At 44.5% G+C, this 72089-nt stretch overlaps 3 protein-coding genes, 1 long non-coding RNA gene and 1 pseudogene across 5 annotated transcripts; 2 read left to right on the plus strand and 3 right to left on the minus strand.

Annotated features, from left to right (window-relative positions):
- Window positions 1–12959: 12959 nt before the first annotated feature.
- Window positions 12960–14455, plus strand: LOC127348397 (probable indole-3-pyruvate monooxygenase YUCCA10). Of its 2 annotated transcripts, XM_051374437.2 has the most exons (5): window positions 12963–13574; window positions 13696–13929; window positions 14022–14144; window positions 14175–14188; window positions 14253–14455. In XM_051374437.2, exons 1-5 carry the CDS (start codon window positions 12963–12965, stop codon window positions 14419–14421), a joined length of 1152 nt encoding a protein of 383 aa, XP_051230397.1. In that variant the 3' UTR covers window positions 14422–14455. The 2 variants fall into 2 exon arrangements, with proteins under 2 accessions (XP_051230396.1, XP_051230397.1); XM_051374436.2 differs by lacking the exon at window positions 14175–14188 and having other exon boundaries at window positions 12960–13574; window positions 14242–14455.
- A 7217-nt stretch (window positions 14456–21672) lies between these two features.
- Window positions 21673–27985, minus strand: LOC127292695 (serine/threonine-protein kinase SAPK8). Its single transcript, XM_051322143.2, has 9 exons — window positions 27605–27985; window positions 25119–25193; window positions 24916–25017; window positions 24764–24817; window positions 24574–24666; window positions 24246–24338; window positions 23230–23334; window positions 23013–23111; window positions 21673–22240 (listed from the first exon to the last, which is right to left on the minus strand). The coding sequence occupies exons 1-9, from the start codon at window positions 27794–27796 to the stop codon at window positions 21953–21955; spliced, it is 1101 nt and encodes a 366-aa protein (XP_051178103.1). The 5' UTR covers window positions 27797–27985; the 3' UTR covers window positions 21673–21952.
- Window positions 27986–34363: 6378 nt separating this feature from the next.
- LOC127292696 (myb family transcription factor EFM) lies at window positions 34364–36359 on the minus strand. The gene is made up of 5 exons (XM_051322144.2): window positions 36018–36359; window positions 35761–35891; window positions 35244–35613; window positions 35038–35114; window positions 34364–34933 (listed from the first exon to the last, which is right to left on the minus strand). Exons 1-5 carry the CDS (start codon window positions 36217–36219, stop codon window positions 34703–34705), a joined length of 1011 nt encoding a protein of 336 aa, XP_051178104.1. The 5' UTR covers window positions 36220–36359; the 3' UTR covers window positions 34364–34702.
- Window positions 36360–39442: 3083 nt separating this feature from the next.
- LOC127346824 (PWWP domain-containing protein 5-like) lies at window positions 39443–40891 on the plus strand (annotated as a pseudogene).
- Window positions 40892–66079: 25188 nt separating this feature from the next.
- Window positions 66080–66880, minus strand: LOC127292697 (uncharacterized). The gene is made up of 2 exons (XR_007845317.1): window positions 66688–66880; window positions 66080–66585 (listed from the first exon to the last, which is right to left on the minus strand). It is a non-coding gene; the product is annotated as an uncharacterized lncRNA (long non-coding RNA).
- Between the last annotated feature and the right edge of the window lie 5209 nt (window positions 66881–72089).

Here is a 72089-nt window from a genome sequence, read left to right on the forward strand (position 1 = left end):
CCTACCACAAGTTTCACGCAAGAGCGTGCTACATCTACAACAAGCTCAAGATTCCGGGCCCCAATGATATGATTGCCGTATCCGGAGACTGCAAGAATGCTCATGAGTGCGAGTTGGGCGAAGCCGCCTTCGCAGAGTCTGTGATATTTGGAGAGGAGCTGAAAGGCTACAGAGCCGCGGTGGATCCGACAGAGATGCAGACCACCAAGAAACAGATCTCCGAACAGAAAAATTCCTTCAAGGCCGCGATAGAGACCAAAAAGATCAACTTCAAGGAAGGAGATGCTGCCAAGCAGGTCTTGGTCGGAGCCAACATGGACCCCAAATAGGAAGACGCGCTCGTCGAGTTCCTCCGCGCTAACATGGACATCTTCGCATGGCAGCCTTCTGACATGTCCGGAGTACCAAGGGAACTCGCCGAGCACTACCTCAACATAAACCCGGGGGCTAAACCAGTGAAGCAAGCTATGTGACGTTTTGGAGATAAGAAGCGTCGCGCCATAGGAATGGAATTAGCAAAGTTACTAGAGGCAGGTTTTGTAATAGAAGTTATCCACACTGATTGGGTCGCAAATCCCGTCCTTGTACCCAAAAAGAATTCTGAAATAATAAGAATGTGCATCGATTACTCCGGATTGAATAAGCATTATCCGAAGGATCCGTTTCCCCTGCCGCGCATTGACCAAGTCATTGATTCGACGGCAGGGGCGGAACTTCTGTGTTTTCTTGACACATATTACGGGTATCATCAGATCCGGATGAAGAAGTCCGACCAAAAGGCGACCTCGTCCATCATCCCGTTTGGCACTTACTGCTATGTTACCATGCCTTTTGGTTAGAAAAACACATGTGCCACCTACCAACGTACGATGCAGCGATGCCTGAAGGACCAAATTGGCCGAAACGTACACGTCTACGTCGACGACATCGCGGTCATGACCCGGAAATAATCTGACTTGATCAGCGATCTCACAGAATCCTTTGAGAATCTCCGACGGTACAAGATGATGTTGAATCCGCTGAAGTGCGTCTTTGGCGTTCCAGCCGGAAAACTCCTTGGCTTCATTGTCTCTAACAGGGGCATTGAAGTTAACCAGGAGAAAATCAAGGCAATCCTGTGCATCAAAAGGCCAACTTGTCTCAAAGATGTGCAACGACTAACTGGTTGTGTTGCAGCAATCAGTAGGTTTGTTAGCCGTCTTGGCGAGAAGGTGCTACCCCTGTACAAGCTATGGAAAAATACAGACAAATTTGTCTGGGACGATGCAGCGGATGCAGCACTTCAAGGGTTGAAGGAAATACTCACCTCCCCACCTATCCTAGCAGCGCCAGAAGAGTCAGAGCCCATGCTCCTTTACCTGGCAGCTACCAACAGAGTCATCAGCCTCGTCATCATGGTGGAGCAACAGGAAGAAGGACATGAGTATGGAGTCCAAAGGCCAGTCTACTACATTAGTGAAGTGCTTACGGAATCCAAACAAAGATATCCTCACTTTCAAAAGCTAGCCTATGGAGTGTTCCTAGGTAGCAGGAAGCTGAGGCACTACTTCCAGGAGCATCCAGTAACAGTCGTGAGCAAAGCTCCGCTGTCAACGATTCTCAATAACGCTGACGCAACAGGACGCACAGCAAAATGGGGCATTGAATTATCCGCCTTCGACATCAACTACAAAGCCAGGACTGCGATCAAGTCCCAGATCTTGGCGGATTTTGTCGTAGATTGGATAGAAGCTCCGGATATAAATTTGGAGCCAGAACCAGAGACATGGGTTATGCACTTCGATGGATCCAAGCAGCATCAAGGCTCGGGAGCCGGAGTCACCCTGAAGTCCCCTACCGGAGAAGAACTGCAGTATGTTCTGCAAATCCACTTCGAAGCTACAAACAACATGGCGGAATACGAGGCTCTACTACATGGACTGCGCATCGCTAAGGAGATAGGGATCAAGCACATTATCTGCTGCGGAGATTCCAACTTGGTGGCACAGCAAGTAGCCGGAACCTGGAACGCCAGAAACTCCGTCATGGCGGCTTACAGAGACGAAGTTGACGAGATCGCCAAATGCTTCCTCGGATACGAAGTCAAGTACGTCAGGAGAGACGATAACACAGCGGCAGACATGCTATCCAAACTTGGATCCGGCAGGAAGCCAATTCCGCCTGGTATTTTCCTGGAGCATCTCCGGATACCCTCGGTGAAGGGCGCTAACCCAGAAAATCCAGATGTGGCAGTATCTCCGGCTAGGGAAGTGATGGTCATCACTCCGGCCTGGACACAGCCTTTCCTGGACTACCTCATTGATCAAAAGTTGCCAGAGGACGAGGTCCTTGCACGACAGATCATCAGACGAGTAAGATCCTACACAATCATTGATGGACAGCTCTACAGACGAAGCGCAACAGGAGTATTTCTCAAATGCGTCTCCTCTCAAGATGGCATTGAAATCCTCAGAGAGATCCACGCAGGGGATTGCGGGCATCATGCCGCCCCCAGGTCACTCGTTGCAAAAGCCTTTCGGCTTGGGTTTTACTGGCTCGCAGCTAAAGAAGATGCTGACAAGCTGGTGAAGACCTACCGAGGTTGCCAGTACTACGCTACTCAACCGAACGCTCCAGCCCAAGAGCTGAAGACCATCCCTATCACCTGGCCATTTGCGGTCTGGGGGCTCGATATGGTTGGTAAACTAAAGAAATCATCTCCTGGCGGTTTCGAATACCTCCTGGTCGCTGTTGACAAGTTCAGTAAATGGATCGAGGCAAAGCCAGTGAGAAAAGCCGACGGTGCCACGGCACTAAAATTCGTCTGCAGCCTCGTTGTGAGATACGGCATCCCACACAGCATAATCACTGATAATGGCACAAACTTCGCGCAGGGAGAGTTGAAGGATTATTGCGATGACGTAGGGATCAGGCTTGACCTTGCCTCTGTGGCCCATCCACAATCCAATGGTCAGGTCGAAAGGGCTAACGGCCTCATATTATCAGGAATTAAACCACGCCTTGAAGAACCGCTGTGACGTGCAACTAGAGCTTGGGCTGATGAGTTAGATTCTGTCTTGTGGAGTTTATGAACTACCCCTAACAAGTCAACCGGATTCACTCCGTTCTTCCCGGTATACGGATCCGAAGCCATCCTCCCCTCCGACTTCATCCACGATTCCCCACGAGTTTCCGCCTATAATGAAGAAACTGCTGACAAGGCCAGACAGCTATCTGTGGACCTGATAGAAGAAGCTCGGAATTTAGCTGACCAACGCTCCACCATATACCAGCAGAGGCTCCAATGCTATCATAGCCGTCGAGTTCGGAATCGCTCATTCGTGGCCGGAGACTTGGTCCTCCGCCTTCGTCAGGTGAAAGACCATAAGCTGCAATCTCCATGGGAGGGACCCTTTGTCATTAGCAAAGTGCTTCACAATGGATCATACTACCTTGTTGATTTCCGGGAGTTAAAAGATAGACCTGCTAATTGGCACCAGAAACGCAAGAGAGAGGATCCGGACGACATTTACGACGAAATAGATCGCCCCTGGAACATTGCACAACTACGTCCTTTCCACACTTAGCAAAAATTTCAGAATTACATACCTTGTAATAGTTATACATGATCAATGAAATAAAGCTTTTGGTTCACTCTTTGAGTCTTTTACCTCCTTTACTTGTTCATTTTTAGATCGTGTATGTTTTTCCGACTAAAACCGCAGAGCTGGATATTTCCGCCTAGGCGTGTATAAAAGTTGTGATTTTCAAAATCGTCCTTTTCCGGACGTAAGCTTAAGTTCTCTGGTGGAAATCTTTTCTGTTGCAAACTCATGGATTCCTGGTAGCGATTTCCGGCACCTACGCTGGGGGCTTGTTTCCGCGGTTATTGACGAACGCCATTGGGCTTCGTCGCCGCTGGCGAGCGTTTCCGGCTAATGGTCCTCCGGCTCGTGGAAGGTCAAGTGGGCAAGCCAGAAAACATAAAACCAGCACTTGCTTTCAAACAAAACGAAACATGCAAATAATATTAACGGATAGCAGGATAAGTTATTTCCGCCCATGCATACGTGTTTCGTCCCTAGCTACTTAAGAATTTAAAGTTATATTACAAACCCTCTCGGGGCCAAAATGATGCATTGTTTTTTCCATCTTTTCCGCAGGAATAAGTTTTCTACTTCTCCTTAGCCAGAGAAGTTTCCACATTGACGTCAGCTGCCGGAGCTTCTTTCTCTTCATCCTTGGCGGGAGAGGAGACATCGTCGTAGTTTTCTTCTTCATCTGCAGCCGGAGTTGCAGCGCCACCTTGGTCCTTGGAGCTTGTCCAGGTGTACTGGCTTCCGGATTGAACAGGTCTGGCCTCCGCTTCGCGTTCCTTGAGAAGCTCAGCTTCAAGGGGCTCGTCGGCTGGAAGAACCACCTTGTCATAAAATTCGTCGTGGCGAATTCTCCGGGCAATGCGGGTGTCGTAGCCGCTAACTGCATCCAGAAGTGCGTTGACGTCCGCCTCCGGAGGAACCCCAGCAGTCACTCTGTCGATATCCAGATCCGGGTTGTGCGCCAAGCACATAGCCAAGGACATGGCAGCTGCGCCTCGAGCAGAATACGCTTGCAGATCCACCACCAACTCCGGAAGAATGTCCATTCTCTTGATAAGCTTGCGCACATCGCAGGTTCGGCTCTTCTTGATGGATAAGTTGTGGCAGATTTTCCGGGAGGCGGAGATGAGATCCTTGCAGTCCTCCCCGACAAGCTGAAGTAGATCATCGCGCGGGAATTGGTTCCGACGTTCTTCATCATATCCAAGCGGATCTGGAGGACGCAATTTTTGATAAGTATAACAAATTAAGCACAACATATGCACTACTCTATGAGCTTCGAGGACATACCCATGAAGTCGGAGTTCAGCAGATCCCGGCAATTCTCTGCTGTCTCCATGTATTTCCGGAGTCCTCCCAGCTCTTTTTGCTGCTCCTTGATGGTTTCGCTGTCAGTTTTCCTCTTGAGCTGGAATTCACCCTCTTTTCGGATGAGCTCTGAGCTTTTCTCATCAAGCTTTTTCTCCGCCTCGGCAAGTTTCGCCTCAAGATTTTTCTGGGAGGCGCGCATAGTTTCCAGCTCGGAGGAGGCTGCAGCGAGGGATGAGGATGCACCTACTCAAAGATATGTAAACATCAAGTTTGAGATGTAGAACGTAACCTACAGGCAAAAGAGAGTCGGAAACCAACCTTGGGCTTCTAACAGCTGCTTCTTTAAATCCGCATTCTCCTCTTTGAAATGTTGGATCTTTTCCGCCTGACTGAGGGTAACGCGGCGCTGAAGGGCAATGTTCTTATGCAGCTCGAAATGCAGAGCCCGCTGTTCCTGAAAATCTAGTCAGTGCAGGAGTAAGTTCCACAAGTATTTCATGGTTAAGTCTTTCTAAAGCATTGTTGCCGGAAATCTTTCCGCCATAATGCTTGGGGGCTACCACGACATTTAAATCTTCCTTCAGTTTGAGTTTTCTCTAAGTATCTAGACGCTAACTACACTAGTTTCCGCCTAAATACTTGGGGGCTACCGGGGAGTTACCTTTCGCTTGCAGATGAGCTTGTCGAAGAACTGGCCAGCTTCCCTTTTAAAATCCTGAATTTCTGACGTTTGGGCGTCAGGTTTACCCCAGGCGTTGTTCAGCATAGAGTTGAGCAGATCTTGCTCCAGCTCCCATTTTTCTGCCTCTGTGAGCTTGTTGAATTTTTTTGTGGCATAGGCTTTAGGGGTGGAGGTAAGGTCAGTCGGATCCCCAAAGTTTTTTGGAAAAACGACCATGTCACTCGCTGCGGCTTCAGCTTTGTCGGAGGAGTTGACCTCTGCTTCCTCACGGCTTGGTACTTCAGTTTCTTCAGGGGCAGGGCCCTTGCCTCCCGAGCTTTCCAGAGGAGATGGCTGTGGGGTAGCTTGGGGGGCGCTTGGCGGAGCAGGAGTGGCAGGACCAACGGCCGGAGAATTCTTCATATACTTAGTGATGGGTTCTTGCACGTTGGTCCGCGTGGCGGTGGTACTCGGATTCCTACAAGCAGGCAAAGGAAAAAACATAAGTAACAAAGCTTATCAAGATAGAAGACGCACGGTACTCGGAAACTTACGTCGCGCCCAGAATGTTAGGACGCGAGCGCTTTCCTGCTGTTGTCAGCAGTTTAAAATGCTCACGCTCCGCCTTCTTGGAATCGAGCGGAGGAGGCTTGGTCACCTTGGGTTTCTTGGCGGAGGCCTCGCCGCTAGCTCCGGCTTCGCGCGGGGACGCTTCGAAGGTCGAGGGGCAGCCTTTCGGGGCGCACGCTCCTCTTCCTCCTCAGGGTCCTCCGGATCCTTCTCCGCCGCGTCACCGCTGACAGGGACTCGAAGTATGTTGCGCAAATCTTCCTCCGCCAAGGTATCGAGCTGAGAGGAGGATTAGAAGAACAAGTTAAAACACTTTGAAGATATGAGAAGTTGAAGAACGGCGAAGGAGCAAGTGCTTACCGGAGGACACTGGTCGTGCGTGTTGATGTCCTTGATCAGTTCCGGGACCGGTTGGCCCCGGCCTATCTTCACCAGCATCTTGAATCTCCTTTTGAGGGAGTCAGCCGGAAGATCATGGCGCGTTACCCGGAGAGGATCGTCCGCCCCAGTATATGCGCACATCATGTGTGCGTTGTAGCGCAAAGGCTGGATTCTCCGGGAAAACTAGCTAAGGGTCAGCTGGGCTCCTGTCAGTCCGTCGTGGACCAACCAAGATATCCTCCGGGCCACCTTCTCCAGTATCGGAGTTTGGGCGAGCGTGGGGATGAAGCTCCAGCTAGCCAATTCTTCTGGAGGCTTGTTGCTGAAGGTGGGAAGTCCGTCATGGACATTCGGAACTGATACGTTCTTCACATAGAACCATCCGGCGTTCTAGTACCGGACGGACTCGTGGGAATCGTGAGGCGGATACATGCGGCCTGGTCGGAGCATAAAAGTCATGCTCTCGCAGTTCAGCATGGCCTTGTCCTTCGTCTCTTTCTTCACTCGGAAGAAAAACTGCCACAGTTTGACATCTGGTCGGATCCCTAGATGCCCTTCGCAGAGAGTTGCGAAGTTGGAGAGAAGGAGGTACGAGTTTGGGCAGATGTTGTGGGGTTGGAGCCCGTACGTGTCGAGGATGGAGAGGAAAAACTCCGAACAGGGGAGCGACAATCCGCGCTCAACCCAAGCCTTGGTCATAACTCTTTCGTCCGCGTCTGGCTTGGGGACGTCGGAGTCGCGCATGAAACTCCAGTGCTCGGAGATCATGCCCTCGTTCTGGAGCTCTCTAAGCTCCGCGTCAGTAGTCTCGTAGGGCCACCTTTGACCCCTCATGCCTTCGCGGATCCGGGCCTTGGAAGCCTTCTTATTTTCCGCTTCCTGAACCTTGGCTGCCATTCTAGCTTGACCTTGAAGTTCTTCTTGAATTTCTTGGGGAGTAGGAATCCGGCCTAGTACGGTACTAGAAGAGGCGGAGAATGGTTGAGCAAGCCTAATGTCGGAAACGAATGGTGGTAGATATGCAATGGGATCCGGGCAGATTGGTTCTACAGTGCTGGGTTCCGGGCTACTCGAAGAACTACCAGTACAATGCGGTGAACCATGCGACATGCTTCCGGCTGCACCCATGCAAACTAAGTTGAGTATCCGGAATCTACACTAATCTACTTCTTCTTCTACAAGGCCGGTGCACGTACCGTTAATGGCGCGGCGGTCCAGTGAAGCTCCGGTGAAGTGGAGGTCGCCGAACTTGGAGCAAACTTCGCGATTTGACCACGAATCGGCGGCGGGGAAGAATTCCCGATCAACCGTGACGATCTTGGTGCGGAAGGAGGTTCGGAACGGCGGCGCGCGAAGCTTCCCGTGGAAATAGCTCGCCGGAGTTGAGATCCGTTGAGCGGCGCGGCGCGAGGAAGAAGACGATGTGGTAAGGAGGTGAAAAGAATGCAAAGTTACCGCGCGTGGGGATATTTATAGGCCTCGCGCGGAGATTCGTGATTCGGATCCAACGGTGGAAATGGAACGGTCACACCGTCGGATGATTGACACGTGTCTTAGGTCAAAAGCGGTAAAACGACGTGGAGGTAACTTAACTGTGCGCTCCCGAAATTTCCGGCTGAAGATTCACATCTCCAAAAATTTAGCGCGGGAAAAGAGGAAGGTGCGCGCGGGAAAAGTGGAATCTCCGTTGCATTGCCAATTCGGAAGAAAAGAAGATTTCCGAACAGATGATGTCGGAAACAAGTAAAGTTTTTGAAGCTCTTCAAGATTATCTTCGGATCCGAGTTGAATGAAGTCGGAGGAATGATGAATCTCGGAGAACTTCGGGGGCTACTGTTGTGGGTATACTTTATGGGTATATCAACGGCATGGCCTAGATCCGGCAAGCCCGGGTGGCCCACAGACGGTGATGTGGCGCGTGGCCCATCGGGCGGCCCAGTTGCTGTAGATCCTGAAGGATGAAGTACAGCCCAGGAATAGGAAGCCGGATCCCAACCGACCTACGAAGGAGGCTGGATCCGTGAAGGCCCATGAAGTATCCGGATCCAGCACATACTTAGAGGAAGGCGGATCCTTGACGTACACGGCAAGATATTGTACCGTAGTTAGGCAACTTGTATTCCGGCTAGGACTCTCCGTGTAAACCCTAGATCCGTGCGCCTTTATAAGCCGGATCCCGGGAGCCCTAGAGGCACAACCACAACTCATTGTAACCACGCGAAAGCGCCCAGATAATTCCAGACAAGCAGCAGTAGGCCCTATCATCGTGCAGGTGTTCCAAAGCTGGGTAAATCGCGTACCACCGTCCCGTGTGCACTTCGCCCTATGGCCCCTACTTCTTCTCCCCCTCGTGAGGATCCCTCCTTCGAGGTACCGTCGAATAGGCAACGACACTTGTGTCATCATACATAATATGAACATTAAGAATGAGCATGGGCAAGACAATGACTACTTGTCCTATGAGTTGATGGGATGCTCTCTGCAAGTGCGTAGGAGAGAAGAGGGTAGCATGCTTCATTGCCTCATACAAAGCTATTCGAGACGACGATGCGCATGATAACCTTCAAGAAGATCTCATCGAGAAGTGGTGGACGTGGAATGGACAACAGTAGTATGTTTCATCTCATATATATATGTATGTTTGTTATATTATTGAAAAACTATTTGTTGTATTGTTGATGAATTATATGTTGTATTCACAATAAACTATTTGTTTGGGTTTTAATAATAATTGAACTATTTACTGTTGTTTCTTTGGTTCATATTAATCTTCATTGCTCTATATTTGTTGTTGTTTGGTGCTTGTGGAGGTGCTAGCGCGCTGCATTTTACAGCGCCTGAAAAAGCGATGCTACCCATGAGCGATATTTTTTATCGTCCAGTTAAGCAATCTAGTGCCACGGGTGCAAAACAGCAAGACATGCACTTCAAAAAACTTTTAGCGGACGTTAATTTTGGATGCGTGTTGAAGTTGCTCTAACTCGGTGCATCCTCGAACTTGCTGCGGAAACGGGAGCACTGGATGCAGAAACGGAGTAGAACATGCGTTTGTATACTTCCCCGCGCACGAGTAGTAGGCAGCGGCATGGACCTCACCCCACACGCGAAGCTCCTCTTTGAATGACCGATCGGCCGGCGCCATTGACACAATAGTTTGGTGATTGATGCTTGGCAGGCCCATGTGTGTTAGTTCTAGGCAACGATCTTAATCATCTTAAGTTTGTGTTAGACAACGACTCCTATCGGTATCTGGCGCTCACAACTAGGGCACAACCATATTTACTTTGTGATAAGTGAGTCCACGTAGGTATTGTGCAAATTGTGTTTATTATCACGGGGTATTATGTGCAGATTGTAGCGTGGTAGAATAGTCCAGTGCAATAGCTACGTAGAGATAGTCTGTTGTCAAGGGAAGATGCACATCATGCACTTTAATCTTCATGCTATATCCTGGCAGTGGTAGTAGGGTAATAAATAATATCATCTATACCTAATAATAAAGAAAATAAGGCTTCTTGTTGATCCGTTTTTTCTTACCCCTAATTTTGATCTAAATTACAGAACATAATGAAAAGAACGGTTCGCATCTGTTCGTAAAAAAAAACACCAAAGCCTACGCTGTTCCCCGTCCTCCGTCCACGAGGCCTAGCCGCTGGCAGATCTGGCTTGAAATCTGGATAATCCTTCTCCAACGAACCCCAAATCTCTGCCAATTCACTCGCCGTGCAGATATTTTTCTTCAAGGAATTCTATGGATTTTAATCGCTGATTAGGAGGAATTTATGTGGAGAGTTTATCTGTTTCTTTGTCGGCTGACGAGCGGGACGTATGGCCGCGCCCCGGACTTCCTCCCGCACATGGTCCCCGGAGGCCGGAGCGGCTTCCGTATCCGTCAAGCTCCAACATGAGTGCCGTTCCAGGCCTCGAGCTCCAACGGGAGGAAGCCGGGGAGAGGGGGCAGCACTGCATCGAGCTCCAGGCTGCACGCCTCCCTCAAGATCTCAGCAAGGGAGATAGGGCGACACAGACTGCCAGGATGGAAAGGCCTGAAGGGGGAGAGACGTCCGAGGGATGGAGGAAGACGACCCTGTAGCTGAATGAGGAACGGCATCTCGCAGGTGCCACTGAAACGAGGAGGAGCAGAACACACAGGACGAACCTCCTTTTTCTCCAGAAGAAGGACGATGAGTAGCTAGCTTGTGGGTGCTAGCTGCACATGTATATGGTGGTTCAGAATATACAATTTTTTAATATCGTGGAATTCAAATTTTCCAGTGGATAAACACTAGAAGATGAACGAAACTAAGATGCATGTAGATTTTTAATTATTTTGATCCATCAATCAGATAAGGTTTTGGAAAATGAACATACGATGAAAGAGCGGTAATACCTCTTCCTTCACAATGTACGAAAAGATTTGAAGTTATTTGATAATTGCGGTAGTACAATATTATTATAAATAATTACACACTCTTTGAGATCCAGAAATAATTTGCTCGTGTGTTGCTGGTTTGGTTCGTTCGTCTGGTGGAGTTTCCTATTTGTATTCTAGATAGTCCCAAGTAAATACGGTGGAGTTTCTGAGTTTGAGCTAGATAGTTCCACTTCGATCCAGTTTGCATTTTCCTAGCCTATGTATACATGTGAGATTGGCCCTTGATTTACTATATATATACGAGATCGGAGCAGACGAAATCAAAAATATTGGCGACCTGAGGTCGAGGAGATGGAACGATCTTTTGAGCAGCTCGCGTCGTGCTCTCTCCTGCTGCGCCGGCGCGCGCCGGCTATGGGAGTGATGGCTTCCACCTGATTGGGTTGACAGTGGGCAACGTGGAATGCCGTGCCGATGGCACCCTCGCCGGACAACGGCATAGTCTGATACAATGGCCCCGTGGAACATCGTGCCAAAGATGCAAGAAGGTGGGAAGGTTGTGTCACAAAATTATTCATCCTAGCCATGCCGACAGAGATACCCCATGAAGACACCGTTATTTTGAGAGACACCCATGAAGACACCGTTATCATGGTCGACATTGAGCCTGAGAAACTGAGGAGAAACGACAGCGGTACAATGAAGAAGCTACCCGTTCCTAGAGGATCTCCGATGACTTTGAGCTGTTTCAGAATAAGATCCGTGACAACCGGTCTCGCCACGTCTATTTTGAGGTTTTCCTCACCAATATCACCGAGTTGTAGAAATACATTAAGGACCTGCGAAGGACCAAGATAAGAATATCTTCAAATTCACGAGATAAGATGGGCTTTGCTCTGTGAAGTAAGCGGAGAGAACAAAATTTATCATGGCTCTAGCATATTTGATGCCAATTCAAGTGAACCCAAGGTAATAATCATCGGGATTGTTTTGGTTTTTCTTTGGTATTGTAAATATAGCGCCAATTCAGCATGATGGCAAGAGTCAGCAACTGCAAGCCTACAAAATAAATTGATTAATGAATCTTGTGTAGTTTTCGTGGTAAGTTGACAGCCCCTATACATGATGACTACTGAAGCATGAAGCAACAGAGGTAGTTCACTACTTCAGTATCTTCTCCAACTGAATCATCTAAAGAACATACACGATCCAATGAAGGTTCTGTAGTTATCACATAATCCCTTTTATATACAAGCTTTGGATCATTGTTCCTACAAACTTTGAATCTGTTTAGCGTACAAGTTCTGACCATGCTACAGTATGTCATCCATTTTGGTACCTTGGATGAACGTGTCGTGTGATGGTTTCTGCAGCAGAGGTGGGGGCGAACCGTCGATACTTTTTATTTTGAAGGAGGCGATGGTTCTTAGTTTGAAGTAAATTAGTAAGATGACACAATCGGCGAGGCTGTTGATCTAAGCATCTGGTGGCTGGATTCTCTTCCGCTGCAACGCGCGGGCATTTTTCCTAGTCGTCTATAAATGCATTTTGAGAAACTTTTTTTAGGGTCAAAATGTTTAGAAACATTGCCTCGTCCTTATCCTACCAGGTACCAGAAAGGTAACAAACATTTGAATGAGGATGATATATCTTTGTCAGATGAGTATCTCCATTGATGACGATAGAAAAGCAAGGAAATACAAATAAACTATACACAGATAAGATAAGGTGTACATTTCCAAAAAAAAAAAATTGTAAGCGATCAAGTTTGTGTTTCCTACCTATTTCGTACCAGGTTGACTTCACAACAAAAATAACATTTATAACATTCTGATTTCTAGAGGAACTGGATAGAGTAGGTAATATGCGTCAATTATTTTTTACCTTTCCTACGTCGCTTAATCTGAACCTAGTCACAAAATAGAACAGGTACGGAAATTTACAAGCATATACATATGCCTCATATGCAGCTATCTCTTCCGAAGATTCATTCGGCCAACAAGCAGGCAAATACCTCTTCTTGTTCTAATTCTCCTATCCTACCACCACACCCTATCCCACAACTTAATCAGACCTTTTCTTCGGAATGGAGAATGTCGTCGTGCTGATTGTTGGTGCTGGTCCAGCAGGACTCGCAACAGCAGCGTGCCTTACCCAATTCTCCATTCCTTACGCCATTGTCGAGCGTGAGGACTGCATCGCGTCTCTTTGGCGCAAACGCGCATACGACCGCTTGAAGTTGCATCTTGCAAAGGAGTTCTGTGAGTTACCACACATGTCATACCCAGCTGATGCACCAACATATATACCAAAATCCATGTTTATCAAGTACTTGGATGACTATATGGGGCGCTTTGATATTCAACCCAAGTATCTCACTAGCGTTGAGTCATCCATATATGAAAATGATAATAAGTGTTGGTCCATCGTGGCTTGTGACGTTGCGGAGGGCACACCAATAAATTTTAGTGCAAAATTCCTTGTTGTGGCGAGTGGTGAGAATAGTGCAGAGAATATTCCAGATATCCCTGGACTTCATAGTTTTCCAGGTGAGTCCATTCACTCGTCAAGATACAAGTCAGGCAAGAGCTTCTCTGGTAAGAGCGTGTTGGTCATTGGATCTGGCAACTCTGGGATGGAAATCGCTTACGACCTTGCGACCCATGGTGCCAACACTTCGATTGTTATAAGAAGCCCGGTATGTGCACTATATAATTTTATTTGGTCATAGAGATACAATTTCTTAGTATTATTACTACTAGAATGATACTTTTTTCTAGCCAGTTGTAACAGACGTGTGACGCATTTTGTGGCTGCAGATTCATGTAATGACAAAGGAACTAGTCCGATTGGGGATGACACTAGCCCAACATCTTCCCCTGAATCTAGTGGATAACCTCCTTGCTATGGTGACAAAATTCATATTTGGGGACCTATCAAGGCATGGTATTAGAATGCCAAAAATGGGTCCAATGACCCTCAAATCAAAAACTGGCCGATCCGCTGTGATTGATGTTGGCACTGTTGGGTTAATAAAAAGAGGCATCATCCAAGTAAGTATATCCTAGGAAATGATATACACCTTATATGTACCATATGTTGATTTACTATGGCAGTTTAATAATATTTAATTTATGTCTTATAGGTTCAAGGAACCATTAGCAAGATCATGGGCAACATAGTTAAATTTCAATCCGGGGATGAAATCACCTTTGACGCAATTGTGTTTGCAACTGGATACAAAAGCACAACAAATATGTGGCTCAAGGTACTAACACTGATTTTTGAATTTTCCTAGTCATATTCATTTTGGTGCAACAATTGTTAAATCTCCTAACTGAGCAATATGATATTTTTGGGCGCAGAATGGGGAAAGCATGTTAAATGATATTGGACTCCCAACCAAAGAATATCCGAATCATTGGAAAGGTGAAAATGGACTTTACTGTGCTGGGTTGGCAAGGAGAGGATTGGCTGGTATTGCTGTGGATGCTAAGAATATCGCCGATGACATTAAATCTATGTTAGGCTCTATGTGCGGCTAAATTATATTTTCTATGTAGTTTCACAGGCAAGTGCATTGGACTATTATGCCTATGAAAAATCTTCATGCCAAGGCACATATGTTCTAGGAGTAAGCTCTGGTCTTGAATAGTTGAATATAATGAACAAGGGCATTCTAGTTCAATACTCATTGGGTAAATGAGCTTCATAACTTTTGTTAAACTTACGATTGTCATCCGTGTACTAATTACTTGAATTTATATATGCAAGATATTCGGGGGCATGGTAAACATCAGCACTCCAGTGCATTTCGCCGTCTGATTTGGAATAAATATACTTTTGTAACCTTTCTTTAAAACGTAAAGTGGAGGTTCCGGCACGAATCTCCGCTCCTGTGATCAGTAGTGTGGTTTCTGTATAAAAAGTTCAGTGCCATGTTTATCCCCAACGGTGATCCTGAGGGTAATCACACCAGCCTCTAATCAACCGCATTATTTATTAGAATCCATTACGGGTACTATACTGCTATTCACCAGTCTTAGAGTGACACTATATATTGTATGAAAGCATAAGGGTTGTCGATTGTGGGAACTGTAAAATCTAGTGTTAGAAGCTTCTACCGAAAAAAGGTCCTTGAATAAATAGTTCTTGTACAAAATAACTAACTCATGAAGATGAGTACAACTCGTCAATATGTAATGCTCACCAATGCAAAGCTAGATCTAGGAGACCTAAAATTTGATGTCACAAAAATCAGTTTCTACATGTAGTTAAAAAAGGCCAGGTGTGTTTGTTGCTGATTCCCACCAAAAGATATTGTGGTTGTTGATATCTTTGGGACACCTTCATCAAGGCTCATATGTGCTACGCAGCTAGGGAGTAAGATCTGCTCCTCTATACTATCGACAAGTATCGAGAGACGATTACAGACTCGCTCTGATATCCTCACATATGGAGGCAAACTTGAGATGGTGAACTCTGTGCTCTCTTCTCTCCCAACATTTTATATGTGTACTCTCAACTATATATAAAGGAATACTTGAGCAGCTTGACAAGTTTTTCAATAAGGACATCTCCAACAGGGCAACGCAAACGGACGCGGAGCTACCGTTTGCGACCGTGCCGCGTTCGGTCGAAAAATGCGTCTGCATCCAGGCCCAGCGGCCCGACACATAGTGACCGGTCTGTCCGCGGAGACGCAAACGCGACCCAAATATGCGTCTCTGCGGATGCTGCGCGGTCGCGCCGCATGACCGCTCGCGACTGGGCGGACGTTTCATCGAGTCTGCCTAGTAGCGACTCTGGCTTGATGCGTCTTCTCAGCGGCGCAAGTAGTGGCGACGAGACGTCGCTTCGGCAGTCTGCACCACGTTAATGGCGATGCCTCGCCTTCCTAGCGGCCGCCGCCCACCTCTGCCAACAAAGTTAATGGCCATGCCACGTCTCTCGGCTGTCTCCGACGTATATAAAGATAGGCGCGCGCTCGGCTGCCTCATCTCATCTCCTCCACACAATAATTGACAAGGCTTACCATGCCACAAGATCACATGTGGTACATTCTTTATGCATCATGTGTTGACCTAGTGAATTCAATCTTCACTCTTAGTCTTGGTCAACTTTATATATGTTTATGTACATGAAGAACACTTTATTTGATTGCATGCTCTAAACCTTAGTCAACCAGAGCTCAACTCATTAGACTATAATGATATCGTTCAGATTTTGCAGGTGCAACAAACACACGAAGAATCTGCACTTTGGCTCAACATGAGCCCTCCAAATCTTCTCCGTTCATCTCCAAGTAATGGCATGCGGCTGGGGAGAGGTTGCACGTCATGCATGATGGACCAAAGCTGCACGAAGTCTTAAGGTCTGCTGCTAGGGCTATATTTTGCAGTGCGGAGACCCAATTTTGTCCTTCAATTTTTATTTCTTGATCATGCGATTTTTTCTTGTGCATATCGAATAAAGGTTCGGAAATCGTGCCTTTGGGGCGCCACCATGGCTCCACGAGTCATGCCAAAAAAGGCGTGTGTTGCCATCTCCCAAGATGACCATTGCCAAGGCTCAAAAAAGATCCTTAGTCGTGCATGGAAGCTGGGTGCCCAATCACGGGCGAGTGACGTCTGTCCATGCAAGCCATGGCCAACGAAGCCACGACGCCCATCCAAACTTCTCGAGATCAAGGACTCCGGGATGTCAAACCAAAATACGCAATAAGCATTAACTCTCTCTGAAAAGGAGGCGATCTAACCGCACCTTTCCGTACAGCTACCTCGTCACCTTCGCTCATGTTATCTGATAACATAAATATGTGGTCTTTGGACTACGTGATAGATTTCTAGCGACGGAGATCAACAAATATGTTCTTCAGGTACACCTTCATATCGGTCCTACATATTTTGTATTTACATTGGAAAATAATCCTTCTGTCTGTATTAATTCCTTAGCAATTCGGTAGATTGCGACGCGGTACTAGTGTTTGTAGTCCTTACTAGGTGATCCAAATATCTATTTATATTTTTTCTATTTTAAGCCTATTTATACTATTGTTGATAATTTTTAATATTCGTCTAGTGCTAGTGTTTGTAGTCGTTACTAGGTGATCCAAGTACCTATTTTTAATATTCGTCTAGTGCTAGTGCTTGTAGTCGTTACTAGGTGATCCAAGTACCTATTTGTAATTTTTATTATTTTCAATCTTGTTATACTAATGTTGATAAATTTTAATATACTGGTGGAGTTTCTGCAAAAAAGGATGCGCATATATATAGACTTGGTGAACGTACGTGCCAGATTATGATGCGTAAATATATCGACTTAGTGAGTAAAAAAAGGGCATAAAAAATTGCCAAGCGCACGTGTCATGCGCTGGGTGGCATTATATGGCGACCAAATTTAAACCTAATCCATGGTATAAATCGCTTATTGCACAATACAGCACAATTTCAGTCACCAAACCACCGAGCTGGGTGACCCTGTAACAGAGCACGTCTGCATTGACATTTTCTTGAGTTATAAGTTGGGCCTAGTATCCGTAGCTCCCCGAGGTGGGACTAAAAGCAACCCCCAGCCCTTTCTTCTCTCACGCGGATGTAATGATGCTACGTCATATACAGCAAAACGTGTAATTACTTCTCATGTACTTATGTATATTTTAGATCAAATTTCCACGTAGTAACTTCTCTACCGCTTTAGTAATTCATATTTTCTGATCATGACGAACATTGAACAATTTGCCTCATTTACGGTCTGTATTTATCCTAATAGAGCTGATTTGGACGTATATTTGCTGATCACAGGGACGGCTCTGGCCCAGGGAAAGAAGGATGACGGCCTGGGGCCCAAGCGAGTTAGGGGCCCATACCCAGTACTGCCGTACCCAGCCACCCAGGTGATGGCGTCCAGGATGGAAAAATAGCCTCACAAGCCCAGATATCTAACGATAAGGTGAAAGCGACGCCCGAATCAAAGCCTCATGTTCCCACGGGCCCAACTATCGAATCTGCACCTCCTAGCACAGCTCTTGGTTTAAATTTGCCACCATCCATTCTGAGTGGGTACACACGAGCAGATTAAGATGTGTAAATATTTGTTAGTGAAATAAGTAGATTGCATACGCACCAGCAGATTATGATGTGTAAGTACTAATTTGTGAAATATATTGTGTGTGTCTGGTACACATGGGTAGATTACTGCAAGGAGCTTCAAGAGCCCGCCGGGTTCAGCCGGGCCAGAGGGGCCTGGTCTGCTCCTGTAGCTACGGCTGGTCTGTCACCGCAGGTGGCGGTGGAGGTTGCGCCCTCCCGCGTGGCTGATGTCCAGTCTCTCCTTGGCCTGGGTTGCCTCCTCTCGATTTCGTCGATCTTCGTTGCCTGGGCCACAGTGAGACGGCGGTGGTAATTGCAAGGCCGTGGTGGCGCAAGTTGGTGGGTGGAGAGGTTGGCGGCGTGTGATGCCTCTCCGCCGCAGATTTGTGTCGATCCTGGAAGTACAGGCCAAGCATAGATCGTGGATGGATGAGGCAATGAGGACTCCGACTTACTATGTCGTGCCGCCTGGCCGAACAATTGTTGAGTCGTCCGTGGAGGTGTCAGCCAAACCGGACCTCTCCTTCACGTGGTAGGAATTCATGGTTAGCTGAGTGACGTTGGATCTCAAAAAGGCCAGCCTCGCCGACAAAAAAAGTGCCAGGGACAAAATCAGTTCCGTTGGCGCTGTTGTCGTTGCCTACTCGTCAATATCCCGGAGGAGGGATCTTCGCGTAGGGGGGGGGGATGGAGGCCATAGGGAAGAGAAACATTGGGACGATGGTACGCGATTTACCCAACTTCGGATCACGCTGCACGGAGGCAGGGCCTACTACTGTTTGTCTAGATTATATTGGTGTTTTCGTGTTATTACAATGAGTTGTGGTTGTGTCTCTAGGGCTCCCAGGATCCGGCTTATAAAGGCGCCAGGATCTAGGGTTTCTATGGAGAATCCTACCCGGAATACAATCTTGCCTAACTACAAAATATTACATTGTCGTGCACGCCAAGGATCCGCCTATACCTAAACTGTCGTACTAGATCCGTGCCTTGTCGGATTCGACTCCTGGCGCAGGTCATGCTCGATCCGGCTCATTGTTCCTGGGCTGGACATTTTCCATCTTGATCAACAACAACTGGGCCGCCCGGTGGGCCGTATACCAACACCACCATCTGTGGGCCACCCGGGTTTGCCAGATCTAGACATTGTCGATGGTACACCTATGAAGTATATCCACAACAGTAGCCCAAGGAGTTCTCCAAGGTTCACCATATCTTCCGTCTTGCTCAAGCCTCTGTAATTTCCGGCTACCTTCCCGAAAGTCTTAGAAATCTTGAAGAACTTCGACTTAAAAACTGCCTTTCTACCTCCTTCGTCGGAATGTCTTTTCTTCCACACGTCTTCATCCATCGACAGAATTTTCAAAATTATTCTCCGGATAACCATCTCGTAGATTTTGAACTAAATACCTCAGAGTTTCCCGGATCCAAAAAGGAGATCAAATAGTTCAGCCAATTCAGGCTCCAATCTCGGGTAATTCCAACGGTAATTTAATCCCTTGCCGAATTTACCGCTAGGGTTTAGGACATGCGTCGCTCATCCAACGGCGCGGCGTTTGCGTTCCGACCACATGATACGAAGCACGAATATCATTCCCTGGCTATAAATATCACCCCCGCAGGGTTTAACCCTTTAATCCTATCATTTCTCCCCTCGCGTCGCTCTCACTCCAGCGCCGCCTCCGAGCTCATCGTGTCGCCGTACCGGAACCTCGCCGGAGCTTCGCCGGAGCATCTCCACCGTGTCGTGTGCTTCGGCTGTTCTTAAGTCCGACGAGCCACCGCTGAAAGAACATCTCTCCATAATTATGTTTTGTGTGTTTGATGATTATCAATCTATTATCTATGTGTTGTTTATGATCTTGCATGCTCTCCGTTACTAGTAGAGGCCCTGGCCAAGTTTTTGCTTGTAACTCCAAGAGGGAGTATTTATGCTCGATAGTGGGTTCATGTCTCCATTAAATCTGGGGGAGTGACAGAAACCTCTAAGGTTGTGGATGTGTTGTTGCCACTAGGGATAAAACATCAATGCTATGTCTAAGGATGTATTTGTTGATTACATTACGCACCATACTTAATGCAATTGTCTGTTGTTTGCAACTTAATACTGGAGGGGGTTCGGATGATAACCTGAAGGTGGACTTTTTAGGCATAGATGCATGCTCGATAGCGGTCTATGTACTTTGTCGTAATGCCCAATTAAATCTCACAATACTCATCATAACATGTATGTGCATGGTCATGCCCTCTTTATTTGTCAATTGCCCAACTGTAATTTGTTCACCCAACATGCTTATTCTTATGGGAGAGACGCCTCTGGTGAACTGTGGACCCCGGTCCATTCTTAACATCGAATACAATCAACTGCAATACTCGTTCTACTGTTTTCTGCAAACAATCATCATCCACACTATACATCTAATCCTTTGTTACAGTAAGCCGGTGAGATTGACAACCTCACTGTTACGTTGGGACAAAGTACTTTGGTTGTGTTGTGCAGGTTCCACGTTGGCGCCGGAATCCCTGGTGTTGCGCCGCACTACACTCCACCGCCATCAACCTTCAACGTGCTTCTTGGCTCCTACTGGTTCGATAAACCTTGGTTTCTTACTAAGTGAAAACTTGCTGCTGTACGCATCACACCTTCCTCTTGGGGTTCCCAACGGTCGCGTGCTGTACGCGTATCAGGCAGCCGTCCGGGTTTAGGGATGGCTAGGTCCGCCCACGTGTGTCTACATTTAGAGTTAGATTTTGAAAGGCTTTCATGATAATTTGGTATTTTCTGGGTTTGTGAGTACAAGAGATGGGATGATAATTTGGTATTTTTAGGCCACTGGATTTGTGAGTAAAAAGAAGAGGATGGAGAAAGACCTTTTTTTTTAAAAAAAAAAAAGCAAAGCGTATGTGTCATGCGCGCGCGCTGGTGGTGGTGTTATCATCCAGTGACCGAATTTTTACCAATTAAACCGTGGCAGTAAGTTGCTAATTGCGCAATGCCGCACAATTCCAGTCACCGAACGACTTAAGGCCTGTGCGGTCGGAGATTCTGGAATTAACAAGCTCATCCAAAGGTCAAGCTAAATTCGTTTGTAAAAACTGACAGCTAGATTTCTTGTGTGTGGAACAATCGTGATGCCTCACACGGTGAGACCTCCACCGAAATAATAAAAAATAATTTTAAAAGGCTCTGTTTGATACAAGAGAATACTAGTACTCTCTGTCCAAAAGTAAGTAGATTTTAATTTTTTCTAGATATAGCTGTATAAATAATTAAAGTGTGTCTAGATACATCCTCGAATTTCCATCCAATCAAATCTCATGTTACAATTTTCTTGTTTTCATGTAAGTAAAACGCCTACTTGAGAAAATATCATATATGATTCAAATCATATAGGATTGAACTGGACATGATATTGTAATCATGCAGTTTTCATATTCGTATGTTCTAAAAATCGTACAGATCAAACAGATACAAGATGGCAAAAAACATTGGAAAATTCTACCGTGCAAATTCCTCCCCTTGTGAAGCGTGAGAAATTTCTTCTAGTGTTTACCACTCAAGACTCTAGAGAAATTGGTAAGAACATGAGGAAACTTATATTAGTGTATATGAGAGATCGTGTCAAATACACCAGACCTTGTTGTTTTACTTCGCCTGTTTTTATTTATTTTAGATAGAACTTTTTGTGGCAGAGTAGCCCAAACAACAAGCCATTAGATATACAGTAAGACTGAAAAGTCCACGTCTGAGTCACAAGTTCACAGAGTACGAACTACTTGCACATATGCAGCACACTAAGACGAAGAGAAAGGGTGCTTCTCCAGGGAATAACCCTGTCATATATTACAACCATAACAGGATTTCGCTTGCAAAATACATAACGAATCTTCCCCGCTAGATGCTTCTAGTTCTTTGACAGGGTACAACATCAGGTGACCCATTAGTCCTTTGTCTGATTCTATTGTTGCTCGATAAGATAGCTCACATCGCATACACAATCTCTCCACTGCTGTCGATATCAAGATCCGAGTCAGATTCAAGGTCATCCATGTCATCATCCATGTCGAGTCCATCATTTAGGATGTGGTTTATACGAGAACAAGCGGGCGGTATGGTGGCCTCAGTTAAGATTTGCATGATCTGGTCCATCGTCTGCATCGGCTGTTCAGGCTCCTCATATTGGCTGCTCATACTATCATCATCGATTAGATCAGCAGGAAGGTTCTTTAAGAACCAACCATGATTCCGTATTTCAGGGATGGTTATCCTCTGCATTTATAATCACCAGCGGTGTCATCAAAATGATACACATGAAAGAAGTGCAAACAACTAATCACTGAATTTATGATGACTAACAATGCACTCAAACCTAAGACATGAGCTGTGGAAGTACAAATGTTGATAATATAAATAGTGGCAATGTAGATTACAGGCAGATAAGATTCTCATATAGAAGCTGTCCTACTGAAACTTGCTACTTCTTTGTTGAGCCGATGAGTGTTGACAGAAACATACCTACAGAAATCTAAATCCTTTGAAAGGAGCTATAGTAATGACAAAACTTATACCCGTCACCTAAAATATGCAGAATACACTAATGAACGATTCTATTAATCATAGGTCAGCAAGAGGAACAATGATAGCACACACAGCACAACTACACAAAACACAAACAGACTAACTTAGTATGACGATAAACACATGGACATCGTCACATATACCACAGCAGTATTAGAAGAACAGCAGTTTTCTGAACCTAAGGTGTGTAATTCACAGTATAGTAAAATCTTAAGCTGCCTGACCTCTTTATGGGCTCAAGCCATTTAAAGAGGCACTTATCACTTATTCCCTCCGATCCATAATAAGTGTCGTGGTTTTAGCTCTTATTATGGATCGCAGGGAGTGCTAGTTATGTATTCAATTGTCAAGAAAAGTTTCGTGCTAAACATGAACCTGTAAAGAGGAACTGTACATATATACCATGCAATACATGATATGATTGCAAAGCCTAGTTTCTAGAATGGAACCTCCTAGGACTTACCAATGCAGGATCCCCAACAAAAATCCTCGAAATTAGGTGCCTGCACTCTGGAGATATGTCCACATTATCCGGCATGGAATACTGAACATTCAAGATGCGCTGCAAGATGATGTCATAATATTAGCTTTTAGTTTAGGAATAACTAGGTTGAAACAGAGGAACTTGGAAGTACCTAAGACACTAAAATATGAGAAAGGAAAAAAGAAATAAACATAACCTGAATTGTCTTCCGGAAGTTCTTAGGCTCTTCTGGATCCTCAAAAGGATATGAACCAACTACCATGACATAAAGAGTCACACCACAGGACCATACATCAGCAATCTGTTTTAGTCATTTGAAAATAATAAAAATCAGTATGAGCATGTGGTTCCTTGCCTTGGGAGGTAACAAGCCAATTAACACCAGCGAATCAGTGGTTAGACGTTGAGTCAAGTCCTTTAAAAATAAAAGAAGGCTTACACTTTGATGCCAACTTTTAAATTTTTTATTTGTAAAATCATAACGTACTACGATATCTGAACAATCTGTGTCTATCCTGCCTATGTTTGCATACATTCAAATATAAGTATGTGTAATGATACTAATTCAAAATGTTAAAGGCAACTTGTAACTTCACCAAAGCTACCAAGTTCTCCAGAAAGTCAGACTAATCAAAAACAGCAAATTTGGATGGCTCCTGGCCAGGTTGCTGGCTGTTAAAGTTCCTCTCCAGTGCTTACGTCAAACTGATTACCACTAATAACCATTAATGACCAGTGAACAATGAGTGGTAACAGCTTTGTATTAAACTTACAAACACTTGGATGTGTAACATTTCCGCACTTTCAGACATGGAAAGGAGCATAGTAGGAGCACATCATAAACACATCAAGCAAGAGCCCCAGAAAAATGGACCAGCAAATTAAGTGCAACAGGGAAAACGTCACTGAATATTTAGTACAGTTTCCTTCAGAACATGTGAATGATTTCACCATACTACACTTCACCATACAATAGCTTTGGCCATGAGATTGGTATATGTGTACGTACTATCTTGACTAAAGGGGTTCATTTTATCAGCCTAATGGTGAACATATTAGGGGGGCAGTCTTTAATATACATTGTACAGTAACTCAGATTAGGGAACCAAAGAGCAAGACATTTTATCAGTTTATGTCCCTGAAACTAAGTTACATATACAGTGAACTATAGTACACACCTTAAGTATTAACATAGCTCGAGAAGTTATGTACCTTGCCATCATATTCTTTCTTCAACAGAACTTCAGGTGCAATATAAGCAGGTGTGCCTACAGTTGATTTTGGTTGTGAATGGAGAACTGAAGACTGCAGAAATGAAGAATGTGTGTCATGGTTTATTAGAAAGGAACTATGAATACAACATGCCCATAGGGTAATACTGATCCTACTGTGTTGTAAACTAAGCCACAAAACCATGAAATACATAATGTAACCACTTGAACATTGGCCCAAATTTCTTGTGAACCATTTGAAAGATGTCAAATGCAATGTATTCATATAAAAAAATCTAGAACAATAATGAACTTGATTAGGTAAGCACCTTAGAATAGCCGAAATCACATATCTTCAAGCGAGGAGCAGGACTACCATCCAACAGTGTATTCTCCAGCTTCAAGTCACGGTGACATACTTGCTTGAAGATAAGGAGAAAATGGAACAGTTCAACATACTGTAACGTATGAACACGCAGTAAAAATAGGATGAAAGATGAGTCATGTAACAAATAATACCATTGAATGGCAGTAGCTGACTCCAGATATAAGCTGCTGGAAGAAGTAGCGAGCCTAACAAAAGACGGATGCGGTTAGTCCCACCAATGTTTCATGCAAAAAAATATGGGTCAACAAAAAGATGCACCAGAGTGACTAGAGTAGATACAGACCTCATCTTCACTGAATCGTACATTTTTACATATTCTCTCGAAAAGCTCACCACCAGATGCATATTCCATCACGATAGCAAGATGAGTCGGAGTTAAAATAACCTGCAAATACATGACACATAAGGATTTGGCTGTTTCATTACTCTTCCTTTGGTGGAAATAGTGAATTAGAGAACAGGCATCATGAAAACCCTTTGTTTTACCTCCTTAAACCTAATGATGTTTGGATGCTTCAGTGATCTATGGTTAATTATCTCACGCTGGACATTCTCGTCTATCTGCACAACAGAACAAATCAAATATATAATAAAACAAGAACCAGATAGTCACAACCATTAAGGATCTGCATTAAAAAGACAAGCCAATGTCAAAATATGTATACAATGGAGGGAACATGTTCATACTTGCACTCACACACTCACCATCTGAGTTCCATCTAAACGGAGCTCAAATGACTTGACTATTGATAGTGATCACAAACTAATGCTGGGCCCCGTAGCATGTGCTCTCATCTGAGCTGTTACCAAAGGAAAGCCCATAAGAATCGGGAAATTAGTAAACCCTTATGTTCAAATGTCCTTACATTTAAAAAATAACCGGATGATTGCTGACCCAACAACACAAGGAAAACTTGCTTATAATAACCTCCCAAGAAATGACCGCAGCAAGTCAAGCAAGGGTATAAAAGTTTATTGCTCCCACAAAAGGATTGCCCAGTAAGCTAAATCTAATCATGAGTATAATGGAATCAAACTTAGCAGCAGATTGTGAACTTAGAGCAGGAACAGATTCTAGAGGTAGAGTATTAAGTGCCTTTGTGGGTGTGAGTCTTAGCAGGCTTTTCTAGTGACCTTCTCCAAACTTATAGCACTACATTCTCTTTCAACGAGTAACTAAAGCCTTGTCATGTGAAGATACAGGATACAGACAGCAGTTGATTGAGAATCACATTCTACATTCCACATTCTAGTCTATACTATGATACTAACAGTAAGTAACAACAAGCCACAAAAATCCAATTGTGCTAGACATTCCTTCTTTTGCCTCCTAAACAGGTGTATAATTTTATTACTTTAAAGAAAAGATTTTCGTTTTATGAATAGTTTATGTCCTAATTGTATAAACCAATAGTTTCCTGCCTCTCAATAAGTGTTTCTCTTAAAATTAAGGATGACATATATGGATCTACCTACATTAGTAGATTGACCCAAGCACTGAACAGGAACAGGGGAATAGTTCATTTTTTTCGATAAATAGGGGAATAGTTCATGGCGATAAGAGTTACACATGGTTTTGGTTTGAGCATTAGCTGATGACTTGGACCAAAAGCACTCAGTTGTGCTTGTGCACCCTCTACCAGTCATCAAATACACCCACATTGATCTCAAATGGAATAGCAGTATATAAACCATGAGTAGCTGGATAGATATGGAGGGTAAAATATTCATGGGTCCATGAACCATTTGCTGGAACAACAGGGTGTAAACTTTTTAGCTTAGCTTTACGCCTTTACCGTGCATTTATGTGGGAAGGAAATGTAGGGGTTATTTAACAAGGAATATGTTTCCAAGTAACACAAGAAACAAAACACTTGTTTTGCTATATATCAATTTGAATAGTTTGAGTGGGTGTATCCGCTTGATACTTTTGCAAAGAAACATGAAAGGCGTCCATTTCCAAAAATGGACTTGTGAGCGTGTTGTATGATTTGCCACGTCATGCCACTTATAAACATCACTACATCCACTTATTTCTACTTATAATTTTTCGTTTGTTAAATGCAACTAAACCATAGAAAATAGTACTTCTGCTCTATCTAAATAAATTCCAGGTAGAGCCTTCGTTTGAGTAGTGTTGGTTTGCCTGTCAGTATGACTTCATCTGGATGTCAGTCCATCAATTCTGGGGATGTTTGTGCATACAGAGTGTTTATATACCTTTTAGCCAATAGAACCCCTAAAAATGCACACAACCACAGATTGGGCACCTAAGTTAAACAGGTATGTTGCCTAACACTGCGAAAAACTGCACACATTGGTGAGGCACATGGAATCGATCTCTGCCCAGCAGGCATACAACCACTCGACTGCCCAACCGAGTACTGCTCGCCTGCAGAGTAGATGGCCACTAATTTGCTCTTATTTTGTAAATAATGGTAGATCTGCTCCTTGCGGCTTATAAGGATACAAATGAGTCACCCAACACTCGATCCGGGATCGAACCCGGGCCGGTGGCATGCGCACCCGCGTAACCAGCCAAACGAGATATGGCCGGGTACTGTCTCGGTCTATTTCGTAAATAGTTTTGACATTTGGCGCAATGCGATCCTGGATGTTACATTACCCCAGCAAAACTATTACTGTGGAGGCCGAGAGTACTAACCATACTACCATATCACATGAAATATATAGAAATATATAGTACATCCAATAATCACAAGCGGTAAAAATAAACCTAAAGCTTAAGGAAGCAATTCGCTGCACGAAACAGAAATATAGTGGTTCTCTAACCCCAACACGCGACACAGCATCGAAGGATTCTGTACTAGTAGAACTGAGCAGCTGAAATCGAACAGGTCCGAATCAGCGAGATACCGAATCGGCCAGGATTCCGCACACGGTGGAAACTAGACTGGTCAAACGGGGCCCAATCGATGCAGAGGAGTAAAGGGGGGAAGCAGCGGGTTTACCTTCTCCCCGCGCTCGATGTACTTGACGGCGACGAGCTCCATGGTGCGGCGGTCGCGCATGAGGCGGGCGACGCCGAAGTTGCCGGAGCCGATGTCGCGCACCAGCTCGTAGCGGTCGCTGTCGTGCATGATCGGCATGTCCATGCCGGGACCGACCGTCAGCGCCGCCCGATCCGTGGCCGCCCCTGCCATGGCCGGCGGTCGGTGGAGGGCCGCGGCTGCTGCTAGGGTTTGGTCCGCCGAGGTGGCTCCGCCCTCCCCCCTGAATCGGCCACGAGCTCAGCCCCCTCTCGCTGTCTCTCTCTCCTCCACCGCGACGAGTTCGTGACACTGGCCGGCAGGAGAGAGAGAAAGGTAAGACGCCCACTCAATAATCACTCTTGTTATCGCCGGGTTTGGTGCCTGATGCAAGCCAAGCGCTCCTCTGGGAAATGGTTTTACTTGGTTGGACGTCACCTTTTCGCATTCGTGTCATAAATGATGTACAGCACCAGTAGGGTTCCCCTTAATTTTCAAAGGATATAAAAGGAAGTTTGTTGGCCACCCTGCCTAAATATGGTGGGGAGTACCATTTGTTTTTTTACAAAGCATAAAATAATAACAAATAAATCGGTAGCATATGCAACTCTCTCTTCATAAGCCAAAAATAATCTCATCTACTGACTATTACAGTCTAGTTGATTTTCTACCGTTGAACTTTGGATGACAACAACACGACTCATAAATTGTCTTGCTTCTAGTAATATCTTACATATAATGGTCATCATTTATTTTTTACGGTATCCTTAACTTACGCGATACACAATGTAATACATGACTTGGCTCGAACAAAACCCGCTTGTAGTGGACGGAACTATCATGTCACGCAAAGAACCATGTTGTATAGCCTTCCTATTTTGCTCGTGATTTATCTATTTAATTTGGCTTTCTTTGACACTTGAACTATCGTCTACCCACATTCTTCATTTTGTCACATTTCCCTTCCCCTACCCCTTCCTACTCCTCTACAATGTCAATAATTCATAAAAACAATATTGCAGCTGTGATAATCTATTTCCGTGTATTTGTCTTCCATTTTGATATATTTATCTTATGTGACAAAATGACTTGGAAAGAACGACACGAAATCTTGCGGAAGTAACCCATGTCACGCAAAGGAACCACGTAGCATATTACATTCCCATCTTCTTCTAATTTTCTGTATTTATTTATTTTATCTGAGCCTCCTTCATTCATATCCATCCATGTCCCTAGTTTTGCCGTTTATCTTTTCCTTCCTATATTCTTCTTCTCCACCATGTTTGCATGTCAATAATTTGAAAAATATTTTATTTACAACAATATCTTTCTATATCTTTAGTTAATTTTTTATATATTTAACTTATACGATACACCATGCGATAAATGAGTTGGCTCGAACGGCACGAAATCCCGCTTGTAACGGACGGTGGCACCATGCCCCGCAAAGAATACGCGTAGCATGTCCCATCCTCCTTCCTCTCATTTCTCCATATCTTTCTCCTTTAGTCGGCCCTCCTTCGTTGATATCCAACCACGTGCCTCTTTTATGTCGTTTGCATTTTCCTTCCTATATTCAACTTCTCCACCGCGTTTGCATGCCAATAATTTGTACAATAATCAATTATAATGATATCTTTCTAAATCTTCGGTTTATTGTTTGATATGTTTATCACATGCGACACACTGTGTAATAAATGACTTGCCTCCAGCTGTGCGAAATCCCGCTTGTAACGTATGGTGGCACCCTGTCACGCAAAGGAAATGCGTAGCATATCCTATCCTCCTCTTTTCTTTTAATTTCTATATTTCTTTCTCCTTTATTTGACCCTCCTTCGTTGATATCCAACCATGTCCCTCTTATTTGTCGTTTACCTTTTCATTCCTATGTTCTACTTCTCCACCGCGTTTGCATGCCAATAATTTGTAAAATAATCAATTATAATGATATCTTTCTAAATCTTCGGTTTATTGTTTGATATGTTTATCGCATGCGACACACTGTGTAATGAATGACTTGCCTCCAGCTGTGCGAAATCCCGCTTGTAACGTACGGTGGCACCCTGTCACGCAAAGGAAATGCGTAGCATATCCCATCCTCCTCTTTTCTTTTAATTTCTATATTTCTTTCTCCTTTATTTGACCATCCTTCGTTGATATCCAACCACGTCCTTCTTTTTTGTCGTTTACCTTTTCCTTCCTCTATTCTACTTCTCCACCGCGTTTGCATGCCAATAATTTATAAAATAATCAATTATAATGATATCTTTCTAAATCTTTGGTTTATTGTTTGATATGTTTACCGTATGTGACACACTATGTAATGAATGACTTGCCTCCAGTTGTGCGAAATCCCGCTTGTAACGTACGGTGGCACCCTGTCACGCAAAGAAATGCGTAGCATATCCCATCCTCCTTCTCATTTCACTATTTCTTCTCATTTATTTGACCCTCCTTCGTTGCTATCCAACCACGTCCCTCTTATTTGTCGTTTACCTTTTCCTTCCTATATTCTACTTCTCCACCGCGTTTGCATGCCAATAATTTGTAAAATAATCAATTGTAGTGATATCTTTCTAAATCTTCAATTTATTGGTTGATATGTTTATCGTATGCGATACGCTATGTAATTAATAATTTGGCTCCAGCGGCACAAAATCCCGCTTGTAACGGACGGTGCTACCCTGTCACACAAAGGAAACGTGTTGCATTTTCCATCCTCCTTTTTCTTTTAATTTCTATATTTATTTCTCCTTTGTTTGACCCTCCTTTATATTTTTATCTTTACCTTTTCCTTTTTAAATTCTTCTTCTCCACCACGTTTGCATTTCAGTAACCCGTAAATAAATTATTTATAATACTGTATTTTATATTTTTATTTTATTGTTTGATATCTATAATTTATGCAATACACTATCCTTCATTGCCATCCAACCACATCTCTATCTTTCCATGTAATGGTCTTCTGTTCATTTTTTCCTTTAATTTTTTTTCATACACCATGTAATACACATGGCTTGGATCAAACGGCACGAAAGCCCACTTGTAAGAAGTAGAGATGTCACATCTGGAGTTGCAGGCCAGAGCCTTCTAGATCTTGTGCGACAAATCGTTGCTCAGCCCAATTCCATCGTCATCTCAACCACAAAGAGGAGAAATCAGCCCACCCTGCCTAAGGGCCACTTCTTTTCGGCTTCTTCAGCGGCTTCTGGAAGAAGCTTCTCCCCACCAGCTTCTCCCAGAAGCCCGAACCTCAAATATGTTCTGGCTTATAATCTTATTTAGCCTAAACTAGAATATAAGCCAGAAATTTTTAGGGTCCGGGCTTCTGGGAGAAGCTGGTGGGGAGAAGCTTCTCCCAGAAGCCACCTGAGAAGCCCAAAAGAAGTGGCCCTAATTCAGTCGCCGGTGACCACTCTCGTTCTTTTCTTTTTCAGTGAGGATGAGCAACATTCTTTGAGCGAAACGTGCCAAAATGGGATGCGAGCACGAGTACAGACTGCTAAATACAGTACTACCTCTATCCATAAAATAATGTCACAATTTTGTCTAAATTTAGATGTATCTAAATACTCTTTAGTGTATGTTTGAATTTGAAGAAATCTTCTACATTATTTTATGGACAGAGGGAGTACAATTTTAGTTTGCGAAAAAGGTTTATATTCTTGAATAGTCAAGTACTTAGATATCTGCAAAATCAAAAATATCAAGGACTCAGATTCTTCGCTGCAACGGTATATCCATCATCGGAGAAAAGAAAAGAAATGAAAAAATTGATATATTAAAATTATACGATACACCATGCAATAAGTGGGTTGGCTCGAAAGGCACGAAATCCAGCTTGTAACGGACGGTGGCACCAGGTCACGCAATGGAAATGCGTAGCATACCCCATCCTCCATCTCATTTCCATATTTCTTTCTCCTTTATTTGACCCTCCTTCGTTGATATCCAACCATGTTCCTTTTTTTGTCGTTTACCTTTTCCTCCTATATTCTACTTCTCCACCGCGTTTGCATGCTAATAATTTGTAAAATAATCAATTATAATGATATCTTTCTAAATCTTCGGTTTATTGTTTGATATGTTTACCGTATGCGACACACTATGTAATAAATGACTTGCCTCCAGTTGTGCGAAATCCCGCTTGTAACGGACGGTGGCACCAGGTCACGCAAAGGAAGGGCATGTTTGGTTCCCAGCCACATTTTGCCAAGCCAAAGTTTGGCATTTGGCATGTGTTTGGTTCTGGCCACACTTTAGAGCTGCCACACTTCACTATTTATATGGCCCACTTGTCATAGAGTGATTTTTTTGCCAATTTTTAACACACTTACCAAAGTTAGTCTTGGCAAAGTGTGGCTAGAAACCAAACAGACCTGAAATGCGTAGCATATCCCATCCTCCTCATTTCTCTATTTCTATCTCCTTTATTTGACCCTCCTTCGTTGATATCCAACCACGTCCCTCTTTTTTGTCGTTTACCTTTTCCTTCCTATATTCTACTTCTCCACCGCGTTTCCATGCCAATAATTTGTAAAATAATCAATTATAATGATATCTTTCTAAATCTTCGGTTTATTGTTTGATATGTTTACCGTATGCGACACACTATGTAATAAATGACTTGCCTCCAGCTGTGCGAAATCCCGCTTGTAACGGACGGTGGCACCAGGTCACGCAAAGGAAATGCATAGCATATCCCATCCTCCTTCTCATTTCTCTATTTATTTTTCCTTTATTTGACCCTCCTTCGTTGATATCCAACCACGTCCCTCTTTTTTGTCGTTTACCTTTCCTTCCTGTATTCTACTTCTCCACCGCGTATGCATGCCAATAATTTGTAAAATAATCAATTATAGTGATATCTTTCTAAATCTTCAATTTATTGGTTGATATGTTTATCGTATGCGATACGCTATGTAATAAATAATTTGGCTCCAGCGGCACAAAATCCCACTTGAAACGGACGGTGCTACCCTGTCACGCAAAGGAAACGTGTGGCATTTCCCATCCTCCTTTTTCTTTTAATTTCTCTATTTCTTTCTCCTTTATTTAACCCTCCTTTGTATTTTTATCTTTACCTTTTCCTTCTTATATTCTTCTTCTCCACCACGTTTGCATTTCAGTAACCCGTAAATAAATTATTTATAATACTGTATTTTTATATTTATATTTTATTGTTTGATATCTTTAATTTATGCAATACACTATCCTTCATTGCCATCCAACCACATCCCTATCTTTCCATGTAATAGTCTTCTGTTAATGCAGTCACCGGTGACCTGATTCTTTTTTTTAAAGCGAGGATGAGCAACATTCTTTGAGCGAAACGTGCCAAAAATGGGATGCGAGCACGAGTACAGACTGCTAAATACAGTACTACCTCCATCCATAAAATAATATCCTAAATTTGCCTAAATTTAGGTGTATTTTGGATACTCTTTAGTGTATGTCCGAATTTGGACAAATCTTCAACGTTATTTTATGAACAGAGGGAGTACTATTTTAGTTTGCTAAAAGGGTTTATATTATGGAATAGTCAAGTACTTAGATATGTGCAAAATCAAAAATACAAGGACTTGATTCTTCGCTGCAACGGTATATCCCTCATCAGAGAAAATAAAAGAAAAACTAAAACTCTTGTTTTCTCAAGCACCACTAGAAAGGGCAAGCTTGTCGATTTGCCTTCCGATAAACCAAGTGACAGAATAAAAAACACAAAATAAACAAAGATGGGGATATTCATCCAGGTCACCCACGCGTTCATCGCAGGACCATCGACGGCTTACAGCTGACCAATGACACACCCAAACCGACGGTTCTAAACAAGCTTATCAGGACCCCAAAGGCCAGAACAAAACAGCCCCATCCAGCAGCGAAAGGGACGCACAGCGATGGATGGGGACGATCGTACGACGACGACGACGGAGATGCTGCAAGCAACAGCGAGAATATTCGCGTGCGTGCCAAGAATAGGAGAAAGCTTCAGAACAATCCCCCGGTATATATATTTATCTCATGTACCAAATGGGACGGAGATATTATTTGTAAACCTGTTGACGGCATATAATTATGCGTGGATAATCCCACACCGAACCTGCCAGCTCTTCTAATCGACACATGTTCAGAGATCGCCATCGAGCAAATTATGCTCCTGCATATACTACTCCAGCTGTGGATAAGCACAGGACAGGCCAATGGAGTTGTAGTTAAATAGTTGTTGACTCGCGACAGAGATAACAATCGGCGAGAGTAGGGCATGCGGAGGACAAGGACGTGCAGCTTATCGGGGATCAGTGCAGTGCGGATACCCAGCTCATGAATCAGGATCCAGATTCCAGAAGGCGTCCGTGGTTTCTTATCTCTTCCATTATTTTTCTCGGATGTCTGAATACTGAAATTTTACTCCTCTTCTGACTTCTGAAGATGCACGAAAGGGTTAGGTGAGCATCCACCAACTGTAGAACAAAGGTGCGATTCATTCAATCGGAACGCCATGAGAAGGAGAAAACCAAGAGAACAACCAAGGTGCTCTTGCCTAGTTGCCTCTTGAATAGCTTTAGTTCAGAGAATCTTGATTTTTCTGTAATGCAGTTTCAGCAGCAACATACGAGAATTCGGAACCAACCCCTGGTAGCACAACATGAGAAATGAATTTTCATCTGAAGAAGTTCGGCAAACCTGCTACTGCAACACAAACTCGACGATGAGCATGCATATATGCAAGCAAGAACCAGATAGCAAAAATAACTGGAGCAAGTTTTATTGACCTCAACACAGCAAAACAGCTGAACAACATTCAAATATCTCATATATATGTATGTAATAATTCTCAGGGCGAAAATTGGTGGTCTGCCCGAACACAAAGCCTCGGGAGAGCTGGAAACAACTCTCCTACCTCTCATGTACATCACAGGAGCCAGGCCATGATCAGTTCATCTATTGGGCGCTCGATTTAATCGACACCCAATATCCCTAGATCCACGGCCTGCGGTACTCTATTCTGAATCCATTATTGCCATCGATGCCGCACATTAAGCTACCTCTACTACATCTCTCTCTCTCACGCAAACCTTTTCACAGATGCAAAGCCTTGGAGATCATCTCCGACCTGTCGTCTTCTTCAGAACTGTCGCTGCCGGTGAGCGCCGAGACAGCCACCCCTGAGCCAGAGAACTGAAGGGGACCTTCGGGGGACCTGGAGTGCAAGCTCAGTTGCTCCTGGTGAGCCCACACATCGCCTATCAGCATGATGGGATGGCTGGATGAAGAAGAACCGGGCGACTTCTGGTTGTGCAGACGGTATTTCTGAACATCAACATGATCCAAGTTAGTTTCCACGACTAGAACATATAAACTACATCTGAAAAATATTTGCACAAAACATAAAAAATTATGAGCTGGTTGCTCACCTGGAGGTGGCTTTTCACTTCATCGTTGGTGAGCCCATCAACTTTCATCACCTCCCTGATTTGCTTTGGAGTGGCAACTGCAATAATCATGACAGAACAAGTATTTTAGGACTCCGATGTCTTCCAAACGTTCCTAACAGCATCTTCTAGCACTAGTACGATTTGATTAATGATCAATAAAAAGATGGAAATGAACGGCGAAGTACCTTGAGGGCCACCGAGCTGGCGCAGGGCGGCGACGAACTGCCGGTGGAGCTCCGTCGACCAGCACCGCCTCGCCTTCCTGGACTGCTGCTCCTGGGTCTGCTGCAGACTATGCCCCGGCGGCGGCATGGGCATGGTGGTGGCGAACTTGGCAGGGAGGGCATGGTGGCGACGGTCGTCGCCGGCAGGAGGAGAGAACTGCCTCGAGGCCATCACAGGCAGGACGGGCAGCCCTTCCACCTTGCTGTCGTCCCTGATGAAGAACTGTGAAGCAGGCGGCGGCGGAGGCGGCATTGCGCCGAAGCCGACCGGCGCCGGCGCGCCGCCGAACAGCATCGGCTTGGGCATGGCGCTCTCGATCTCCTGGTCCTTCTGAAATGGAATTAGAAATGGATTCGTTTCGGTCAGAATTGGAAAACTGTACGGATCGTAACAAACAAAGATTCATACTAGAGAGAAAATAAAAACGGAAAATATTTACTGCAGCGCATGAATGAATGAATGGATTGGAAAACGTACCGGCACGGGATCGGCGTTGCTGTCCACCCAGAGCTGCGCGGTGCTCATCCACTTGCGCTTGTCGGTGTCGTCCGCCGCGTCCCGGCCGGCGGCGCTCCGCTTGGCCGCCTCCTCCTTCATGAATTCGATCACTGCACAGCCATGAGCCATCCTCGTCAGGGAACCGTCGTCACAGGCACAGAAATAAAATCGAAACCGAAATAATAAATCGAAAAAAATAAAAATCCATTGATTGATTGGTTGGTTGGCTGGCATACCTTGGGCGAGGAGTCGGACGCAGAGGGGGAGCTCGCGCTGGAAGACCTCGATCTTGCGGCGCTCCTCCTCGAGGCCGCGGATGCAGGCGTCGACGGCGGGCGGGTCCTTGGCGGCGAGGCGGCCGGCGGTCTTTGCGACGAAGAGCTTGAGGTCGAGACCCAGGTCCAGGGGCATGCCGATCTCCCCGACGTCCAGCCCCATGCACGCAGACGAGCACTCCACGTCGATCCCGAAATCTTTGCGAGAGGGAAGCAGGTTCCGGAAGAAACTCAGGGAGGAAGGAGGAAGAAGAAACTCAGGGAGAGGATGGGAATGGAGGCTGGGTGGGTGGGGGATCTGGGGCGGGGGCATATATAGAGCGGGGAGAGGCTGGGGGGAATCTGCTCGCTGGACCGCAGGATTTGTTCCGTGGTGCGGCGCCTGGGGTGGGTGTGGGTGGGCTGGCTTGCTGCTCTGGGGGTATACGGCGTGGGGCGCCGCGTCCCGCTTCGCTTGCCGATTCCTCACGGCGTCGCGGCCAGCTCAGCGGACCGTGAAACTCGCACTCACTCCCGTTGTGCTGTGTATCTACCCGATCGATCTCGAGCCACCGCTTCTCACGCACACAATATTCTTTGAGTTTTTTTTTCTCTAGTAACAGCTTTGCGTCTCGTAATTAGCTTGCCAAGTTTAGATTACGGAGCGGATGCGTTTCGCTCTTGCTCTCTCGTAACGAGGTAAATTTTGCCTTGCGCGTCAAGCCGTGATTTTTACCCGTTAATTATGGTGGATCTTGTGATGCTGCTCCGATCTTGATGGTTAGGCTAGTGGTTGGGATTCTTGTATGGCTGTGCATGCAGCTTTTTTTTTTGTCACAATGCACTTTCTGTTTTCCTCTCCCATGGAGAGCTAGCTACCGAGAGCATGTCTTTGCTTATACACTTCGTTTTGTTAGGCTCAATCCATTTGCAACAAGGAGGGCGAAGCTTCTAATAAAGTTAGGACGGCCGCCCTTACTTGGATTTTCAGCTAACAGACGTATTTTTTTTCTAAATAATTCATAGATTTTTGCTTCACCGAACACTGTGCAAAACCAATTTCAAATGAAAAAACTGGGACCCTTTGAGGAGGACTTAAGGTTATTTTTGCCCGCTTATGTGGTGTGGTGCGGCCGGAACCAATTCCAGATACGCAACGAATTATGTTCTACGATTCTACTGTTGGCTTTGCACTACAGTTCATCGGTCCAAACTTGGCAATATAATTACTGCCGATTATTTTGATAGTGTGTACATCTTTTATGCTGTCAAAGGCTTTTATTACCACCGATTTTGACCGTCCCTCTAATGGACTCGTTTTCCAGGTTCAGTGTGCTGCGTCTTACAAAGATTTATGACGGATCTTATTACGATCATGATCACACACGAAATAACGTTGAGCTATTTATTATTCGTAATAATGAATAGTTTCTTGATCGTTGACCAGGAGGGTAGATGCCCCCGGTCGTCCGCGGAGCGCTCCCGCGAGGTCGCGTGTTCGAGTTCCAGGCTCCGCGATGTAGCGCCTATAGCTTCCTCTGCCTTTTGTATAAATACCGTAGAGGCTCCTACCCTGTTGGTACTCTTTTCTAATTCATAATAATGCATAATGGAAGACTTTAACAGAGATTATATTGATATTTGAAAGTTAGGCACATCTCATGTACCATGTGATTCATTGCCTCATTGAGATCGGAATGCTTTTACCAGGTGACGACGACAATAGTTGAAATCGATATACCGGCGATAGATACCATCAGGACCGATAGGTGTAGCAAGATGTTGGTGATTGCTTCTTGATGACTTGACGATGTGTTGCGTCGGGCGAGGGTTATTCGAAAGACTCGATCGATAAAGTTACAAAAGATTTTCTTTAAAAAAATGTAGGTAAACCTCTGTCGTTGTTGCCTAGGAGGTGTATACATCATTAGAGTTTCATTGTTCGTGTGTTTTTAAGTGCCCACCTGTGTTTTAATAAGCTTATATTTATATTTTGCTAAGCGGTGACATTAGAATCATACTACTCACTTTGCATTGATGTATTTGCGCTATTTTGGCCTTTGTATGTAGTATATTGGCCTACTACGTACTTCAAAAAAAAAGTCAACATTCTCGCTTGGTTCGGCAATAGACGCGCGCACCATGTACGTACATAGTACTGTGCCCTAGTCATAGTCCATAGTCCTTGTACTGCAGCTGTACTACTCCCCACGACGCGAGGAGATGCCACATATGGGTGCAGTAGCCCGTCACCAGCCATGAATTCTGCGTGCAGCCCGACGAAACGAACGTGATTTAATATCTCCATGAGAATACTCCGGCCGCCGTAGGTAGAAGTACGTACTTGTACCTAGTACGTGCCTGATGCCGTTCTAGCCCAGAATCACGCACCGTACCGACGGCCCGGGTCCGGCCAACTTGAGCCGAGATATCTCGCCGCCGGCTGGCGTCTGGCGAGAATCCCCAGTGGATGGATGGATCCCAGGTGGTGGTGGACCTGCCTGGTGGTTACCAGATGAGATACTCCTCCTTTTTCTTGGAAGATCGACGAGGAATTCAGGCCGTCCGTCGGCGGGCCCACGCGAGACGCTGCGTGTCGGGGCGCTCGTCTCTCGTCTATCGGATGTGCGCGGTGACGCGGCCAACACTCACCGCATCGCAGCACCACACGGAATCGATTCGCCGCATCCGGTAACGTACGGTCTCCGCCCGCTCGCTGTTTACCTGGTCGTCAGTGCGGCACGAAAGCCGCGCGCCTATCCTCTCTCTGCCTGTGTGTGTCTTCCGAAATCTTTTCTCCACTTTACTTTGAGAAGATCGCTTTTTTTTTCTTCTTCTTCTTCACCTCGCTGGCGGATGGAAGTGGAAACTGCACGCCCCTTGGTCCGCTCGTTGCAGATCCATCGTTATCGAGATAAAGATTGCGGTACGGCAGGTTTGGATGCTAGCTCCAAACAAATAATATTTTACCACGTCTTTGCATGATCATCATCATCATCATCATTTTCCATTTGTCAAACGCGTTTGAGGGTGGTGGTAGAACGATATCAATGGGCGCCGTACTTCTCGTGTCGATACTCTGCGGTATCTTGGTACTACATCCGATCCAAATTAGTTGCCGCAGATTCAATAAACCTAGACCGATTTAGCCATCGTTTTGCTAAAACATGTAACGATTAGTTTGGATCGGCGGGAGCACTACACTTTTTTTCTCCATCATATGGTGTTTTGGGCCTACCTACACTATTGCTACCGAGACGGTGCAAAATTCCGATTCTCTCGCACCTCCTCCTCAACATGCTGAAGCCAGAAACAATACTCCGCCCTCGACTCCATTCAATCTGATGTACTGCATGTTGATATTCACCGTCTTTCCATTTTTTTACTTACATGACATCACCGACTACATGCGTACTTATGAATTTTCAGGTGGTAGCGAAGATGGATGGTGTGCTAGATTCCATCTCCCTGCCCGTGATTATAAAGATGGTTTCCGAGTTTCTTGTCTTGCTTGGGCTCAGTTAGAAGTCATCCTTGGTGGACTGTTGAAATATTTGACCCTTCACATGCATCTGAGATGGCACTGAACATTAGAAGAAGGGAAACCACCCGGTAGCATTTTTCGGTGACAGTTCTTTCGCGTGGTGTGATGAATCCCGGTTGGAGCCTTTCATGCCAAATTGTCCAGAGGTGGAGGAACTAGGCAACTCTGATGCCTTCACCATTGCAATTAACCATGCTCTTCAAGAACTCGCAAGGCGGATATTGTCGGCGACGAGTTGCTCTTATCTCACATAAGACTTCTCTGACGATGGCATGCCTTATATGGTTGAGAATTCTGGACTAAAGGCTGGAGTTACTTGCTCTACTGTTAACAAGGTTGATATGCTAAAAAAATTCAGTCCAAAAAGCCTTCTTCATTATGATAAGTCATTGGCTCAGTCCCCTGGCCAAGGAGGTGACCTGCAGGATTTAGTGATAGCTTGCTCTCAGCTTATGTTTTTATATCGGTCTAAGGGGTGCCCTGAAATTGCATCATTTCAATTTGCCAGTGGATCGGGAGAGAATTTCATTGAAAGGTTATCCACCAAGAACGTCATGCTCGGGAAACTTCACCAATGAAGTACAACCAAACCATATTAATCCCAAAAGAGGCTGGGGATACCTCGTCTGCAAAAGCCTGAAGCTAACTTAGAATTCACTAAAAAAACATTGTGAAGCAACAGAATTATCCCAACAACACTCGTGAAACGGAGTGTGGTGAATTTGCCATCTTTGTGAAGAAGTCGGTCAAAATGAGACGCGTGAAGAGGCACCGTGGTGTGAACCGCAAGGACTCATTAGCAAATATCTGCTCAACCGTGGTAGCTCCAATGAATGGATGTAGCTTATCTGGGACTCCTAAGGTAGAAACAACTGACCATATGTCGGATGCCTACTGGAAGGGACTGAGTTTACATGATAACCCGACTCCTAGCTTCAAAGGATAAAGTGGCAGACCAATATTGATATGTAGGTGGAGACCAACATGGCGGGTATGTGTGTCCTCGTAAAATATTTCTTTCTTTGTACTGAATACTCAACCTGAAACGTTGGGTCGTAACAAAAAGATACGGGTGGTAAAAAGATCAATTTTCCACGTCGATGAGAAGATCGTCCACGAGGCAAAGCCCGCTGCACTTGTTTTGAGCTTTGGTGGGTCAACTGATCTTCCTTCAGAAATGAATCTTATTAGGATTTTCAGTCAGTGTGGACCACTAATAGAAAACGAGACTGGAATGCATAGTAAACCAAAAACTGTAAAAGTTGTCTTCAAGAAATATATTGATGCTGAAAGGGTTTTTCAGTGTTGCTAGCAAATTTGGCTTATTCTGAATCTTCAGTTCGCAGTTTTCGTCTTGTGTAAGTGCCAGCTCAAATGCATGTTTAGTACGACCATATGACGTTTTGATCTACCTATACAATTGCTGCCGAGACGGTGGAAAATTCGGATTCTCCGACACCTCCTCAACATGCCGAAGCCGGTAAGCATACTCTGCCCTCAACACTGTACAATGTGATGTACTGCATGTTGATATTCACTTCCTTTCCTTTTTTACTTGCATGACATCATTGAATATATGCGTACTTATGAATTTCCAGGTGGTAGCGAAGATGGACAGCGTGCTAGATTCCATATCCCTTCCCATGATTATAAATGTGGTTTTGGAGTTTCTAATCTTGTCCAGGCTCGGTTGGAAGGTCGTCCTTGGTGGCCTGGTGAAATATTTAACCCTTCACATGCATCTGAGCTGGCACTCAAGCATCAGAAGAAGGGAACCCACTTGGTAGCATTTTTCGGTGGCGGTTCTTTCGTGTGGTGTGATGAATCCCAGTTGGAGCCTTTCATGCCAAACTGTTTGCAAATGGAGAAACAAGGCAACTCTGAAGTCATCACCATTGTAGTTGATCATGCTATTCAAGAACTCGCAAGGCGGATATTGTAAGTGATGAGTTGCTCTTGTCTCCCAGAAGACTTCTCTGACAATGGCATGTCTTATATCGTTGACAATTCTGGGCTCAAGGCTAGAGTTACTTGCGCTATACTTAACAAGGCTAAGATGCTAAAAAGTTCCCCAGAAAGCCTTCTTCATTATGTTAAGTTGCTGGCTATGTGTCTTGCCCAAGGAGGTGACCTGCAAGAATTACTGATAGCTTGCTCTCACCTTATGTCTTTCTATCGGTCTATGGGGTGCCCTGAAACTTCATCAATTTCAATATGTCAGTGGATGGGTGATACGTCCCCGACGTATCCATAATTTCTGTCGTTCCATGCTTGTTTTATGACAATACTTACATGTTTTGCTTGCACTTTATAATGTTTTTATGCGTTTTCCGGAACTAACCTATTAACAAGATGCCACAGTGTCAGTTCCTGTTTTCTGCTGTTTTTGGTTCCAGAAAGGCTGTTCGAGCAATATTCTCGGAATTGGACGAAATCAACGCCAAACCTCCTATTTTTCCCGGAAGGCTCCAGAACACCGAAGAAGAGTCGGAGAGGGGCCAGAGGGCCACCACACCCTATGGCGGCGCGGCCAAGCCTGGGCCCGCGCCAGCCTAGGGTGAGGCGCCCCCAGGTGCCCCCCTGCGCCGCCTCTTCGCCTATAAAATCCCTTTCGACCTAAAAACACCGTACCAATTGACGAAACTCCGTAAAGACTCCGGGCGCCGCCACCGTCGCGAAACTCCAATTCGGGGACGAACTCTCTCGTTCGGCACCTGCCGGACGGGGAAGTGCCCCCGGAAGCCATCTCCATCAACGCCACCGCCTCCATCATGCTCCGTGAGTAGTTCCCCCATGGACTACGGGTTCTAGCAGTAGCTATGTCGGTATACTCTCCCCCATGTACTTCAATACAATGGTCTCATGAGCTGCCTTACATGATTGAGATTCATCTGATGTAATCGGTGTTGTGTTTGTTGGGATCCGATGGATGATACATTATGATTAGTCTATCTATAAAGTTTGTGAAGTTATTGTTGCTGCAATCTTGTTATGCTTAATGCTTGTCACTAGGGCCCGAGTGGCATGATCTTAGATTTGAGCTTTATAATTGTTGCTTAGATTGTATCTACAAGTTGTATGCACATGTCACTGTCCGGAACCAAAGGCCCCGAAGTGACAAGAATCGGGACAACCGGAGGGGATGGCGGTGATGTGAGGGACACATGTTTTCACCAAGTGTTAATGCTTTGCTCCGGTACTCTATTAAAAGGAGTACCTTAATATCCAGTAGTTTCCCTTGAGGCCCGGCTGCCACCGGCTGGTAGGACAAAAGATGTTGTGCAAGTTTCTCATTGCGAGCACGTACGACTATAATTGGAAAACATGCCTACATGATTAATAAGCCTGATGTTCTATCTTAATGCTTTGATTCCTATCAATTGCCCAACTGTAATTTGTTCACCCAACACTTGTCACTTATTGGAGAGTTACCACTAGTGTAGATCGCTGGGAACCCCGGTCCATCTCTCATCATTATATACTTGTTCTACATATCATTGGAAGTAGTATCAACTACCTTCTGGTGCCATCGCTCTCATATTGCTATTACTGCTGCTGTGTTACTGTTACTATTGCTCTCATATTACTGCTACTTTCACATCACCCCTGTTGCTAGTGCTTTTCCAGGTGCAGCTGAATTGACAACTCAGTTGTTAAGGCTTATAAGTATTCTTTACCTCCCCTTGTGTCGAATCAATAAATTTGGGTTATACTACCCTCGAAGACTGCCGCGGTCCCCTATACTTGTGGGTCATCAAGACTGTTTTCTGGCGCCGTTGCCGGGGAGGCATAGCTCTACTCATAAGTTCACCTGGGGAGTACACTCTACCTCTCTCTCTGTTTTATTTTATTTTGTCTTGCTTAGTTTACTTGTGCTTAGTTTATTTCTGTCTAGTTTTATTTTGCCTAGTTTACTTTTGCTTAGTTTATTTTTGTCTTGTTTTATTTGTCTCATATACCCAAAAATCCATAAAAATTTGAAAAACCAAAAAATTAAAAACTGCTGTTATGGGAGAACCTACAACCTACTTGGAGCTTATAGAATGTTATAATAATTATAGAGAATCAAGAACTGGTAAAATAATGAGTGCTATGATAGAAAAAGTGAATACAATTGCCAAAATCTTGCTTAGACGCCATGATATAAACTGTTGCTCTCAACAGGATACTAAACATCTTAAATTTCAATGTGGCTTTAGTGAGGAATTTTTTATTAAGAACTATAACCGGAATTGCTATATTCATTATGGGTTCGAAGAGGTAGAACAATTTGTCTTATTTATGGGAGCCTCTGAGATAGAATCCTTCATGGTTGAGAATTATGAAACTTGTGTTATTTGTAAGGACCTTAAAGATTATGTCTCTACTATCCTTAATTCTTGCATAGAATGCTACAGTAGGAATCCTTATATCCTTGATTATAAAGAGAGACACATTAATGCACAAGAATGCACTCACAATTTGCAGGAACCGGTGGAAGAAGAAAGCGATGAACTCGAAAGCTCATTGGATGAAAAAGAGGAGGAAATTGATGAACCTGAAAGCTCATTGGATGAAAAAGAAGAGGAGAGCGACGAACAAAAGGAGGAAGAATGGATTAGCTACCCATGCCAACCTCCTAATGAGAGTAACTCTTTATCTCTTACACTATTTGATTGTCCTCCATGCTTACCGAAAGAGGTTGAATGTTATGTTCCTGTGGATTCTCTTGAAATATTCCCTATGAGTAAAACTTGTGAGAATAATTATGCTACTGTTATTTATGATAATCCATGCTACTTTGATAAATCTTATGATAATGCTTTGTTTGTGCCTGATATCGAAATGCATGGTACTAAAGAATTTTGCTTAGCAAATGTTTATGATAAAGCTCTAGATGATGGTCCTATGTTACTTGATACTATTAATTGTACTACTAATGAAAATGGGATTGGAGAGTTCTTGACTTATTCTATGAGTCCCATATATCTTGAGATTGATCAACTACCTTGTTATATTATTAATAAAAGTAAGTTTGAAAGTTTTAATTCCACTATTCTTGAACTTGATAAAAATTATGTGTTTGGAAATCATGAAAAGTATGCTTCATGTGATAGTTATATTGTTGAGTTTGTTCATGAAGCTACTGAAAATTATTATGAGTCGGGGAAATATGGTTGTAGAAATTTGCATGGCACTAAAACACCTCTCTATATACTTAAAATTTTGAAGTTACTCTTGTTTTATCTTCTTATGCTTGTTACTTCGTTCTTCATGAATTTATTTGTGTACAAGATTCCTTTGCATAGGAAGCATGTTAGACTTAAATGTGTTTTGGATTTGCCTCTTGATGCTCTCTTTTGCTTCAAATACTATTTCTTGCGAGTGCATCATTAAAACTGCTGAGCCCATCTTAATGGCTATAAAGAAAGCAACTTCTTGGGAGATAACCCATGTGTTATTTTGCTACAGTACTTTATTTTATATTTGTGTCTTGGAAGTTGTTTACTACTGTAGCAACCTCTCCTTATCTTAGTTTTGTGTTTTGTTGTGCCAAGTGAAGCCTCTAATCGAAGGTTGATACTAGATTTGGATTTCTGCGCAGAAACAGATTTCTATCTGTCACGAATCTGGGCTGTTTTCTCTGTAGGAAAATCAGAAAAATATGCCAATTTACGTGCATGTTCCTCAGATATGTACGCAACTTTCATTAGTTTTGAGTTTTCTGATTTGAGCAACGGAAGTATTTTATTAAAATTCGTCTTTACTGGCTGTTCTGTTTTGGCAGATTCTGTCTCTGTTTTTTGCATTGTCTCTTGTGGACTTTAAGCGAGCTTTTCTAGACATAGAGAGCTGTAGCTAATGTTTTATTGAGTTCTTGCAATGTGCCACTACAGGACCAAGGTGGATTCAAATTTTTTGAGTACTAACCCCTCTAATGAAGTTTATGAGAAGTTTGTTGTGAAGGAAGTTTTCAAGGGTCAAGAGAGGAGGATGATATATGATCAAGAAGAGTGAAAAGTCTAAGCTTGGGGATGCCCCCGTGGTTCATCCCTGCATATTTTAAGAAGATTCAAGCGTCTAAGCTTGGGGATGCCCAAGGCATCCCCTTCTTCATCAACTTATCAGGTTCCTCCCCTGAAACTATATTTTTATTCAGTCACATCTTATGTGCTTTACTTGGAGCGTCTGTGTGTTTTTATTTTTGTTTGTGTTTGAATAAATTCGGATCCTAGCAATCCTTGTTTGGGAGAGATACACGCTCCGCTTTTTCATATGAACACTTGTTCTTCGTTTTACTTTTAATGTTCAATGATAAAAGTTGGAAGCTACAATACTTATCTTTATTTGGTTGGAAGCAGAAAATGCCTCATATGTCTTGGATAATTTGATACTTGGCAATTGTTTTGAGCTCTCAAGTAGATCATAAGTTTTTGCATGTAGTTTAAACCTATTAGTGGAGAACTACCGTAAAGCTTGTTAAAATTGGTTTGCATAATTGATCTCTCTTAAGGTCTAGATATTTTCTGGTAAAAGTGTTTGAGCAACAAGGAAGACAGTGTAGAGTATTATAATGCTTGCAATATGTTCTTATGTAAGTTTTGCTGTACCGGTTCATACTTGTGTTTGCTTCAAACAACCTTGCTAGCCAAAGCCTTGTACTGAGAGGAAATGCTTCTCGTGCATCCAAAACCTTGAGCCAAAACCTATGCCATGTGTGTCCACCATACCTACCTACTATGTGGTATTTCCTGCCATTCCGAAGTAAATTGCTTGAGTGCTACCTTTAAACAATTCAAAATGCTTCTCAATTTGTGTTAATGTTTTATAGCTCATGAGGAAGTATGTGGTATTTTATCTTTCAATCTTGTTGGGCAACTTTCACCAATGGACTAGTGGCTTCATCCGCTTATCCAATAATTTTGCAAAAAGAGCTGGCAATGGGATTCCCAGTCCCAAATTAATTAACCTAAATAGACACTCCTCCATGGTATGTGATTGTTGGACGGCACCCGAAGGATTCGGTTAGCCATGGCTTGTGTAAGCAAAGGTTGGGAGGAGTGTCATCATAATAAAACTAAAATAAAAAGGCACTCCTTCATGGTATGAGATTGTTGGCAGGCACCCGAGGATTCGGTTAGCCATGGTTTGTGAAAGAAAGGTTGGAAGGAGTGCCACACAAAAATAAAAATAAAATGGGAGCCGCTCTTTGAAGGTTTGTCTGGCAAGGGGGTTAGAGTGCCCACTACCATTCATTGACAACAACAAACACCTCTCAAAACTTTACTTTTATGCTCTCTCTATGTTTTCGAAATAAAAGCTCTAGCACAAATATAGCAATCGATGCTTCCCTCGTAGAAGGGCCATTCTTTTACTTTTATGTTGAGTCAGTTACCTAATTCCTCCCACCTTAGAAGCAAACACTTGTGTCAACTGTGCATTGATTCTTACATACTTGCATATTTGCATTCATCATATTACCTTATGTTGACAATTATCCATGAGATATGCATGTTGAAAGTTGAAAGCAACTGCTGAAACTTATATCTTCCTTTGTGTTGCTTCGATGCCTTTACTTTGAATTTATTGCTTTATGAGTTAACTCTTGTGCAAGACTTTTGATGCTTGTCTTGAAAGTACTATTCATGAAAAGTTTTGCTATATGTTATCTACTTGTTAGCAACTATAGATCATTGCCTTGAGTCACTTCATTCATTTCATATGCTTTGTAATAGTATGATCAAGGTTATGTAAGTAGCATGTCACTACAGAAATTATTCTTTTTATCGTTTACCTGCTCGGGACGAGCAGGAACTAAGCTTGGGGATGCTGATACGTCCCCGACGTATCCATAATTTCTGTCGTTCCATGCTTATTTTATGACAATACTTACATGTTTTGCTTGCACTTTATAATGTTTTTATGCGTTTTCCGGAACTAACCTATTAACAAGATGCCACAGTGTCAGTTCCTGTTTTCTGCTGTTTTTGGTTCCAGAAAGGCTGTTCGGGCAATATTCTCGGAATTGGACGAAATCAACGCCAAACCTCCTATTTTTCCCGGAAGGCTCCAGAACACCGAAGAAGAGTCGGAGAGGGGCCAGAGGGCCACCACACCCTATGGCGGCGCGGCCAAGCCTCGGGCCCGCGCCACCTTAGGGTGAGGCGCCCTGTGTGCCCCCCGCGCCGCCTCTTCGCCTATAAAATCCCTTTCGACCTAAAAACACCGTACCAATTGACGAAACTCCGTAAAGACTCTGTGGGCGCCGCCACCGTCGCGAAACTCCAATTCGGGGGACAGAACTCTCTGTTCCGGCACCCTGCCGGGACGGGGAAGTGCCCCCGGAAGCCATCTCCATCAACGCCACCGCCTCCATCATGCTCCGTGAGTAGTTCCCCCATGGACTACGGGTTCTAGCAGTAGCTATGTCGGTATACTCTCCCCCATGTACTTCAATACAATGGTCTCATGAGCTGCCTTACATGATTGAGATTCATCTGATGTAATCGGTGTTGTGTTTGTTGGGATCCGATGGATGATACATTATGATTAGTCTATCTATAAAGTTTGTGAAGTTATTGTTGCTGCAATCTTGTTATGCTTAATGCTTGTCACTAGGGCCCGAGTGGCATGATCTTAGATTTGAGCTTTATAATTGTTGCTTAGATTGTATCTACAAGTTGTATGCACATGTCACTGTTCGGAACCAAAGGCCCCGAAGTGACAAGAATCGGGACAACCGGAGGGGATGGCGGTGATGTGAGGGACACATGTTTTCACCAAGTGTTAATGCTTTGCTCCGGTACTCTATTAAAAGGAGTACCTTAATATCCAGTAGTTTCCCTTGAGGCCCGGCTGCCACCGGCTGGTAGGACAAAAGATGTTGTGCAAGTTTCTCATTGCGAGCACGTACGACTATAATTGGAAAACATGCCTACATGATTAATAAGCCTGATGTTCTATCTTAATGCTTTGATTCCTATCAATTGCCCAACTGTAATTTGTTCACCCAACACTTGTCACTTATTGGAGAGTTACCACTAGTGTAGATCGCTGGGAACCCCGGTCCATCTCTCATCATTATATACTTGTTCTACATGTCATTGGAAGTAGTATCAACTATCTTCTGGTGCCATCGCTCTCATATTGCTATTACTGCTGTGTATCACATTACTATTGCTCTCATATTACAGCTACTTTCACATCACCCCTGTTGCTAGTGCTTTTCCAGGTGCAGCTGAATTGACAACTCAGTTGTTAAGACTTATAAGTATTCTTTACCTCCCCTTGTGTCGAATCAATAAATTTAGGTTATACTACCCTCGAAGACTGCCGCGATCCCCTATACTTGTGGGTCATCAATGGGGAGAGAACGATATCGACAATTTATCCACCAAGAACATCATGCTAGGGGAAACTATCACCAATGAAGTGCAACCTAATCATGTTAAGCTCAAAAGAAGCAGGGAGACCTCGTAAGCGAAAGCCTGAAGCTAACTTAGGACCTCTTTGTTTCAACTTTTGGGTGTTTTCCACAGAAAAAAGCAGGGAAAACGAAACAAAGAGCTTGGCTTTGCTGTTGGCTTTTCTCAAAGCACTTCTCCTTCCCACATAGGTGCTTCCCGAGCTTTTCCGCTAGCTCCCAAACCGGCCACACACGAATGCCCATTTGGAGAACTGGAATTACGCAAAAACTACCACCACAAGGCTGAAGTGGTGGGAGAAAAAAAAGGAAACTGCGCGGAGGACTTTCTTTTCTCTCCCCGACTCGCATTCTTTCTTTTTTTTCTCCCGGGCTGCATAGAGCGCTAGGGTTCTTCGCCCGCAAGTCGCCACCCCCACATCGCCACCCAGCGCCTCACCCTCGCTGCCAGCCGTTCCAACCCATCCCGCTGGCGACCGCCTGCTCCGCTGCCGGATCTCCACCCGGCGAGCCAGCCACAGCCAGCCGTTTAATGTTAGAGCAACCTAGAATCATTTGCGCTAGCTAGATAATAACATATGTTTATTTTGGAGTGTAAGGGTACATTTCCCATATGTGTGATTTTGGTAATTAATGACAACCCCTATGGACTAATATTTTCATTGAGGGTTTAAGGGAAATGGTTTATACTTAATTTTGGTTTATGCTTAAGTATTGTACCTCTCATGCGTTACATATTTATATGTCTTGCATGATTGTATATGTATAGTGGAAATTGTCCCGAAGGTTAATCTTGAAAATGTATGCAATGAATTCACGTTCATCACACGTGCATACATTATGGGGGAGTTTGCTCTATATATGTTGGTTCTACTCACATCCCTTGCATTAGTTGTAGTTGTGTGAATAGATCTGGTTTTGATATGGACCAGTAGCTTCGTGTTACTTGACCATATCAAATACAACCTCTTGTATACAACTTATTCTCGGATAAGTTGCATACGTGTTTCTAATATTCATTATATAAACTATGTTATTGTGGTAGTCATCAACTACCAAAAGGGGGGAGATTGTAAGGGTACATTGCCCCTATGTGTGGTTTTGGTAATTAATGACATCCCCTATGAACTAATGTTTTCATTGAGTTTATATGAAGGAATATTCCATAGGTACTACTTGTAGTCCATGTACGTGTTGGATTCAAGTATGGATGCCATGAAGATAAAGATATATCTTGAGTATTGGTATCGAGATCGTCGATTTGAAGACATATATGTGATATGATCAAGAAGAAGAAATGAAGATAAGAGTTCTTATGTGGAGCTCAATATTAGCCATGCTCTAGCTTATGTGTTAAACCAATGAATGATAAATATCTTGAGTGCTTGTTTCCAAGTGAAGAATTCAAGATATGGCTCTAAGTCGGTGTCATGATAGTTTCATAAGTTGAGCCATTATTGACTAAGATTTAGAGCATGTAAATAAATAAAGAGTTTTTTATACACCTCATGATAGTATGATAGAGCCTGAGAAGATACAAGGTTGACCAATACAAAGAGTGAAGAATAGATTCAAGTTTGATCAACACATGAAGTATAAAGAATATTCCACGTGAAGTCATGTGGTATGGTAAGCCTTGTCCATTATGCTTTATGAACTAACCCATCATATATGTTCTCCCATGAGAGGATGACATCAAGTGGTGATCGTCATCAAGGTTGAGTTGGGCAAGTTCAAGTTCAGCATCTTAGGAGGATCACATGCTTGAAGCTTGTCGTCCATTTAGTGATAATAGACATGTGAAGATGTGCTTAATGAAGCTATCCCATAATGACATATGGGGGGGAAATCATGAGTCTTCACGAAACAACAATGATCAAGTAATGCACTCCGGCTTGATGGAACTTGAAGCATTGTCATCAAGACCAAGCGGGTTGCGTAAGGCAAAGGTATGACCTTTTTAGGTTTTCCTTCTTTACCGGCCTCAAGGTGGTTATTGGGAGACCGAGTTATAGGATAGATAGCCGCACTATCAAGAGAGACTTTTCAGTTGGATAACTTGATCACATCATCTTAGGGAGCTCAATCATTTGCATACTTTACATAACCATATTGCTTTTTGGTGTTTTTCTGTGTGAGGTTCTTGAGCTTGTTGGTATCTTTTCAACAAGCCTAAGTTCATCAAAAACGGAATCCGCATGCATCTTCTATTACGTTTTCGAGTTTGTACGTCTTTACCGTTGCTTGATGTTGGGAGGCTCCCTCTCTAAAATCATCTAAAAATATTGTGGGAGGAGTCTCAATATAAATGTTGGTTTAATTTCGCATTCTTACAAGCCAAATTCGTAAGAGTTTTTAAAACGCCTATTCACTCCCCCTTCTAGGCGACATCTCATTCTTTCATGGAGAGTCTCACTTACGTGACTTGTGGTGGACTGTATTTTATTATGGCTAGAGCTACATTCCCATATATTTTTTATTGAAACACATATATTTTTATTGAATCGATATGTTATTTCAACGTAAATCAGCAATAAGATAGGGTCTCATGACTCTCGGGTATTTTCGACAACTCCTCAGCTCACAGCTAGATAGCCAGCCAACTTTACAAAGACTGAAACTCAAAACAGCAGCTTTTCCTGCACATCAGCTTTTCATGCACAGTAGCACAAACAGCCACAACCAGCCCAAACAAAGAGATCCTTAGGATTGATGGAGAAAAAACCATTGTAAAACCGCAAAATCATCCCAACAACACTAGTGAAATAAAATGTGGTGAATTTGACATCTCTGTGAAGAAGTAGGTCAAAAGGAGACACGTGAAGAGGCACCATGGTGTGAACCCTAAGGACTCGTTAGCGTGATATTTTTTGTGGTAGGTGTAAAAGACAAAACATGTCGCACAAAAAGCATATTTTTAGCACCAAAATTTATATTTTTACGCGATCCAAATTGATAAGTCGATTTTTTCATGGAAAAGCTTTGTGCGCACGTAGCATCTATGTAGCATCTGAAGATGTACACGTGAAATTTTCGTTTGAATTTTTTTAATATTTTAAAATATACTTAAGATGCATTTAAAAAATGGAGCATATGCATCTGAGAGCCAAACCATCACTCCACGGATTTGATGTATTCTTTGTTGACATAATGTAAAATACATAAATCTGCTTGTTTGTTATTTTTAGTTTTTACATTGTTATTACTCCCATTTTCTGTTTCTTGTGCTGATTTATGCAATTATGAACGTAACTATTATCATAGTACACGTGAATTCTAAATGTAACGATGTAAGAATTCACTGAGTACAAATTAACCTATTTTGTACAATGGATGCTGCATACGTACAATCTTTACTATTGCCCCATAGAAACCGAGAGGGGGAGAGGTTTTGGGGGGAAGCCTCGCGTGGTTTAGGCCACGGGGTTCCTGTTGTATATATAGGCTCATAGGCCGGTTAGGGTTAGGGTTACAAGGTACGGAATACGTACAAAATACATACGCAACACCTATACAGATATATACAATCTAACCCCCCCCCCCCCGCGCAGTCACAGCGGGAGGTTCTCGGATGCAGAGATTGGACCGAAAGTCGAAGAACAGTTGACTCGGCAATCCCTTCGTCATTGATACGCGTACAGCACGCGACCGTTGGGAACCCCAAGAGAAAGGTGTGATGCGTACAGCGGCAAGTTTTCCCTCAGTATGAAACCAAGGTTTATCGAACCAGTAGGATCCAAGAAGCACGTTGAAGGTTCATGGCGGCGAGATGTAGTGCGGCGCAACACCAGGGATTCCGGCGCCAACGTGGATCCTGCACAACACAACCAAAGTACTTTGCCCCAACGAAACAGTGAGGTTGTCAATCTCACCGGCTTGCTGTAACAAAGGATTAGATGTATAGTGTGGATGATGATGATTGTTTGCGGAGAACAGTACAACAAGTATTGCAGTAGATTGTATTCGATTAAAAGAATGGACCGGGGTCCATAGTTCACTAGAGGTGTCTCTCCCATAAGATAAATAGCATGTTGGGTGAACAAATTACAGTTGGGTAATTGACAAATAGAGAGGGCATGACAATGCACATACATGATATGATGAGTATTGTGAGATTTAATTGGGCATTACGACAAAGTACATAGACCGCTATCCAGCATGCATCTATGCCTAAAAAGTCCACCTTCAGGTTATCATCCGAACCCCTTCCAGTATTAAGTTGCAAACAACAGACAATTGCATCAAGTATGGTGCGTAATGTAATCAATAACTACATCCTCGGACATAGCATCAATGTTTTATCCCTAGTGGCAACAGCACATCCATAACCTTAGGGGCTTCTGTCACTCCCCCAGATTCACGGAGACATGAACCCACTATCGAGCATAAATACTCCCTCTTGGAGTTACAAGCATCAACTTGGTCAAAGCATCTACTAGTAACGGAGAGCATGCAAGATCATGAACAACACATAGATTGATAATCAACATAACATAGTATTCTCTATCCATCGGATCCCAACAAACACAACATATAGCATTACAGATAGATGATCTTGATCATGTTAGGCAGCTCACAAGACCCGACAATGAAGCATAATTAGGAGAAGACGACCATCTAGCTACTGCTATGGACCCATAGTCCAGGGGTGAACTACTCACTCATCACTCCGGAGGCGACCATGGCGGTGAAGAGTCCTCCGGGAGATGATTCCCCTCTCCGGCAGGGTCCGGAGGCGATCTCCTGAATCCCCCGAGATGGGATTGGCGGCGGCGGCGTCTCTGGAAGGTTTTCCGTATCGTGGCTCTCGGTACTGGGGGTTTCGCGACGAAGGCTATAAGTAGGCGGAGGAGATAGGTCAGGGGCCACACGAGGGCCCCACACGCTAGGGCCGCGCGGGCCCCCCCTGGGCCGCGCCGCCCTAGTGTGGCGGCGCCCCGTGGCCCCACTTCGTCTTCCATTCGGTCTTCTGGAAGCTTCGTGGCAAAATAGGCCCCTGGGAGTTGATTTCGTCCAATTCTGAGAATATTTCCTTACTAGGATTTCTGAAACCAAAAACAGCAGAAAACAGCAACTGGCTCTTCGGCATCTCGTTAATAGGTTAGTGCCAGAAAATGCATAAATATGACATAAAGTATGCATAAAACATGTAGATATCATCAATAATGTGGCATGGAACATAAGAAATTATCGATACGTCGGAGACGTATCAGCATCCCCAAGCTTAGTTTCTGCTCGTCCCGAGCAGGTAAACGATAACAAAGATAATTTCTGGAGTGACATGCCATCATAACCTTGATCATACTATTGTAAGCATATGTAATGAATGCAGCGATCAAAACAATGTAAATGACATGAGTAAACAACTGAATGATAAAGCAAAGACTTTTCATGAATAGTACTTCAAGACAAACATCAATAAGTCTTGCATAAGAGTTAACTCATAAAGCAATAATTCAAAGTAAAGGTATTGAAGCAACACAAAGGAAGATTAAGTTTCAGTGGTTGCTTTCAACTTGTAACATGTATATCTCATGGATAATTGTCAACATAGAGTAGTATAATAAGTGCAATATGCAAGTATGTAGGAATCAATGCACAGTTCACACAAGTGTTTGCTTCTTGAGATGGAGAGAAATAGGTGAACTGACTCAACATAAAAGTAAAAGAAAGGTCCTTCAAAGAGGAAAGCATCGATTGCTATATTTGTGCTAGAGCTTTGGTTTTGAAAACAAGAAACAATTTTGTCAACGGTAGTAATAAAGCATATGTGTTATGTAAATTATATCCTACAAGTTGCAAGCCTCATGCATAGTATACTAATAGTGCCCGCACCTTGTCCTAATTAGCTCGGATTACCTGGATTATCACCGCAATACATATGTTTTAACCAAGTGTCACAAAGGGGTACCTCTATGCCGCCTGTACAAAGGTCTAAGGAGAAAGCTCGCATTGGATTTCTCGCTATTGATTATTCTCAACTTAGACATCCATACCGGGACAACATAGACAACAGATAATGGACTCCTCTTTTATGCATAAGCATATAGCAACAATTAATTTTCTCATATGAGATTGAGGATATTTGTTCAAAACTGAAACTTCCACCATGGATCATGGCTTTAGTTAGCGGCCCAATGTTCTTCTCTAACATTATGCATGCTCTAACCATTCTAGCGGTAAATCTCCCTTACTTCAGACAAGACGAACATGCATAGCAACTCACATGATATTCAACAAAGAGTAGTTGATGGCGTCCCCAGGAACATGGTTATCGCACAACAAGCAACTTAATAAGAGATAAAGTACATAAGTACATATTCAATACCACAATAGTTTTTAGGCTATTTGTCCCATGAGCTATATATTGCAAAGGTGAAGGATAGAAATTTAAAGGTAGCACTCAAGCAATTTACTTTGGAATGGCGGAGAAATACCATGTAGTAGGTAGGTATGGTGGACACAAATGGCATAGTAGTTGGCTCAAGGATTTTGGATGCATGAGAAGTATTTCCTCTCGATACAAGGTTTAGGCTAGCAAGGTTAATTTGAAACAAACACAAGGATGAACCGGTGCAGCAAAACTCACATAAAAGACATATTGTAAACATCATAAGACTCTACACCGTCTTCCTTGTTGTTCAAACTCAATACTAGAAATTATCTAGACCTTAGAGAGACCAATTATGCAAACCAAATTTTAGCACGCTCTATGTATTTCTTCATTAATGGGTGCAAAGTATATGATGCAAGAGCTTAAACATGAGCACAACAATTGCCAAGTATCACATTATCCAAGACATTATAGCAATTACTACATGTAGCATTTCCCGTTTCCAACCATATAACAATTTAACGAAGAAGATTCAACCTTCGCCATGAATATTATGAGTAAAGCCTAAGGACATATTTGTCCATATGCAACAGCGGAGCGTGTCTCTCTCCCACACAATGAATGCTAGGATCCATTTTATTCAAACAAAACAAAAACAAAAACAAACCGACGCTCCAAGCAAAGTACATAAGAGGTGATGGAATAAAAATATAGTTTCACTAGAGGAACCTGATAATGTTGTCGATGAAGAAGGGGATGCCTTGGGCATCCCCAAGCTTAGACGCTTGAGTCTTCTTGATATATGCAGGGGTGAACCACCGGGGCATCCCCAAGCTTAGAGCTTTCACTCTCCTTGATCATATTGTATCATCTCCCTCTCTTGATCCTTGAAAACTTCCTCCACACCAAACTCAAAACAACTCATTAGAGGGTTAGTGCACAATAAAAATTTACATGTTCAGAGGTGACATAATCATTCTTAACACTTCTGGACATTGCACAAAGCTACTGAAAGTTAATGGAATCGAAAAATCCATCAAGCATAGCAAAACAGGCAATTCGAAATAAAAGGCAGAATCTGTCAAAATAGAACAGTTCGTAAAGACTAATTTCTAAGAGGCACCAGACTTGCTCAAATGAAAATGCTCAGATTGAATGAAAGTTGCGTACATATCTGAGGATCACTCACGTAAATTGGCATAATTTTCTGAGTTACCTACAGAGAATTAGGCCCAGATTCGTGACAGCAAAGAAATCTGTTTCTGCGCAGTAATCCAAATCTAGTATGAACCTTACTATCAACGACTTTACTTGGTACAACAATGCACAAAACTAAGATAAGGAGAGGTTGCTACAGTAGTAACAACTTCCAAGACTCAAATATAAAATAAAAGTACTGTAGTAAAAACATGGGTTGTCTCCCATAAGCGTTTTTCTTTAACGTCTTTCAGCTAGGCGCAGAAAGTGTGTATCAAGTATTATCAAGAGACGAAGCATCAACATCGGGGTTTGGAGTTTTCTCAACTATGCATTGTATCTTATCTATGTAATTTTCAGAGGCCCCCTTTTCATTACCCTTAGGCTTGCTGCTCTCATCAAACAAATCTTCAGGAACAATCCAATCAAAATTCTTTTCTAGTGCCTCGCACATTCCCAATAGTTTGCAAGGTATTGATGTTTTAATATCCCCCTCATAATTAACTTTATTAGTGTACTTTTGTCTATCTTTTTCCATCTTTTCAAGGGTACTGGCAAAGTTGGTATAAGAACCTAGCATATTATATTTAGTGAAGACTTTTCTAGCTTCTCTTGCTATTCCCCCAAATTCCTTAAGAAGGGTTTCTAATACAAAATCTTTCTTTTCTCCTTCTTCCATATCACTGAGTGTAAGAAACATATGTTGGATCACGGGATTAAGATTAACAAATCTAGCTTCTAACGCGTGTACTAAAGAAGCGACAGCAATTTCATAAGTTGGAGCAAGTTCTACCAAGTGTCTATCTTCAAAATCTTCAACCGTACTAATATGAGTGAAAAAAAATTCTATATTATCTTTCCCAAGGATAGACCCTCGGCCAACCGGTACATCTTTAAGAACAAACTTAGGAGGAAACATGATGAAATAAGTAAAGTAAATGCAAGTAACTAATTTTTTTGTGTTTTTAATATAGAGTATGCAAACAAGACAGTAAATAAAGTAAAGCTAGCAACTAATTTTTTTGTGTTTTGATATAATGCAGCAAACAAAGTAGTAAATAAAATAAAGCAAGACAAAAACAAAGTAAAGAGATTGGAATGTGGAGACTCCCCTTGCAGCGTGTCTTGCTCTCCCCGGCAACGGCGCCAGAAAACAGTTGCTGGCGCAAAGTTGACGTGGGAGTTAGAGATCTCTGTGGTGCAACTTTTCTTCAGTTCCCCGGCAACGGCGCCAGAAAATAGTCTTGATACGCGTACAGCACGCGACCGTTGGGAACCCCAAGAGGAAGGTGTGATGCGTACAGCGGCAAGTTTTCCCTCAGTATGAAACCAAGGTTTATCGAAGCAGTAGGAGCCAAGAAGCACGTTGAAGGTTGATGGCGGCGAGATGTAGTGCGGCGCAACACCAGGGATTCCGGCGCCAACGTGGAACCTGCACAACACAACCAAAGTACTTTGCCCCAACGAAACAGTGAGGTTGTCAATCTCACCGGCTTGCTGTAACAAAGGATTAGATGTATAGTGTGGATGATGATGATTGTTTGCAGAGAACAGTACAACAAGTATTGCAGTAGATTGTATTCGATTAAAAGAATGGACCGGGGTACACAGTTCACTAGAGGTGTCTCTCCCATAAGATAAATAGCATGTTGGGTGAACAAATTACAGTTGGGCAATTGACAAATAGAGAGGGCATGACAATGCACATACATGATATGATGAGTATTGTGAGATTTAATTGGGCATTACGACAAAGTACATAGACCGCTATCCAGCATGCATCTATGCCTAAAAAGTCCACCTTCAGGTTATCATCCGAACCCCTTCCAGTATTAAGTTGCAAACAACAGACAATTGCATTCAGTATGGTGCGTAATGTAATCAATAACTACATCCTCGGACATAACATCAATGTTTTATCCCTAGTGGCAACAGCACATCCACAACCTTAGAACTTTCTGTCACATCGTCCTGCATTTAATGGAGGCATGAACCCACTATCGAGCATAAATACTCCCTCTTGGAGTTAAGAGTAAAAACTTGGCCAGAGCCTCTACTAATAACGGAGAGCATGCAAGATCATAAACAACACATAGGTAATAGATTGATAATCAACATAACATAGTATTCTCTATCCATCGGATCCCAACAAACACAACATATAGCATTACAGATAGATGATCTTGATCATGTTAGGCAGCTCACAAGACCCGACAATGAAGCATAATTAGGAGAAGACGACCATCTAGCTACTGCTATGGACCCATAGTCCAGGGGTGAACTACTCACTCATCACTCCGGAGGCGACCATGGCGGTGAAGAGTCCTCCGGGAGATGATTTCCCTCTCCGCAGTGGTGCCGGAGGCGAGCTCCGGCCTCCCCCGAGATGGGATTGGCGGCGGCGGCGTCTCTGGAAGGTTTTCCGTATCGTGGCTCTCGGTACTGGGGGTTTCGCGACGAAGGCTATAAGTAGGCGGAGGAGATAGGTCAGGGGGCCACACGAGGGCCCCACACGCTAGGGCCGCGCGGGCCCCCCTGGGCCGCGCCGCCCTAGTGTGGTGGCGCCCCGTGGCCCCACTTCGTCTTCCCTTCAGTCTTCTGGAAGCTTCGTGGCAAAATAGGCCCCTGGGCGTTGATTTCGTCCAATTCCGAGAATATTTCCTTACTAGGATTTCTGAAACCAAAAACAGCAGAAAACAGCAACTGGCTCTTCGGCATCTCGTTAATAGGTTAGTGCCGGAAAATGCATAAATATGACATAAAGTATGCATAAAACATGTAGATATCATCAATAATGTGGCATGGAACATAAGAAATTATCGATATGTCGGAGACGTATCAGTCATCACATCAGCAAACTGAAGGGTGGAGGGCACATGCAATACACGAACCTCTCCAAGAGAAACCCTCTCGCGTACAAAGTGTATGTCGATCTCAATGTGCTTTGTACGGCGATGCTGAACTGGATTTGAAGACATGTAGATGGCAGACACATTGTCACAGTAGACAAGTGTGGCAGAATCAAGAGGGCGATGGAGCTCCTGGAGTAACTGGCGGATCCAACAGCATTCAGCGACAGCATGTGCAACAGCTCGGTACTCAGCTTCAGCACTGGAGCGAGAAATAGTAGTCTGACGCTTAGAGGACTAGGAGACGAGACTGTCGCCATAGTAAACGCAGTAGCCAGACGTAGAGCGCCGAGAGTCAGGGCAGCCGGCCCAATCAGCATCAGAGTAAGCTGTGAGAGCAGTCAAGGACGACGCATGCAGGTGTAGACCAAAATCCAGTGTACCCCGTATGTACCGAAGAACTCGCTTGACAAGAGCAAGATGAGGCATCCTGGGGGCATGCATATGAAGACAGACTTGCTGAACAGCATAGGAGATATCTGGACGCGTCAGAGTAAGATACTGAAGAGCACCAGCCAAGCTTCTATACTCAGTAGCATCAGGAACAAGATCACCCTCTGTGGCTAAGAGTTTAGACTGAGTATCAACTGGTGTAGAAGCAGGATGACAGTCTGACATCCCAGAACGCTGAAGAAGATCTGCAGCATACTGACGATGTGAGAGAAAAAGTCCATCCGAGGAGCGACTGACCGCAATACCGAGAAAGAAGTGAAGATCGCCAAGATCAGTCATGGCGAATTCGATGTGCAGTCTGTCCAGAAGATGCTGAAGGAAGGTGGTCGATGAAGCCGTAACGATGATGTCGTCGACGTATAACAAGAGGTATGCCATATCAGCTCCACTCTTTAGAACGAAGAGAGAGGTATCCGTCACAGAAGCTGCAAACCCAAGGGAGGATAGGTAAGTCGCAAACCGCTGGTACCAAACACGAGGAGCCTGCTTCAATCCATAGAGAGACTTATGCAGGCGACAGACATGATCCGGATGACGCTCATCAACAAAGCCAGGGGGCTGTTGACAATAGACCTCCTCATCAAGAGTGCCATTAAGGAAGGCATTCTTGACGTCGAGCTGACGGATCGGCCAGGAGTGAGAGACAGCAATAGTGAGGACAATCCGTATAGTGGCGGGCTTGACGACTGGACTGAACGTCTCATCATAATCAACACCTGGACGCTGAGAGTAGCCACGAACAACCCAGCGAGCCTTGTGACGAGCAAGACGACCATTAGAGTGGAACTTATGATGGTAAATCCACTTCCCAGTGACGACGTTGGCATGAGGCGGACGGGGAACAAGGGACCAAGTCTTGTTATCAACGAGAGCTTGGTGCTCAGCAGCCATGGCCTCACGCCATAAGGGATCCTGCATCGCCTGCCGAAACGTAGTAGGAGCGGGAGGCACGGTAGAGACCACAGCCGAGAGGTTCAGCCGAGGTGGGGGGCGAATGACACGCCCTGTCCTGGTCGTGCGTGGCAGAGGCACCGTGGCCGAGGTCGGTGGAGAGGCACGGTCGACCGGCGTGTGCGGCGGAGACGCCGTGGCCGTGGTCGCTGCAGCTGGTGGAGGCAGGGGACTGCCCAGGTTGCCTGCCGCGGCAGGCGGGCTGGCAGGGGCAGCATGGGTAGGCCTGGACTCCAGAGCGTCGGTGAAGAGGAAGTCCAGGCGGCGCGAGGAGTGCAAGGGAGTTGCAGCCGGTGGTGTAGCCATCTGAAAGGGAAAAACAGTCTCGTCGAAAATAACATGTCGCGAGATGAGAACTTTTCTAGAGGATGGATCATAACAGCGGTACCCGCGATGATTTGAAGGATAGCCGAGGAACACACAGAGAATAGACCGGGGACTGAGTTTGTGTTGTGCGGTGGAGGTGACATTAGGGTAGCACAAGCAACCGAAGACACGAAGAGCATCATACGATGGTGGATGACCATGGAGACGCGTATAGGGAACGGAAGACCCTATAACTTTACAAGGGCGGCGGTTTAGGAGGAAGGTTGCGACCGCAAGAGCTTCTGCCCCATAGGATGCTGGGAGATGCGCATGAAATAACAGCGTGCGCATGGTGTCATTGATAGTGCGGATTGCGCGCTCGGATTTTCCGTTTTGCTGAGAAGTGTAAGGGCAGGAAAGGCGTAGTGAGGTGCCGTGGGTAGATAGAAGATTCTGGACAGTGGAGTTTATGAATTCGGTGCCATTATCAGTTTGAAGAGAGCGTATGGAGATGCCAAATTGTGTGCGTGCATAGGAGAAGAAATTCTCTAGAGTACGAGGAGCACAAGACTTCTGCTTAAGTGGAAACGACCAATAGTAGTGTGAGAAATCATCAACTATGATAAGATAGTAACGAAAACCAGAATTGCTTATAATTGGTGAGGTCCACAAATCGCAGTGTATCAAATCAAATATGGCACTAGAAGCTGAAGTGGATGAACTAAATGGCAACCGAACATGTTTGCCAAGTTGGCACGCATGACAGAGCGAGATACTACGAGGTCTATTACACTTTATTAAAGATAGACGCTGGAGAGCCGACATGGCATCTTGACCAGGATGACCTAGACGCTGGTGCCACAGGTAGGCGACTATGGTGGCGAGCATGGCGGTGGGTGGCACCCGACGAGTGGAGGAGCCGGGAAAAGTGTAGAGGTCCCCATCACTATTGCAGCGAAGGATCACGCGACGGGTCTTCAGATCCTTCACAGAGAAACCAAAGGCGTCAAACTCAACCGAACAATAATTATCACGGGTGAACTGGCGGATAGAAAGCAAATTTCTGATTAAGTGAGGAACTAGGAGAACATGGTTGAGTTTAAAGATTTGACCAGAGGGAGAGCGAAAGAGTGTACGACCAGAAGAGGAGATGGGGACAGCGGAGCCGTTACCCACCGTGACAAAGTGTGGAGTGGAAAGAGGGGAAGTAGTCATGAGGTTACCATCGCTGTTTGTCATGTGAGAGGTGGCGCCGGTGTCCATCACCCACGACCCTTGCTGGAGACCGAGGTTGTTGAGAGCGGCGATGAGGCCGGCGTTGTCCCAATATGGCGCGGTGGAGGTGGGTGGAGCCGACTGGTACAGGGGCGCGGAGACGGTGTTGTAGGCCTGGGGGCGTGGGCCGAGGATGCCAGGCGCGTTCGGCATGGCGTAGGGAGCACGCCACTGGCCCTGAGGCGGCCAAAAACAGACCCACGGGCCCGTCGGTGCTGGAGCGCGAGGTGGTGCAGCAGGGGCACCGCGGCCACCAGTCTTGGGCTGCTTCGGCTTCCAGGTTGGCTTGGGCTTGGCGGAGCCTTGGCAGACGGCCCCGGTGCAGGTTGTCGGTGGTGGCGCGGGCGAGCCTGGGCGACGAAGGCGGTGGACGCCGCGTTGGAGGCGGCGTTGGCCTGATGCATCTCCTCCATCAGGAGCATGCTGCGGACGCGGAGGAACGAGGGCAGGGGCTCCATCATGGAGATGATGGTGGCGGCGGAGGCGAACCGCGGGTTGAGGCCACGCAGGGTGTTGAGGACGAGGGCGCGCGCAGAGACATGTGAGTAGTTGTCCGCGAGGGCGTCGGTGACGAACTTTTGGCGACGGCAGTACTTGGTGATGGAGAGGGCGCCCTGCACAATCTGACGAAACTCGTTATCGAGATAGATGGCCTTGTTCGCCTTGTTGGTGGAGAAGAGCTCGAGGATCGCGAGCCAGAGCTAGCGGGCGGTCTGATCGCGAGCGAGGACCATGTCGGCGATGTCCTCGTCGATGTCGGAGTGGAGGATGTTGAGCACGGAGTAGTCGTCCGCGGCCCAAGCGGCGTCGGTGGGGTTGGCGGCGACGGTGCCGTCGACATGGCCGATCAGACCTGCACGACCCAGGGCGGCGCGCATGTAGATGGACCACTTGGAGTGGTTGCCGGAGGAGAAGCTGAGGACGAGCGGGGCGACGGAACGGGGCGCAGGAGCTCGTGGCGTTGAGGGAGGCGGCCGGGGTCGTCATGGATGCAGCGGAAGAGAGCCGGCGGCGGCTAGGGTTTAGGTGGGGGGCGGCTAGGGTTTTAGGATCGAAGAAAATCTGATACCATGTAGAAACCGAGAGGGAGAGAGGTTTTGGGGGAAGCCTCGCGTGGTTTAGGCCACGGGGTTCCTGTTGTATATATAGGCTCATAGGCCGGTTAGGGTTAGGGTTACAAGGTACGGAATACGTATAAAATACATACGCAACACCTATACAGATATATACAATCTAACATGCCCAACTGTATATAACGTGAATGATGATATATTCAACTTTACTCTAAACTCCCCGATTCATTCTCTGGTCCACTACGGCTTAGCCGGATGACAATTTCCTATCACCAAACGAACTTTTGTTTCCTGCCTCTGTTTTTCACTGTTTGAGATACGGCATCGAACGCACGTCAACTAGCATGATGCTTTATCTGGTGGACAAGTTCGGCACGATTGGTATATGACCGGACAACCTGATCTTCTCATATCATCCTTAGCTTATCTCCTACTACCCCCATTTTATTGTCTGGTTATGGATAAATGTCGATGTCTCCTTCCAGGTCTCGTGATAGGGTGGCTAAAGAAACAGGTAATCATGTCCTGCCGTGCTCCGGTCGCTTAACTATCCAAACCGTATAACATGATTTTTCCAACCGGATGGAGATAATGTATCACATGTCTGAGATATGACCAGGAGCAGTCTCGAAGCTAGCAACAATACCATCAGAGTTATTTTAACGGTGCTTGAAAGGGTATATAGAATGTGAGGAACCGTTGTGAATTTGTTTACTACCTCCATTTCATATTAATTTGCATATTAAAATAGTTAAAATCAAGCTTTGCATTGTTGTCCAATTATGTATGATAAATTATCAATATATACAGTACCAAACGCATATAGTATTAAAACATTGATTTTATTTTGTAGATATTTATACTTTTTTCTATACAATTTGTCAAACTTCTCAAAATTTAACTTTGATCAAAAACTTATATCCGGAGAAATATGAAACGGACAGAGTATCTTCTAAAACTACGAGGAAAAGAGCGGACTTTTCACGGTTATCGTAATCACCGTAAATATTCCCTTTTGAGCATATTTACATTGCACATTAGCGATTTGATACCCATTTGTTCATGCTTGTGCTAATGTGTGCTGCTCCACGCTTATTTATTGAGATAACAACAAATTTTGATGAATTATGTTGTGTTTATATACATGTTGAACTTGTTTTGTAAAATTGATTAGGAAAACATGCATGGAAAAGTTTTGTGTTTTGTTTCGTGAACCAAATTATATGGATCTCAAAAGTACGCTAAAATTATTTCAATATATATTACCTGTTTTCGGTTTGCTAGGATGAGTTGCAATATTTCTCCCTACACTGTTGCAACCAGTGCCGAGCCGACCAATTAGACAGGCCTTACTACAGTACAACAATTTGAAGAAATTTCGCAAGTGACTATAATTTGAATTCACTAATTGTGTTGAGTTGAGGATTATTTCAATATAACAAATCTGCCAATCCCAATGTAATGTCCATTCTTGAATGAAAACATGGGATTTTTTCCGCTTCACTCACTTATGAATGACTCCTTTAGCACTCTCTTTTTTATATTGTGCACATGCTCCGAGCATGCACGTTGTATAGGCAGCGGTCTTTTCATAGTCCTAGCATCATCCATAGATAGTAATAAAAATATGTCATTTTTTCTATGAATAGAACTTTTAGTAACATTAACGCGACAATGTGACATCCACAAAAGAGTTTGCACCCTGAATATACATAACAAGATGCACACAAGTCATAACATCGAGAAGTACAATGTTTGAACAAAACCCTTATTCGTGCGACAAAACAAGAAACAACCAAAACGTGTAGGTGGTTCGACAGAAGACTGTGGTGCCATCCATGCTCAGTAAAATACTCCATGGTCGTCCGCTCCACTTGAATAGATGCCACCACTAAAAGCTTTGTGAACTATGGTTGTTTGAGATGGGACCAAGTTCGACGCCAAATTAAGCATGCGTGAGTGAATAGTGTAGTTGGAATCTTTTTTCAATGGAACATCATTTCTGTAATCCCACAAAGCCTAACATAGGTTTGTTGCTCCAACAAGGACATGCCTTTAAAATTTACACCAAAAGGCCCATAGTCGGTTATCAAACAAATTAACGGCACTAGCGGTTGATACAAATTTGATGCGACTAGAATGATAGACCATGTTGCACGAGGGAATTTGTATTCGAAGAACGGATGTTTGATGGTCTCATAACGATGAAAAAACAGCATTGCTCACTCTCATGCCAATTAGGCTTGGCATGATTGGCTTTATGTTGAAATGACATGCCATCTTGTATGTATCAACAATGATACTAGTCTAGTATGGTTTATATATACTCAATATTACTCTAGAAATCTAGTTGCATACTCATATCGGCAAAAAAGAATTCAAATAGTAGTAAACATGCAACTAAGAGATAGCATCTAGTACAATAGACAAAATATCTTATCTTAATTTCTACCAAATCTAGCTGTGGCAACTAGCACTTCCTAGCGAAATTGAGCAAACCTAACCAATTGACGACTGAAATATGATAGTACTACAAAAAAAAAAAAAAAACTGACCCAATTTGAATTAATGGTCCAACCTCCGGCAGGATAGAATCCAGTTGATAAAATAAGCATGATACCCCGAAAATAGCGAACGGAACCTGGCAACGCGCGAGGATGAAAACCACCCAATCAGGTAGCAACACGCGTCTGACAACATACGTATTTCAGTCAGGTATATGATCCGTATTTCCATCATATCCTGACAACATGCATTCACATTAACTCGTCTCTCACCAACCTATCCTCCCGGCAGCTCTCCTTTCACAAACCATTTCACCAACCTGTCCTCTCCGGCTGCCGTGCAAAAATGATGTACTCCAATCACAATAGAGGAAGTTGCCTTCACGAAGAGATCAAATGGAAGGCAGAAAATCTGAGAGAATGTGCATCGGCTGCGGCCACCGCCTCCGCCGCCAGCTAGGTAGAGAGAATGAGCGTCGGTTACGGGCCACCGCCGGCTGTCGAACTAGAGAGGAGCGTCGGCTGCCGGCCACCGCCTCCGCCGCCCACTGCTGCAGGCCACCACTGCTCCCCATGCTAAATAGAAGAAGAGGCAGCACACCTGTGTATAAGTCACAATATGGATGAGGAATCGGGAAATTTCTGGAGGCAGAAGCGTGAAGGCATGGACTTGAGGACTTCTGTGGATCATCCAGTTCCTCACCGGCGAATAGCATCGCACTTCCTCCCATTCTCCGTTGCCTTGCTGTGCTCCTTTCCCCCCACGGTCGTGTTTATGAGCAAGAGAGAGAGAGGGGATTAGGTGGAGCTGTGAGAGGTCACGGTTGGTGGGATGGAGATAGGCTTTAAATGGAGCTTGCACCATGTACCAAAGTTGCAGTTAAAGCATGCACGGATGCATGGGCGTCGCCGTATGTACAAGCACCGTATAGAACTAACCAAATCACAGGAAAACGCCGTATAAGATAATTGCTATATTAAGTGCTAATCGCCATGCATGCATGAGTGGACGAGATGTCAACCTCGCGCGTTGCCAGGTCCCAAACGTCCGGGTCGCATGATACCCCAAATATTTACCTTATCTACAACGTCGGATTCTAAAGCTGGAAAACAAAAGGCGAGCACTACGGACGTACGCGGGCTGAGGAATCTCCTATATTTTCTCCACTCCACCACCTCAAACAAGGAACGCACATGATAGGATAGAACAGGTCAGGACCGGAACCAGCAGGACCCCAACCCAAAAGTTGGCACTATAGTGCTGAATGGGATTCCCCGATTGGCCACCAAGCGCTGTTCGGCCCTCTCCAGTTTGCATCACCTGACGAACAGCATCCGGTGCCTCTTTTGCGTGATCGCTACCTGTCCCCATTTGCAATTATTCAGAGGAAGGATGCTCTGGGTATATATTTTCCTGCACATATTTGAGCGAGCCACTGGGGAATATCCCGTTGCGATTCAGATGCACGGGAGGCCAGATCAATGGCTGTCCAGTCCGACCCCCCATACGGAGGTTGCGAAGGCGAACTTGCGCTCTCGATCCTACCTGAAAGGCTTGAACCGATGGTGTGCCCGTCAAACGGCCCTTTGTCGCCGCGAGAAGGCAATGGAATCCCACAGGAACAAAATGCCAACATGGCTATGGCCATTGCTGCTCCTAATCTGAACTCGACGTGTTCCGGTTGACAGCTTGATCCCAGCGACCGCCGCACCGGTATCCGAGAGAGGGAGAGGAATCAGCGCATTTTTCCACCCATTTTCTAGTGGTTGGGCTCGACGATCAGACGCAGAAAGCTTCGACTCTGACCTGGATTCTCGAATTGGGGTGGTTTCAACGCGAGGTTCTTCTGGGCGGTTCTCTTCTGGGTTTGAGGACAGTGGCAATATGTTACTCCGATCGGAATCTCGGAGAACATATCCGCGAGATTCGACAGCAAATGTGGAAAGATAAGGACCAGGACCCGATAACATATTCTACAACTCGGATCCTTTGACAGAGTACGTCCATGGATTATTGTAGGTGCAGAAGGTGTACACGTTGTTCCAGTACAAATACGAGCGAGATTGACAAGTATATTACTACTGTCACGACAAATTTTAATAACCACTACTAGTATTACTTCGTTTACAGCAATGCGCAGCATGCTGCTTGGTACTACTCCATTCCGGTACCCCAAAGGCCAGAACTATTCTAGGTAGACTTACTATTTTCGTGGGATCTACTAGTGTGTCACTTCAACATATATAAACAAACGTTTGACCTGAACTTTCCTTCGACCCCATGGATCGGTACCACCAGCTCGGAGAAGATACCAATTGCAAGCAAACTGAGCATGCAGCTACTGCACCTAGATGCTTAGTAGTAGAGCTTAAGCCTTTTACAATGTATTGTATCTTACGATGTAATCATAGATAATGATATATGTTAAAAGACAATAGTAACAATGCATTATATCTTAAAGGTTGACTCTATGATTTAATGATTTTGGTGATATGTAGAAATATGATTGGGCTAGCCACTCTTTTTACCTATGACTAAGATACAACAACACTATGTCTTCTCATTGATTATGGTGTCACATAAGCATTTTGCCTATAATATTGTGCTAAGAACTTTCCATTGTGAAAGGCCTTGTGCTAGTCATAGTGGGAAATAACATAGGGTAGTAACAAATACACATTTTACTACTCCATGTTACCACATCCATAGTGGGTAGTATCATATGTATAGTAACATAGAATGCCACATCTATTATCATGTAGAGTCATTCTTCCTTAAAATGTGTGATGAGATGGTAACTAAGATAGTTACCACTATCTCCTCTTTCCTCAGTTAATGATATGCCATGTCATTAAAATATTTAGTTGGCATTGCATCTAGTTGATGTTACAACATATGTTATTCCCCACTATGATAGTAGTCTTACACTACTCATAATGAAAAGTAACATTGGGTAGTAAAATGCACATTTAACTACTCTGTATTATTATCTCCATAATGGATGATGAATTTGGTGTGTTATTTCTGGTTTCATTCCAGTGAAATGAAATCGGGAGCTTTGTTCCTTAAGTCGAAAAAAACCCCTCCATAATGGGTAATAACATAGAATCAGGGGCGTGCCTAGCTCAAGTCAAGGGTATTCAGTTGAATACCCTTTATTTTTTGCCTATAAGCATTTATATGCATGTAGTCTATGCTGCTGCCTGCATGCATGTATGAAAAACTACATTCTATTCAAACATTCAACCAGGCCCTGCATTCAACCAAAGATAAAAGCTAGCTCACATCATCTCTATCTCCCTGTCCCAACACAACCAATCTCTCCTTCGGTACCATTAGCCTAAATGTAAAGTCCCGGTGAAAAATAAAGACTTAAACTGTAAAAAATTAGGCTTGGATTTTTTGAATACCCGAGCTTCAGATCCTAGGCCCGCCGCTGCATAGAATACCATATTTATAATTTTGTAGACTCATTTTTCCTTGAAATATGTGATGTCATAGTAACATAGCTAGTTATCATTATCTTTTTTTCCTCAATTAATAATATGTCATATCATTAAAATGCTTACTCCAGTGTTGGCATTGCATGTTGTTTGTATTACTACATATATTACTCTCCAATGTGAGTAATCTTAGCTTGCTCGTGGTCGTGGTGCAAAGTGCAATGCAATGATGCACGATGAGAGTGAGATCGTAAAGTCTTTGCTTGGGCAGTTGCTGGTTCGAAGTCATTTTCTTCTTCCTTTTTAAAAGTCAAAAGGATCGGAAGGCTTTGACTTGTGCAGGGGCCATCAAATCTCCATGGCGCACACCAACGCGGCAACGCACCGATCCAGGGCCTGCATGCGGTTTATCCTTATCGATCCGCCTAAAGACGTTGGGTTTGACCTCGCTCCCTTCCTGTCTGGTCCCAAGATCAGATATTTCTCCCTCCTCTTGCACTAGTAGGTGCAAAGTCGCCGAAAGAAATAGGGAGTTAAACCGAATTGAATCGTGCCCATTGACACTCTCGCCGCCATTCACTCTCCCTCCAGGAAGAGATCAATAAATTTGGTTACTGTTCCCATCTCCAACTTCATTATGAAAAGAAAAGAAAAGTATGAAGATACCCAGCTACGCTGCGAGATGATTAGTGGGGCAGAAACCTTTGAGAACCTGAAAACACTTTGAGGCCATGGCTGCCCCCCTGGCTAAAGGTTAAGCGCGATGGATGGAGCGAATCGGAGGCCATTTGTTCAAAAAAAAAAATCGGAGGCCATCCGCGCGACAGGGACGCAAGCACGGGTCACAGAGCACCGCCAGATCTTTTCTTCTTTTCGCCTTCGCATATGATTCACGGGTTTCACGCGCGGCTCCGTCAGGTTGCGACCTGCAGCCCCCAAATCTTCGGCGATGTTTACGCTCTGCTCTCGCCGCGGTGGCGGTGACGGCGAGTCGACCGCGACGTCGCCGCCACTTGCCACTGTCTGATCCACCCCATCCGCTCCTCTCATTCCCAGCATTTCCACATCCAAAAACTTTGTCGTCTGTGGTTACCAGTAGTAAAACATGGATGCGCCGATACGATTTACCTGATGAGAACCAGTGTCATGTTCAGGTTTATGGCGCCCCAACATGACGAACTCCAACAGCCTTTTCTCCCGGAGAAGAGGAACCATGGTTGGTTCAGGTTGTTCGCGATCGAGTCATGGCACAACTGCAAGTGGCAGGAGGATATTCTACGGGACCTATTTGTTTCCTAGCCACAATTTGCCGAGTAAAAGTGTGGCTATCCACAAATAAAAATATTGAAGGAGTCTATGGCAAATCATATGCATGCAATAAAGTGCAAAAGTGTGGCAAAAAATCAAACACATGCCAAATAAACTATGGCTGCTAAATTTTGGCTTGGCAAATTTTGGCTAGGAGGATTGCCAATAGGCGTGGACTGAGGCAAGGGGACCCACTATCCCCGCAGCTCTTCATTTTGATCATGGAGATCCTGCAATTGATGATTGAGAAGGCATCTGGCGAGGGATTGCTCACCCCCGGCGTCAACTGGACTGTGCCACCGCACCTCTATTTATGCGGATGATGTTGTGGCTTTCCTACATCCCACCATGCTTGACTTCAAGGTCTTCTCCGCGATCGTTGAGGACTTCGGTGTAGCTTCAGGCCTATGCACCAACATGGACAAGTGATCGGTAAACCTCATCCGATGTACGGGCGCTGACGAGGCACTGGTTTCCCATGAGTTGAGGTGCCCTGTGGTGCCTTTCCCCCTCCGGTACCTTGGGCTGCCCCTGACGCTGAGGAAGCCGAGTGCGACGCAGCTCCAATATCTCATGGACAGTGTGGCCAACAAATTGCGAGGATGGAAGGCCTCAATGTTGGACAGGGGAGGACGACTCGAGCTAGTTTGTGCGACGGTCTCTGCGATTCCCATATTTTCCATGACATCTGTCGGCATCTCGGACAAGACCTTATTGGCAATTGAGAAGATCATAAGAGGGTTCCTCTGGAAAGGCCGGGAGGATGTGAAGGGTGGCCACTGCTTAGTGGTGTGGAACAAAGTCTGCGCCCCCAAAGAATTGGGGGGGGGGGGGGGGGGGGGGTCTTGGCATCCCTAACCTCAGGATGATGAACGTATCACTAAGGACCAAATGGTTGTGGCTTCAGCGAGTTGATGACTCCAAACCATGGAAGGAGATTAACATTCAAGTGTCCCAAATGGTGAGGAAAATTTTCGAAGGGGCGACCTACTCTGTGCTGGGGGACGGGGAGTCCACCTTCTTTTAGACGAACCGATGGCTCCCTGAGGGACGGTTGGGTGACATAGCACCAAACCTAACTGCGGCAGTCCCAAAGCGTGTTGTCAGGCAATACAGGGTCTGTGAGGGTCTACCTGGGGGTTGGCCGAACAACGTTCCTCCGGATTTAGGCGCGCCTGCGATTAGGGAGTTGTTCGAGGTGGTAGACTGTCTAGTAGGCATTGCCCTTACTGAGCGTGTGGAGGATGCCTTTCACTGGGGCTGGAAGAAGGACTACTCCTACTCCACGCATTCGTGTTATCGAGCGATGTTTGGCGCTAGGGTGGAAATGGCTAGTGCATTGCAGATATGACG

Source organism: Lolium perenne, chromosome 4 (genome assembly GCF_019359855.2).
Source record: "Lolium perenne isolate Kyuss_39 chromosome 4, Kyuss_2.0, whole genome shotgun sequence".
NCBI classification, from domain to species: Eukaryota; Viridiplantae; Streptophyta; class Magnoliopsida; order Poales; family Poaceae; genus Lolium; species Lolium perenne.

Coding starts and splice junctions, on each gene's coding strand:
- LOC127292696 (XM_051322144.2), bottom strand. CDS start 36,219: ATGGGGCTGGACGTCGGGGAGATCGGCATGCCCCTGGACCTGGGTCTC. Junction 35,614..35,760: donor GCAACGCCGATCCCGTGCCG/GTACGTTTTCCA, acceptor ATTCCATTTCAG/AAGGACCAGGAGATCGAGAG. Junction 34,934..35,037: donor AAGTGAAAAGCCACCTCCAG/GTGAGCAACCAG, acceptor GTTGATGTTCAG/AAATACCGTCTGCACAACCA.
- LOC127292695 (XM_051322143.2), bottom strand. CDS start 27,796: ATGGCAGGGGCGGCCACGGATCGGGCGGCGCTGACGGTCGGTCCCGGC. Junction 25,018..25,118: donor ACATCATTAGGTTTAAGGAG/GTAAAACAAAGG, acceptor ATGTATTTGCAG/GTTATTTTAACTCCGACTCA. Junction 24,667..24,763: donor TCAGCTACTGCCATTCAATG/GTATTATTTGTT, acceptor CTTATCTTCAAG/CAAGTATGTCACCGTGACTT.
- LOC127348397 (XM_051374437.2), top strand. CDS start 12,963: ATGGAGAATGTCGTCGTGCTGATTGTTGGTGCTGGTCCAGCAGGACTC. Junction 13,575..13,695: donor CGATTGTTATAAGAAGCCCG/GTATGTGCACTA, acceptor TTGTGGCTGCAG/ATTCATGTAATGACAAAGGA. Junction 13,930..14,021: donor TAAAAAGAGGCATCATCCAA/GTAAGTATATCC, acceptor TATGTCTTATAG/GTTCAAGGAACCATTAGCAA.